This window comes from Xiphophorus couchianus, chromosome 7 (assembly GCF_001444195.1).
Source record: "Xiphophorus couchianus chromosome 7, X_couchianus-1.0, whole genome shotgun sequence".
Classification (NCBI taxonomy): domain Eukaryota; kingdom Metazoa; phylum Chordata; class Actinopteri; order Cyprinodontiformes; family Poeciliidae; genus Xiphophorus; species Xiphophorus couchianus.
In genome coordinates, this window is record NC_040234.1 from 25,306,845 (window position 1) to 25,374,660 (window position 67,816).

Consider the following 67,816-nt stretch of genomic DNA (forward strand, 5'->3'; position numbering starts at 1 on the left):
CGCGAGGCTTTCAACGTGGTGCAAACGGAATGGAAAACGACGTGCAACACGTTGGTTGTTGGCTCTGTGTCCGAGGGAAGATGCATGTTTAAAAATGTAGAATCTGCATCATATGTTTGCATTGTTGGTTGCTGCAGTGTGTTCATTCACTTTCTCTGTGACTTCCAGCTGCGCAAATGACGCTCCTCCAGTCTGAAACACGGAGGGCACTTTATGGAAAAGATGCGTCTCTGACATTAATTTCGCGCAGAGCAGTATTTATGGAGCATATTCTATTTTTTTTTATCTATAAAACTTCTATTAAAAATGTTTTGCCGTACGGTAGCGCAGCTGCAACCCTCGTAAATCCGGGCCTGGTTCAGCGACCCAAAGTTCGGTAGTTGTACCTCAAACGGCTTCACTTTAAAAAAGTTTTTTTATATGTAAACAGCTGAACTGTTTGGGCTTTTGCTTCAAGCGTTCGCCTGCGTAAATGTTTCTTTTTCAAACCATCAGAGTTTCTACTGCTGGTTTTCTAACTTGCCTCTGATTCTCTTTGAACATGTACTGTTGCATTCCTCCCCACTGCAAGCCCCTGTGATGCAAATGTAATCATCAGCACCAGTCTGCTGCAGATCTAATTGGTTCCCTCACACAAGTCTAGGTTGTATGTTCAATATTAAGTGCTGAAACTCCCAGGCTCAGGGTGGCGCCAAACTTGTGACAGTCACACAAAAGTGAGGAGGTTGCAACAGTTTTATAATTTTTTATCAGCATTTTTCATGCTGGTATTTAAATAAATGACATCACCAGAAACCTTCCTTTACCTTCAGGGAAAATAATTAAGTTTGTTTAAATCGTTAGAATAGCATTTTCTTGATCAGCAATGCCTTGGTTTTAGTTATGCATTTCAACTGTGTGAACCAAGGCAATTTCCACAACATCTTTAGCAGGTCAACAGTAGATCACTGTTCTACATCACAGAATTGCATGTTTTCTGTTGTCTACAAAGAGTCCTCTTCAGACGTCAAACTGGCGGCCGTAGCAAAGAAGAGCAAGAAGGCTGAGGATGAGGAGCAGCCAGCGGCCCCGGCCCCTGCAGCTGCGGCGGCGACAGCCACTGCGGCAACAGAGGAAGCACCTCCGGTAGAAGCAGCAGCGGCGGCGGCGGCTCCAGCCACAGCGGCAGCTCCTGCAGAGGAGGAGGAAGAGGAGGAGTATGTGGTGGAAAAGGTTCTGGACCGCCGTGTGGTGCGGGGCAAAGTCGAGTTTCTGCTGAAATGGAAAGGCTTTTCAGAGTGAGTATAACCTGCTCAAATACTGGATGCTGCTTTTTGTCCCGGGTGGACCTAGCACCACCTTTGAGATGAAGCTCCACCTCTGAGCTGCCACCTCACAGAGCAGCCCTCCCCCAGAACTCCTCCACTCAGCTCCTTCAGACTAGCCAGCAGCAGTTAGCAAACACCTTTTGGAACTGCTGAGTTCATTATAGCAGCTACTTCTTTGTGAAATGCTGGTAAAAACGGTAATAAAGGGTAAATAGAGGAGCCATGTTGTGTCACTTCCTGAAGGTGGAGCTTCAGAAAGAGCAGGAGTTTCTTAAAGAGACAGAGGTCCAATTTGTTGTGACATCATATGAAAATCACCTCAAAAACAGCCAAGGATCTGAAGCGAGCAGCGCTGATGATGGTTCGTGTTTTATAATGCCTTCTGTCCATGAAGCTGTTTAATAGAAGCTTCCAGTCGGCTCACAGTTTCTGTGTTACATGTGTGACGTCACACTGACCTGGTAGAGCTTTCTCAAAGTTCACATTATTCTCCTGAACTTCTACCATCCTATGCATTTACCTGTTGAGTTAAAGTGATCAGGAATCTTTATTATTATTATTGAAAGTGTTGAAGGATTGACTTCAACATTTTCTTCAGCATATTTTGATGTAAACATGAGCAAAAAGTATTAATTGGTATTTTCAGTTAAGTGTCTTAGATGAAATGTTCTATTTTTAAAATGTTGCTGTTTATAGATTAACACAATTATATAAAACTACTGTTGGCTGGGTTATTGGTCTCTGCCACAAACTTTCTATAGTGATCAAAAAGTTATTATGTATACTATTTGATTTCCTGATATAACTGCAGATTTACAAGTCTTCTGAGAGGCTAACTTGGGAATTTTGGCAATGTTGTTTCAGAGACATCCGTGTCTGAAGTTATTATTTCTGTATTCATCTATTTAGCGAGGACAACACATGGGAGCCGGAAGAAAACTTGGACTGTCCCGACCTGATTGCAGAGTACATGCAGAAACACAAAGAGAGGGAGGAGAAGAAGAAGGAGAGTAAGAGGAAAGCTTCCAGCGAGGCGTCTGGAGACGCAGAGGAGCGGGCCAGCAAGAAGAGAAAGGAGGAGGTAATTTATTTAACGGCTCCACAGCCAGACAGCACCTGCTGTTTAGGTTCTGTAAGTTGCCATTTCATCATTTAATTTTACATTTTATGCTTTTGCTCTCCTTGTCTCTGTTGTACATTTTAATCTGGTATGTCGGTCCTTTGACAGTTTCCCACGATTTTTACCTCAGAGACCGTCTAACTCGCATGTATCAAACTCAAGGCTCGGGGGGCCAAATCTGGCCCACCGTAGCTTTTTATGTGGCCCTTTAGACTCCAAATTACATTAATAAGTCTCTCCAGTTTTTCGCCTAATCAGACTATTGTTTTCCATGCCTCTCATAGCCGGTAAAAGTGGTCCGTTAAAGTGAAACCTGGAGACAAAGGTATGATTCATGTAGTACTATGCAATGGGAAAAATAACTCAAAACTACTCGTTCTTTTGCTGTCTGTCAGCTTTATGCTACACATAGACTTGTCGCCATAGCAACTGACAACGCAACTTGTATCAGGATTCAGCACCAAAAACACTCAAACATTACCCCCACATAGAACAGAACACTCAGTTACAGTTTTGGGTTTTATGCTTGGTGTGTATTTTGTGAGTATTGATAAGTGATCGATTAGTGATAGATTAGCCACCGCTGCTATTAGCCAAGCTAACACAGTGGTGGCTGATTAGCTAATTTAAACACCTGCTCTACTGATGTCAGGTGGTGTGTAGGTCGTCCCTTTTTATTTCTAAGCTGAACCAAAACACACCTTGTTCCACAGCACATCTATATGTTAAGTTTGTCAAAGTCAAGCATAACTGACCTACTTCCCTCTGCCTTGCTATTTTTCTTTCTTAGTTAAAACTTATTTCTCACCTTATTATCTAGTCTTAGTGTAGACAGTTCATAGCAAAACACTGCGTCCCTTTTTATATGGTCTTACATTTATGTCTAGCAGGGAAATGGGGGCGGGAACATGCTGCAAGAGGCCTATAGTTGAAAATAACATTGGAGCTCATTTAAGAATATTGTGATGTATATTGTCTATCGTGATATAGCAAAAATATATCAGGATATTAGATTTTCCTCATATCCCCCAACCCTACTGTTACTCTATATTATTGAAATCAGTCCATCACAGAACATTTGCTTGTCTCTGACAAACTAACATTTTTGTTATACAATTGTTGTGTGTCTATTTCTCCTTCTGAGTTGCTGTCTATGAGTCATGCCATGTGTGTGATGTGTGTGTTCTGCTGTCAGGGGGACAAGGCCAGAGGTTTTGGCCGAGGCCTGCAGCCTGAGAGGATTATTGGAGCCACCGACTCCAGCGGAGAGCTGATGTTTCTAATGAAGTGGTGGGTTCTCACGTCTGCTTTCCTCCTGCACTACTCAGAAACACTCTTGAGATTCTAGGCTTTCTGATAAAGTCACATTTTACCTAAGATGTTCTATGCTTTACCAGGCAGTTTAATTAACCTGTCAATGTTTTAGTACTTGTTGCGTTTTATCCAAACCCCTAAGTGTTGGGGTTCACTGACAGTTGGCTGTGTAACAGTCCTCTTCCTCATGCTATTCTCTTCTGGTCTTTGAGTTCAAAGCTCAGAGTCAGCAGCAGGTTGCAGAGGAAACAGTCTTTATTGTCCCACTGGGGGCAAAACTCAGCAGTAATGGCAGCATTAAGATATGGAGGTTGAAAGTTCCAAAAGTATCGAAAATATGTAACATAACAATATATATTTACCAATGAAGTGGTAATAATAAAAGCTAGACTGTAATCCAGATTTAAAAGTTCAGATGTGAAATGTTTTAAAGAATGCTTTAATGTGCTTTTTTTTTGTATTCTGCTTTGGAAGTGAAGCTCTGGTCATGATGTCTCTTCTATTCAACAGCTGCATCCATTCAGGTTCACCTGAAAGAAAGTATCAATGTTTCACAGTTTCTTTCCCCCAGAACCTGACAATCTTTCTTCTTCTGAAACTGAACAGGAAGAACTCTGACGAGGCGGACCTTGTACCGGCCAAAGAAGCCAACGTCAAATGTCCGCAGGTAGTGATCTCTTTTTACGAGGAACGCCTCACATGGCACTCTTACCCCACAGAAGAAGAGGAAAAGAAGGAGGAGGAAAAAAAGGACTAGTGGATGAGAGGAGGTACAAACGGGTGAAGAGGAAGTGTGGCAATGCAGGGCAGGAAATCAGCTTCCCACCAGTTGACTGTTAACTTTCAGTTTCTCTGACATCCTACAGTGTGAGGATCAGCAGCTGTCAGTGGAAGTGATAGAAAATCTGTTTTCCTGCCCTGTAAGGACTCGAGTCCTGAAAAGATGTTCCCACCCGTTAGCGGTTGCAGCGGTTTGTTTCCAGCAGGTGTGTTTGACATCTGCATTCTGTTCTGTCCCCTCACCATGAATGTGTTGTGCCTTCAACAAGTATTCTTCCAGACCGCCACGTATCCGATGGGAAAGAAAAACTAACATGGTTAAACATTAAGGTCAATGTTTGGTTTTGGATAAAGTTCGTCTCTCCCCAAAGTGTTGAGCTGATGGCGCTGCAGCCGCAGCAGAAAGAATCTGAGATGGGTGGGAACTTCTTTTAAACAATAGAAAAGCAGTGAATTTTCCAACACAAACAGAAAGCAGTTTTTTTTCCTTTCTGTGACTCTCATTCAGAAACATTGCTGATCTGATCCCACCAATATTTTACTCTAAAGTGAACAGTTTCAGTGAAATCATTTTTTTTGCCTTACGTTTTCTTGTCTGAGGTAAAGTGCTCTGTAACAAAGTGGACTTCAGTAGTATTAGGGTATGGCTCGCAATATGCTGAAAACTCTTCCTTTAGAAAATGGTTCATGTTCACTGTGTCCCACATCTGTTTTCTAGGTTATAAAATCTTAGCATGCACTGCTGGGCAACTCAACTATTCATCTGTTCTCAGTTGCCAGGCGTTTTTTTAAGACGCTCGGCATACAGAGAGGAAAAAACCGTCTCACTTCTTTATTGTTTTCTGTCAAAGCTTTCCAATTATGTGTTAACTGTAGCCCAGCTGTGCATTTCTATGTAAACTGTAATAGTGTTGTAGTTTTCTTTGTTAGCACATTTGGATTGGATTGATTTCTTTTCTTTCTTTTTTTTAATCTGGTTTCTTCCTGCTTGTCATTCGTTAGGAGCCATGCCGTTTTAATACATGAAGTAGTGATGCATGTATTGCACCTTTGTCATTTTAAAGATTTGCTATATAACAACTATCCATTCTGGCTCAACTGAAAACTGTTTTAAAGCAATTTCACAAATTTCAGTTGTTGGTGATTTAGTTATATTTCTGTACCACATCTATCAGCAATTTAAATATAATTTCCTACACGCTCTCTGCTGATGTATCAAAGTTCTATTCATCTGTGCTATGTATTCTTTTTTTTTCTTTTTTCAGATATCCTTTTTGTTCCTAGTGGATTTGCTTGTTGATCTGTTGCATGTCTGTTGATCTACTTTTAAATGCTGATTTCAACAATAAATGATTTGGGACCCATGTGTTTTTTTAATTCTTTTGTTCTATAATGAAACATGGACCACAGAAATCTGAACATCTGTAAGACCAACCATTGGTGACATTGATGGCTGTTGCACTAAATGAAGGTAACATTTCTGTGGCCTCTGGTTATTTGATGACTAAACACAAATGTTAAATACCGTAGTTTAAAGTCAATCTGTTGAAAAAACGAGTAGAGTTGAAAAATAAATCCTCAAATGATTGGACTGGCCTTCAGTCATTTCCATTTGAGGCCAGTTCAAGTATTGCTGTGTCTTTCACCGCTTCTGTATTTGATTCCCTTTGCTTAATTTCTGGAATATTTATTCTGGTGCAACTCTAAACAAGTTGAGGTTTTAGTCTAGATTTAAAGGAATTCAATGTTTCATCTGTTTTGCAGTTTTCTGGACATTTTCTCCAGATTTATGGTGCATAGAGACTGAATGCTGCTTCTTCATGTCTCCAGTTTCTGGATGCAGAGCTGACCTTCCAGAGATCTGGAAGGTTGATATAAGAGCAGATCTTGAATGTATTGTGGTGCTGAACTGTTCAGTGATTTATAAACAGTATCTTAAAGTCTATTCTCAGTGGAAGGACTGTAGATCTGGGTTTACTGCAGGCTGCTGCTTGAGTCCTTATCTGTTTTCTGCATCTGCCACGTGGGTCATGGATGATAAGTGGTATCATTCACCACACAAATGAACACTGACTGCTATGAAAGAGGGAGATGTGCTTGAGATCACTGTAAGAAGTGGCACTCGCCCCAATAACAACCAGACATTACTGGTTGGCATCACAAATATCCCACATTAAGAGAAACTGCTGAAGTTTGAAGTTTTCATGTCACTAATAACTTCAAGACGTTCTCATGTTGTGGGGGAAACTTCAAGACACCTGAGAGCAGCTAATCCAACAAGGAGCTCTGAGGGAAATTTAACAGGAGAGTGAAGCCACCAGCTCAAAGCTTGCTTAATTTTACTGCCAGCAGATAGTATATCAGTGCAAAGTTATATTGTCTGACTAATTTTTCTAAGTTTGGTCATCTGATTAATCATTTGTTCTGGTAACATATTATAGTATAGTATTCTAATCAGAATTTAGAGTCTGCATCTAAACCAAGGTTAAAGGAACAGACAGTCAAACTGGAGCATTATACTTAATAAAGTATATTTGGATTTTCTGTTTACCACAAATTACTTCCGACTTTGTATGAACACATTTCTACACATTTCTTTTCTTGTCAGGATTTTCTTGCAGATCACTGCAGAAAAGACCCAACCACCACTTCTGAATACATTAATGCATTATTGTTCTTTACATAGAACTAATACAGGTAAAATCAACATCCTGGAAAAAAAGTATAATACAACAAAAGTTACAAAATTTCAAGTCCTTTTCCATCTTCAATAGTTTCAGTCTTTGTGCTGAAGGTGAGGCAGCAGGGCGGCGCCAGGCTGCGCTGGGAACTTTACACCTTTAGTGTCTTTACAAAATGGTGCCGGTGAAAAGCTTCTCTTTGTTTCGCTGTGATGTCCACCTGTGGTCCGCTGCCTGCTGACCAGCGCCCCCTTCTGTTCAACAGAAGATGACCGGTGCTCCGGCCAAGGCTGGGATTCTCTGTTCTCCATAAGGCAGCATGTCTTCTTCTTGTGTATGAAATCGTTACACTAAGAAGCGAAGATGCACATGCAGAACATCAGAATCATCATTCTTCAGTCTGAATAATTTTGTTTTAACCCCAAGTCATTGAGATATCATTTGCTAAAAACTGATGTAGCAGATTTGTATCTATTCAAGCGTAATCCAGTTCACAGATTTTCTAAGTACCAAAGATTCGAATTGATCTTAGTTTGTCCAAATACCAAAAACAGTAAAAATACTCCTTAATGAGCAGAAGCCAGATTTAGCTTTGTTCCTTCAAGAGGAGAAAACCGACATGTTTTATACTAAAGTTTCTACAATGTTGTTTAAAAACAACAAAAGTTACAACAAACTGAGTCTGGAAAACCATAACATTTTGAAATGGAAAATTTTAGAAGCCCTGGTTTACATCTGTTGTGTACAGAACCTTCCAGTTGAGGTCATCCAGAGGTCAGGAGGGTCAGTGTTTCATGCTTTGCCGGGTCCTTGTTGGAAGCTCATTCTGCCGGTTCCAACCTGATCAGTTCTTATTCAGCTCCTCCTCTTCTTCACACCTCTGTGTTTTTTGCTGCTTTGACTGGCTCTGACTGACGCCACAGTAACTGTATCATCAGGTCCAAAACGAAGCGTGTACTCTGTGGCGTCCAGCGGCCTGCCGTTGTCATCCGCCAGCTGGGAGAAGATTTCCTGGTGCAACCTCCCAAATCTGCTCTTCATGTCCTGCAGGCGCCTGAGGCTGTTCCGCTTCTCCTGCAGCAGCTCTGAGCGCTGGAGTCTCAGGGCCTTCAAGTCTTCCTCCAATGCTAGCAGAACGTCTAGTTTCCTCTTCCTGCAGTTCTGAGCAGCTATCTTGTTCTTCCCACGCCGCCGGATGTCCCTGATGAGGGTCAGCTGCTGCTGGCTGAGCTGGCCGCTACTCAGCAGGTGGTTAAACTCCTCTACAGGCAGGTTAACAATCAGCTGGTAGGAGAAAGGGATCCTGAGGGCCCGGGCTCGCTCCTTGTCTCGGCTCCAGGTTTTAGTTTCTGGAGCCAGGCTGGAGGAGGAGCGGCGGCACGGCCTGGCTCTGCCGGCCCTCACTGATGATTCAGTCTGTATGGGGGATCTCGTCCCAGGAGCTGGAGAGGACAGCGAGGACAGGGGCGGGTTGTTGTAGGTGTGATCATGGCCGATGTGTTCCAGCCAGGAAAAACCTGGAAATAGTTTGGAATCTTCATGGTTAGCAGGGAACCATGGTGCGCCATGTCCTCCAACCGCTCCCATGTCCTCCTCCACCTCCTCCTGCTTAATAGTCACCTCCACTTCTAAATGAGGACCAGCTGAGCCGTCCTCATCACTGCTGTCCACCTTGTCAGAAAACACATTCCCCACAGCCGACGCACAGGATGAAGAAGAATCGTCCGCTGAGCCTTCAGAAACAATAGAAGAAGAGGAGGAAGAAGGGCTGTGGATGAAGTCCAGAGACAGGCCAGAGTCTGAGTCCGTCTCCACCTCCGCCTCCGCCCGGACATCTAGGAGGACGCAACAGGAAAGATCAAAACAGCTTCACAGCTTGTTTCTTCAAAGTCTGAATATTTGTGACATTGCCTCTGATTTCATGAAAGTTGTTAAAAAATAATCTAGAGCAGATCTTTAGAGTCTACCCACCCAGATCTAAAGTCAGCTTTAAAAGAAAATTTGCACATTAGAAGCCATTAAAACCCTTTTTCCTCTAAATACTACATGTGTTGTCCTGCCAAATCAATCTGCTCAGAGCATTAATAAATGAATAAATCGGCAATAACCCAGCTGCATTAGTTTGTTTTGACACACCTTTTTGATTCATCTAGGGGAGACTTAGTCTTTTTGAGTTTTGAGACACCTGGGCTCAAACTCCCAGGTGTCTGGTAGAGGAGTCACGTTCACGACAAACAGCCTCAGCGTGGGGCTGAGGGGTTAGTCAAAGTAGAAGTTTACTGTATAAATACTTTACATGTACCTGGGTGTGTCTGAAAAAATTATGTAAATATGTGGAAATGTAAAGTATGGCCAACAGAAAATGATCAGGGAGACAGCCAACAGCTCCACAGCTCCACCAGAGGAAGCTGAAGTTTTAGTTCAGGTGAAATCTGAAAGGTTCCCGACTCCAGTCAGTTTGACCAATGACCTTTAGGTATCTGCTGATGCTGAAGTGAGGTTTTAGCTTGATTGAGCCAAGTCTCCATCCAAATCAGGAAACACATTGGCATCACAAGGAAATACAAGTGTTTGGAATGGCCTAGTAAAAGTAAAGCTGACATGTGATCTGTGGGGTTGCGTGAAGAAGAGAGTTTCTCACAATCTGATACATGTTAGGAACTTCTGCGAAGTAAAAAAGGCAAATATTGCTAAATTAAAGAATCAGTTGCTAGAAAACCAAGATGCTTCAAAAAGTATTGGTGTCCTTTATGTCTTTGGGTTATTGCACTTTTCCCTCTGACAGAATTATTTATTTTTAGCTGGATGGCAAAAAAAAAACAAATGTAATGTTATTTTTAAATGATTTATTAATAATTCTGCTCCTTAAGCCAGTGGACTCTCTATAGTGAAATACCTCCCAGTCTGCTGCGCTGCTCCTGATCTTCCATCCAGTTGCCTCTTCTGTCAGCTCCCTGATGGACTCCATCACAGTGTAGCTGCTCTTCCTCTTCAGATCTGGCTTCCAGCTCAGGACTGAATCCCTCCTCCAGTTCTCCAGCCAACAACTGAATGTCTTCCAAGATGTTCAAATCCTTCAACAGGTCACTGATGTGGCTGGGAAAACCGTCTGCATCTTCCTCAGCCAACACAAAGGAACTGGATGATGTTTGTCCAAAGTCCTGGTCCAGATCATTCCCTCCGGTCGCTTGGCTGACACTAGGAGTTTTCAGGTCGTATGAAGGAGAGTCTGAGCTGAATGGAGAAATGTCCCGAGTCAGCAGGTTCATGCTGAAGGCTGCCAAGTTATCTCCACCATTCATTCCTTCGTCAGTGTCTTCTGTAGGATTTTCGTCCAGTAGGTCAGTGTAGTTTGAAGGAATTGTCCAGGAGTTCAGCCTGGAGTTCCCCAAAGTGAAGCCTGTGTTGATCACTGAACCATCCTCATCCAGTTCATCACTGGGAGTCAATGGTAGCAGAACTGGCTCCTGCTCCAGCTGATTAGCAGTCCCAAACAGATCTAAAAACAAACAGGAAGTATTAGGGGGGGAGGGGGGGGGGGCATCTTTGAATAATAATAAAAAGCTCTCTTTGAATTCATGATATATTTTAAATCTCTGCTTCTTTTGTATTTCTTAGTTTTCAGCTAATGAATAATTCGGTCCACTTTCATCTAAAACAATCAGAGCTCAATCCAAGGTTGAGTTTTTCTTTGCCCCGTGTGGCTCACCCTGCTGCCAGAAGGTTCCTGTGAGAGGCTCTGTCCCAGGACGGGTGCTGGAACATGGGGGCGGAGCTTCAGACCCATCACCTGGTGCAGTCGCAGGTGTTCTTGAGTCAGGGCTGCGGTTTGAACAGGTCATCATTTCAACATCTGTGTTCTGCAGATAAAAGATTACAGTTTCATCTTATTTCATCTGTATCTATGATCTTTTCAGAGGTTTCATGTCCTGTATATTTGAATCTCTCTTTTTTTGTTCATCACATGCATTTGCATCCCTTCTAACTCTGTTTGTTACCTCAGGCTCCAGGATGTCCATTAGATCCTGCCACTGGAGTTCCAGGTCAAGGCCCAGTGGCTGATTTTCAGGGAGCATGTCGGAGGATTCATCACTTCTGTCAACATCAGTTCTCTAAAGAACAGCAGAGGAGTGATGAGTGTCCAGACATCTGGGGTGGGGCTAGAGAGGGACGGGGGCAGTGGAAACCTCTGACATGACACTGTCATAAACATGATGAAATGAAGGTGTCTTTATAAATGTTTATAACTTTTATCATGAAGTGAAATTCTGTAAATAATGCAGAGTTGCAATAAAAGTTGCATTAAAGTCCATCAAAATTGTCAATTTGGCATTATTCAGTAAATAATAACTCTTTTAATTTCCATTAAAACTTGCATGAAACATCCATTAAAAGTGTCAACTTTGTGTTAAAAGTGTCGTTATTTACCAAATAATTCTTCATGACAATAGTTATAAACATTTATGAAGGTTCCTTCATGTTCATGACAAGTTTTATGTCATGTTTATAACGATGTCATGTCAGTCATGCACACCCCTTCAAATAAAGTGTTAGCAAAGTAATATGGTAACACACACACACACACACACACACATATATATATATATATGCATTAAAAGCCTTAATGTTCTACTTTTGAAAGTAAATCTGTTGGGCCTGTTGGGTCGTCTGTTGACTCAGACGACACACTGCCAGACAAACACATTTAAAGTAGAAAAAGAAAGAAATAAGTGACCAACAGTTCAAGATTAAACAAATTTTCAAGATAAAATATTAAAGATTAAATAATAAAGATTTGTTTTATTTCACATATCCAGTCTGAAAAAAATGATTGAAGTTTAAAAACTATTTTTCTGATGAACAGTTCTGGTAGATTAATGGAATTAGTGGAATGTGACGAAGGTCGTCCTGCTTTTGGTTGGCTGCTTGTTTGTGATCATGTGTAGAAGAAATAAACAAGGTGGATTGCAAAACTGGGACATATAAGTACGAGTCAGGATGTGATGATCAGGTTTCAAAACAAGACAGACAGTCACGAGGTTGACTGTACAGCGCCTGATATTTAATACAGGAGGGGGATTTCAAAACACTGCTGTACACACTTTCATTTAAAGGAGCAACACACTCATAGATCCGTGTGCTGCAGCTGACTTTCACAAAGAAATCTGACACTGAGAGTCAGCTGCAGCTTTTAATCCCATGCAGCCTCCATAGCAGAAGAGGTTGTTGCCTTCTAGGATGTTCTTGGCTCTCCATCACTGGTGTTGGTTTCTGTGTTCTAACATTGACAATCTGAAGTTTGAAGTCCTGTTTGCTTTCCACAGTTTGGACAATCAGGAGTTGTCCTGCACAGCAGAGCAGCTTTTAGTGATGTGAACTGTAACTACCTTCCTACTGTCCTTCTTGTCCCAGTATTTTTACCAAATCTTTCTAAGATAAAAAGTCTATTTTTTGGCAGATTGTTCATTTGTTTGCACAATGATAATTTGCATTTAGATATTTATCTATGTCTAGTTAACTGTTCTCAGAGAGAATCTACACCTGAAGCAGAAAGAAAGCCAGGCTGGGGTTGGAACCCAGGACCAGAATGCTGCAGTGCTTCGTGGATGGACATGTCTGAAGGATTTCTAGGTTAGGAAGGCCATGCGAAGCAGAAATATGAAGACAGAGGTCAGAGGTCAAGGCCACATTAATTGATTTTCAGGCTGAAACATGCAGCTACAGAAGCAGTCAGTCTCTCCAGTGAGACATTCGGAGCTGCAGATTGAACCCAAAGCTCTAAAAGGAAGGACTACTTTTTAAGGATTCCTTCCTTTCAAAGGAATGTGTGTTGCTTGCGCTGTATTGACAACGTTGATCGGGGCCTTCATTTATAAGCCTGGCTGTTTAGTCAGGCTTATAAATGAAGCATGATGAGCATGAGATGATGAGCATGATGAGCATCAGTCCTGCACTTTATATTTTATACTGTATTTTATTTTATTCTGGAGTAACCTCACAACATTGGAATCTCAAAACATTGTCCTGAGCCGTATGCAACAAAATTCCGTTCTGTTTACACCCTGTGCATGCAAAATGACAATAAAGTCAGTCTAAGTCTAATGATGTGGCAGGAAAACGTTACAAAACTCAAACTGAAACATTAAGGGCCGGTCCAGCAGAAAGGCTTGGAGATATGCTCAGAAAAAACAGGCCGCTTCATATCCTCACACCTCTAAATGGGAGCAGAACATGTCAGTGTAACTAAACAAACATCTTTGATTTTCATTTTATATTGTGGAATGAAGTCAGAGTGTGTGGCACAGCAACAGAAGCAGAAGTGTTCATTTACAAGGCGTTGCAGCCTAACTGAGTTCATTGCTTCATTTTTCTGGTGACATCAGGTTTGCTGGTGACTCATCAGTTTCTGACTCAGTGTCTCACATGCCACCGAGCTCAGCTTTTATCTTTACCCAAAACAAACCCACTACATTGGTTCACACCCAGGGTTATGGAGAGTTATTGGTAACCCGGCAACAACAGTGGTGATTTCAGAGGGTCACTACTAAAGTTTATCTTGAACTAAAGTTAAGAACTAAATAATTTTGGTTCCAGAAGGGTAATTTTTTAAAATAACACTTTTAATATTATCTATTATTATTACTTATTACAGATAAATGGTTTCACATTTTCAAAAGACGTCACAGTAACCCACATTGTTTCATTTTACACAGCAAAATATCTCTGACCTTACACTGTTCAACAGAACACAGATATCTTGTTTTCTTAAAGTGAATGTATTATTTAAAATGTACATTTTTGATGTTATTGTAACATTATGTTATAATGTTATTATTATCTTTAGCCAAACATGTTGGATTTCTATTGAGATCAATGTTGGATAGTTTTAACTGAACATTAGTCCAACATTTATTGGAAGGTTAGAGGAGACTAGAGTTGTTCAGAGTCAGACCTTAAGCTACATTAAACCTTCCTGGGAAGCGGGAGGCTAATTTTCTATGTAAATAATACAACAGAGACGCATCATGCTGCCCACCATGATGTGTGATCATCTGGCATACCTGCTCTCCGTCCTCCAGACCATCCAGAACTTCTCCTTGTTCCATCGTTGGCTCACTTTGGACTCTCTCTGCCTGACCCGGTGTTCTGTCCATCAGAGAGTTCTGGTCAGGAAATCGTCCAGAGAGAGGACCTGCTTCCTGCTGGACCAGCCATGTCTCCAGCTCTGCCTGAGGAACCTGTGAAGAAAAGCTTCAGATAAAGACTTTTTACAAACATAGGCTATATGAACTTTTAATTAGAAACAGATTGTTGTAGTAATAAAGCAGATAATGCTTCCTCCTTTTATGATGATCCTCTTTTTATTTTCAATCTCATTTAGGCGTTTTTTTCCCCCTACTTCAAAGGGAACTTGTTCTTGTTATTTTACTGTTTCGGTTCTTCATTCTTCATATTTTATTAAATCTTTGCAACATCAATGCCTTATAAATGATTTATTCAGTTTAATTCTTTAAATTAAATTTTAAATGTTTTTTCTAAAGGAGGTGATTAAATATTTCTGTTCAGAAGGAAGTGATGATACAACACACAAATTTGGGTGCACACTTTTACATTTTTGGTCAATTTCTGTATATACAAGCTCATGGTGTGAGTGGCTGAAGAAAAGCTGGTCCTTATGAGGGTGTGTTTCTTTACCTGTATCCGGTCCAGAGAGCGGACCCAGCCCAACAGCCTGCGCGCTGTGAAGAACTGATCCAGATCCACCGTCTTGGGGTGCAGGCTGTACCGGTTGCGGAGATTCAGGATCTGTGTGTGTGTCAGCGCAGAGGTCGGACCCAGAATCAGCTCACACCAGGATGGAGGCATAAACGCCTCCAGTCCCACATCCACCCTGACTCCACAGAGACTCAACAGGATGGCCATCTGAATCAGTCCCTCTGTGAAGTATTCCTTTATGTGTAACATGGTCCTTTGGTTTGTGTTGTTTCTCTTCCTGGAAGATCCGTCCAGAACAAGTACTGCTATAACATGGGTCTCTGTGGGAGGATGTGTGTAACTGTAGTTTGAATTTTATGTTAAATTGTGAAATTATATTTTGGCTTCATTGTTTTCATAGTTTACTGAAGATAGCTAACATGCCATGCTGCTTCACTCTAACAAGAGAAAGATCTCTGATGAGTTTCTGGCCGGTGATCAGGGTGGGTCTTCTTCAGAGTAGAGGTGTGCCTTCAGACCACACAGGAAAAAAACAGGAAAGGGAAACACTCGTTATTTTCTCTGACAAACACAGGAACTAATGAAATAAATAAACCTTCTTTTGGGATTTATGCTCGTCTTTCTAGCTAAACTTTGTATGTTTTAATGATTTGTTGCTCATTTTTAGGCAAGTCATGTACAGTGCATCCAGAATGTATTCTTTTGAACGTCTCCCTCTTCTGTTATTAACTTTTTATTTTTCATAGCCAGAGAAAGTCATCAGTTCATCTGTTTGTTTTTGCCTGTTTGTCTTGCCACTCAAACTGAGGCAGGTTCTGGTTCTGGTTCTGGTTCTGCTGGAGGTTTCTTCTTCTAAAGGGGAGTTTTTCCTCTCCACTGTTGCCACATGATGTAACCAGCCATATTTGTCTTGCTTAATAAACACACTTCCTTCTGGTTTCATTTTCCATGCCGCAGCAACACAGTCTGTTGATACCTTATGAACCTCATCCTCTGGGTTGCTATGACAAAAACAGCATGGAAGACATGCATGTCAAAATTAAAAATGTTACATGTCCTGGTTATTACGGCTGAAGTTGATTGAAGCATGTAAGCCGGGAAAGTGAAAAAAATAATAATTTATCTAAAAAACAAAGGATTTTTCTGATTGGATGGGTTTTATTATGGAGGGAAAAAATATGCCCTGTCTGAAACAGTCTGTTGTTTAATGTATATCATACATATTTAGTTTTACATTCTTCATAAGACGTGCTGACTTGTTGTTAAAAAGATCTCTTGCTTTAAACCTAATAAGCCAATATTTGGTTCAGACAAAGTCACATGTCTTTGTGGTTAAATCCATTTTAATCTACTTATTGCTTCAGGCTCTGCTGCCTTTTGACTCCAGACATAAAGCTCAGATAAAGGTATTTAGTACTTTATTCACTGTTAATTATTGACACATTATGTCGTCATTCCTTATATGGTTACTAATTTGTCTTGTTAAAAAAAAATCAGAAAAATAAGCCACATCCTTTAGGCAAAATAAAAATTAAAAAATCTATATTCTGAACTTGTACAGGGGAACATTTCACAGCTTAATTCAATGAAGAAATCTTCATTTGACCTAACCACTGAGGAGTTAAAAATGGTTGGAAAAAATTGATTTTTGAAGTGAATCCTAAATTTGTAAGATTAGGGAAGATGTGGAGAAGTCAAAGTTCATTGTTACATGGTGCTATGAATGCTCCCTAACAGTCTGTCAATACAACATGTTACACAATGTTTCCAGCCATCATAAACAGATCTCTACAAAATAACCTAGGAATCAGCAAAGTCACTCTGAGGTCCAAAACAGCTAAGAAAACAAGCAGCTTGTGATTATATGACACGACTTTCTGATGAAGTTTGAGATCAGTATCAGATCACAGCAGAGATAAACTGACAGTCAGTAGAAATCTGGATCTAGTTGAAGTGTTTCTTACCGGCCAGACAGTTCACCGGTCAGCAGCTCAGGTCCAGTCACCCTGACTCACTTCCACCATTCTCTTTCTGTTCTGACAAAGTTAGAAGCTGAGCCTTTTTAAAGCAGCTGGCCTGCGCTAGGCTCCTCCTCCTGGTGACTCACACCGTTACCAGAGGAGTGTGTCACTCTGTTGGTGTATGTTGCTCTGCTGGTGTGTGGCAGCTCTGCTGTTAACAGCGTAAACTTGCATCATCCTCCTGCCTGCTGTCTGGTTCCAGGATTTTCTTTGTGTTGGGAACTCAACAGTGTTAAGAAATAACATGGATACACATTTCAGTGTTTCGTCCTCCAAACACAGGCAGATCCACTGAGTCAGAGTCCCTGCTGAGTGTTGAGAACAGCGGAGGAAACATGTGAGAAGAGTTGTCTAAATGTGGGTGACAATTTGGCCAATTCACGTCTTCCCAGAAGGTTTTTTTATTCCTAAAAATCCATCTTCATAATCAGTAGTGAACAGTGATTCTACAGCTTCTCCTCACAATGTTCACATTCTGCAACTCAGCAGACAGGAGGGACCTGCAGAGGACAGTGAGAGGAGCTGATCTCCACAGGGCCCTAAAAGCTGAAGAACCTTTAATAAAAAAAATATTTTTTACAAATTTGTTAAAACTGTCACCATGTCATGACAGTTTGGTATGAGACATAACCTGTGAAAAGATCGATTACCTCGTCTGCAGTTGTCTGAATAAATGTACTGACCAAAAACAACCAATCGGAGTCAAGAGGACGAGCTTAGTGCTGTCAGTAATACTCATGGACTAGCTGCTAAATGTACTAATGGCGGAGAAACAACTCATAGTTCCAGGAAAACCGTTTATCCATCAGTGGCCATGATAACTAGCGTTAGCATTCATGACAGACTTTGCTAGCTGCACCGCAGCAGAGAACAAGGGGATGTAGGGAGAGATGGGATGAGCAGCACCACATAGAGGATGATTGACAGCGCTAAGACCCACCTCCAGGTTCTGATTGGTTGTTTCTAGTGTTTCAGGTAGAAAGCAGACGAGCTCAATCTTTTCACAGATTATCTGTCTCGTACCGTTGTGTCATGACAGGGTGACAATTTTAACAAATACAGTATGTTAAAAACAATTAGAAAAGGTACATATTGCAGTTTTAAACCAGGTCTGGGGTTGGGAAAAGGGCAACTGAAATCTCTGCAGAACCCACACATCCTGGACACAAACTGTTTACACTTCTACAGGTTTGCAGCCCAAAGACAGCCCACCCCCAAATTAGATGACACATTCCAGGAAAAAAAACATTGTTTTTATTAAGACAAATGTACAAAATCCATACTGGGACAGTTAAGCAAAAACATTTAATAAAACAGAGAAACAGTTTAACTATACAAGAAAAAAAAAACCCAGAAACATACACATGTAAAATATCAAATGGCACTTTGAGCTGGAAATGTTAGCCACTGTTTACATACAAATACAAATCTTTAACAACTTCATTTACTTGTAGATAAACCAGCTTGTTTCTTTTTCATAATAAAGTATTGTTCTGGCAGCTCAAGGTAATACAGTCATATTAAAGAATGAATACACAACACCACACTGGAATACCAAGCTGAGAAAATCAAATGCACACACATTGTAATATTCAGACCAGGAGTCAGCAACCTTTACATCTCAAAGAGCCGTTTCTGCCTCCGTCCAACTACATCAACTCATTTAGAGCCACTGATGCTACAGAAGAAAAACAGACAACCTAGAAAATGTGTAATCTGAGCAAAAGGAAATTTGATTTGTCGGCTTAAAATTTTATTTTGACTTCTAGGTTTAAAAATGAAGATCAAACATTTGCAAAAAGAAAATAGATACATTTCCTTCTTGGGAAAAGTCATTAAAGTTCCAACTTAATGACAAGGAAAAATGTTTATAGTAAAAAATGTTACTTGTACTTAATGAAATTCTGTTGTGGAAATTCTACCCGTTTGCTTCATAAAAAAGTATATTTTTCTAAAGGTATCATTTGTTATGTCTATATTTTAAAACTTTAGTTGGTTCTGTATTTATGTTTTTCGCTAAAGTTATTAAAATCCATAATTGACGGTCCAAAAGCCATTTGCAGCTTCAGAGCCACAGGTGACACACTCTGATCCTATAAACTACCATAACTTAATATTTATCCTCATTTTCACTATAAGAACATTAAACACTTTCAGCTTCTTCATAAAAGGTTTTAACTTGAACTTCCCAATCAGGACGTTTCCCAAAAGGAAACGAGTTAATATCACGAGTGGTTTTCTGAGTGGGAACTTGTGAAATCTGGCCTGTGAGCAAAAAGCAAACCAAATGCTACATCTGAATTAACAAGAGCAAAACTGAAACCTTGTCTATTACTGAAACTTCAGTAGAACCTGTTTTCCTGAGTCCGTAAGTTGTTTTGTTTCTACTCATCAAAATTTCAGCTAAATAAGGGAGAGAGTGCTACCAGTAAAAACCCAAACACTGCTGAGCGCTCAGCTCCCGGGTTAAATGTTTCCACGCAGCAGACGCCGCTCTGCACCTTTCAGCACAGCTGGAGGAAAATCAGATCACTTAGAGATCCACCAGTTAAATGAAGCATAACCAATGAGTTGGATCAGATTCATCAGTTTGTGTATTCTGTAGATTTTCTTCTCCAGAAGCTTTACGATAAATTTAGACATTTAGAAAAAATCTTTAATGTGTTTCTCAGGTATCATATCAAGAAACAGATTCTTCATCTGCAGCCATATAGAACTGATTTTCTACATTATCTTTATCGCACATAATGCAACTGATAATCAGCATATTCCTATGTAATCAATTTAAAAACGATCATAATCTGGAAAACAGTAACTTTGTAAATAAATATCAGTTTCAGAACCACCTGGTTTACCCCACAACAAGGACTACCAGACAATCCTTCTCATCCAAACACAACCATGGATATTTAAAAGCATTATGGTGCGAGTATAATTTCACTGATCCTGGTTCAGTCAGAATCAGTAAAGGCATCTGTCTCAAGTTATCATATGTACTATGATCAGTTTAAGACGGCAGCACAAACCCAACGTCCAGCTGAGACTTGTGCCCTACTTACATCGAGCCGCCCTTCAGGTAAACTAACATTTTCGTTGCGATCCAGTCGCTCATTTACACGGCACCGGTGAGCAGAGTCCCTCACATCACCACTGTTCTTTACCAGTTTTATCTAAACGTGGAACTTCTTCCTAATCAACATCAGAAGATGGCGGCAGTTTTCAGGCAATGGTCTGGTGTAAACAAAGCCTTTTTGGGGACCAAGCAATGGTAGTCACATAATAATGTTAATTATCATTTAAAAGAAGAAGAAAAAACATCTATCAGACCCCCGAACCTGAAGAAAAGTGCATGAAAAATGAAACTTTCACCAAAAAAAAAAAAAAAACTATTTGACATGTCCTATTTTGTAAACTTCAGTAACTACTTGGTCACTTTTACCTGTTCTCTTAGTTCCCTGTCCTTAACAACAGACTCGATAATGATCACCTTTTCACTGGTTAAGTGGGGCAGTATCACATAAAATCAACTTTTAGAGCTTTACATCATATTATAATGTTATTACCTCACCAAAACATACCTGGAGGGTTGTCTCGATTTTTACATGGATATTTGAGAAATCCTTTAATCCCCATGGCAACCATTCACCCATGGGTGGAGCTAGCCCCACCTTTGAGATTAAGCTCATCCTCAGATCATCAGTTTCCAAGCTTCCGCCTCACAGAGCTGCTTTGCCCCACAACTCTCCCACTCAGCTCCTTCAGACTAGCCAGCAGAAATTAGCAAACACCTGGTGGAACTGTGCAACTGCTGAGCTCATTACAAACTATTTTTCAGTGAAACGCTGGTAGAAATGTTCTTAAACGGTTAATAGAGATGCAATATTATGACTTTTTCAGAAAAAAAAGAAGAATTTAAAGAGACAAAACCCCAACTTCAAAGCGTTAAATTACAAGGTTAAATTTGTTTTAAGTCATATTTGATTTTTATTGCATTTTATAGATAGTAAAGGTGACATAGTTATTTAATTGCACTATAAAAAGGCTCTATGTGCCTGGATAATATATAATTACTGGCCCTTTAAAGGTTGAATACCACAATGTACAAACACGTAATGCAACAAAATCATCAACTGATGTGTTTTAGTGTTATAAAAAGGCCTAGTCAGGGGCCCCTCTCCCCCGCTTGGCCCCGCCCCTTTATTGCATCACAGAGCCAGCTAATCCATGGAGGCTAATGGGGGGAGGGGGGGCAGTGTCCTGTTAGTCGGTCTTCACAAATATATTTGCAATGACCTTCAACACATGCTGCTTAACTGAAGGTTTATCAGAGGATCACCATTTCCTGCTTCCATTACAGAGTGTCACAGATGGGAAGAGGAAATGTCTTTGTCAAAAAAGAAACTATCAGCAATTAAGAAGGTCATTGATCAGTGATCAGTGATCACACTGGCTGATCTGCTGGAATCTTCTTCATTATCTAAAACTACATTAATAAGCAGCCAGCCACTACTCCACATAGAGTTCTTAGTTGTTGTGTGTGTGTGTGTGTGTGTGTGTGCGTGCGTGTGTGTGTGCGTGTGTGTGTGTGTGTGTGTGTGTGTGGGCGTGTGTGTGTGTATGTGTGGTGCAACAGCTGAGAAACGGCTCTGGACACTCAGGGTGTTTGGAGGTCTAGTTCAAGTTCCAGGTTGGAAATCACTTGTCTAGCCTGTTTGCTCCTTCATTGTTACAACATGATGTATTCATGCAAAATGATTTTTTGTTCCATTGGTAAATTCTGTAAACATTAACATAAGGCGGTTTAGACCAGTTGGGTAGAACAACAGATGAAACTACAAATGGTTTCACAATAAAAAGGGAAACACCTTCAGTCCTTCACTCCATAACCATAACCACATGTGCAAAAATTGTCAAACTATAAAACTTGTCCAATTTGGTCAATTTTCTTCTGGTTTCTGATCAGAAAATAAAGAAGAGGTGAACCTTTACCCCTGCTGGGCGTTTAGGAGCCAGCCTCCTGCTCCTGCCCCAGGGCCTCCAGCAGGAGCCCCATGGGGGTCCGCTTCAGGCCGATGCTCTCCAGTTTGTTCTCCAGCTTGTTCTTTAGGTTCCGCAGCCTCATCGACGCATGGACCAGAACCACTGGAAGCACACAGGGACAAACTAATCAACCTTTTATGTACAACAAAATAAAGAATAAAAGTTTCTCTTTTGGTTCTTTTTTTATTTTTCAACCATTATGGGGAAAATATCCTGAGCTGACGTCTGCTATTTGACAATATATAAATCCAAAAAAACAAATGATCAGATTCTTTATCAAAACAGAAATGATTTTCACTAATCTCAAAGGCAAGAAAACACATGCACAGGTGCATTTCAATAAAAAAAAACAACAACAAAAACCATTTCTTTTTAGTAATTAAATTCAGATAATGAAGCACCTTTGAAATAGATTCATTATGTATATTTGTATTTCTAAAGTGTTTATTTCTGTCAACTTAAATTTAATCAACATCCCCATTCAGTTTCTCAGACAATGACAAAATGACATGAGACCAGATGAAAGCGTTAGCAGTCCCTGACATGGTGAGGTCATTTCCCAGCAGGACTTGCGTTCTGAACACACCACAGAAGGGTCATCACCTTCTTTAATGACCTTGAGATTATGGTGCTGGATTAACCAGCAAACACTGGAGAATCTCTGGAGGATTGTCAAAAAGAAGAAGAGATGAGCCTGAACTTAGAGGTCGGCTAGACTTTTTTGACCGACAGCATTTTAAAAATCTGTCATGTACTATTTTTACCCTTCAAATTACAATCATATTAACATATGCTATTTAGCCACATTTTTGTGTGGTTTAGTTAATATTCTCCTAGTTGAACCCAGATCTCATCACACATAAAGCATATGAACGCATCTACGGTAACTTTTTCTCCGTGACAAAAACCACTGACTGTGGCCCCAATAATTTATAATAAATTAAATTAAATGACTCCACTTAAATTACCAGCACTTCATCCGCTGGGGGTCTGAACACACAGCCTCACAAATTCCTCCTGGTCGCCTCTGCAAAGAAATCTGTGCTAGTTCATCGGTCAGTTGGCTCTGGCTGATCCAAACCGATCAATTGAACTTTTTTATTTTTTTTTAACCCTGTGCGCTCTGGGCGTGCGCTTTAAAGAGGATTTTTTTGCGTGGTTTTGCCTCCCCAAACGGACAGATGTTACGTCTGCCGCGCTTCTGAGCGTCGCTCTCCTTCTGGGTGTAGGAGGGTAATGTCTTCCAGCTCCATTTGTTAAAACCAGAGGATGAGTTAAGTTTAATTCTTCGCAGTGGCGGAGCTGCGTCTGCACTGGTTGTGAAGCGTACTGTACATGTTATGGTCTAATTAATTTCTGCACCTTTATTTATTTCCTCAAGATAAACTCCCGGCTCCTCTGTTTAGACTATAAATGGTTAACACAACATTGCATTCTCTTTAGTTTTCTCTGTATTGTATGTAATGGAGACAGGAATTAAATGCACCATTTCTACCAAAGGTTTGGTATGAGCTTCCTAACCAGACGCTCCAAAGTGTCCGGTCTGTAACTCTTCAACACGCTGCCAGCTCCCGGTCAGGAAGACGCATTTAGTTCAGTGTCCATGAGATGATATTCAGAAAGGATTTTTTATTGATTGATTTTAGTTGCTTCTGCGATTAAATCTTTGCTTAAAGTCTATAATGTCTGCCCATGTGCACCAATCAGGGGTGTTAATTATAACCTATAAATGACCGACGGGATTCAAATTTTCCGGTCGTTTAAAAAAAAATAACCGGTCAAATACAGAAAATATTTGGTTAATGCGACCTCTGCCTGAACTACAGGCTGATCGCTCAATGCTACCCTGGACTGAAAATCATTTCATTAATCTGATGATTCACATGTTCTGAGAAAAAATAGTTTGGCTTTTTATTCACTTTTTATAATCATCATAAATAGCAAACATGCCCCTTTATTTATTATTATTTTATAATATATAGGATTAACTTTTCAAAATGAATTAGTCAAATAGATGATATTCTTATTTGTTGGGATGCATCTACGTAAAGAACTCAAAACATGTTCAGTTGTTGAAAGAAAAAACGTCACAACTACCAGGCAGAAAACAAACTGAAGACCTGAAATGATGAATACAGAGCAGTGTGTGTGTTCACAGTCTTACTCAGTACTGGGCTTGCTATTCCAAACAGGAACACAGTCACTCCTCCCAACACCGATATGAAGAGGTAACTGGCCAAGAGAATGGCGAGCACAGCCAATAATGGGTGGTTTCTACGGAAACGGCGGATGGGAGCTTTGTTCTCCGCAGCCCAGACGAAACCCAGGAACAACGCGGTGACCACCGTCATCCCAACAAACATCTGGATGGGCTGGAAATACCTGAGGGAAGAGAAACATCCTCACTTCACATGAGAAAAACTATTTTGGCTGAGCCTGAAAATAACGTCACAAATCTTCAGAGACGGCTGCACCGATCACCCAGCTTTGAAAAACTTGACCTGCTCATTCCAATTCTTGCCTACACTTTCTTTTTCTCTAAGTTGCTAAATGTAGCAAGAAAGTCACTGAGTGGGTAACAGTGGGGTCACTATTGTTAACTGCAAACGTGCAGACATGACCTGGTGAGTGGCGCCAACAGAGATACAGAGGACAGTAGCTGATTTTTAGACCTTTGCTGAGGAAGATAAGATCAGTGGACAAGATCAGCTTCACATGTAAGCATGGGCCATCAAGTCACGCTGAGGCAGCAGTAACTTAAACCCAATGTTTTTGGCCAATTTCAAGAAAAAAATTGCAGTAAAATTCAGAAGGAATGTGGCAATCTGTAGATTCTGTATGAACTTTGCAGATTGGTGTAAAACTGGAGGAACTAAGTGATCCATATAAAAAGATCCACATAAAAAGCTATGGCGGGCCAGATTTGGCCCCTGGGGCTCGAGTTTGACACGTGTCCTAAATGAAGGACTTTTCATTCTGAAATATGTCCAGCTCTTGATCCTTTCACAGTTTACAGCTTTAGCTTTTTCTACTCCAGCTGATGACAACCTCCACCTCTACAGCTAACTAGAGACGGGAACCTTTCAGTGTCTAGGAATTGGATTCGATTCCGATAATTAGTATCACAATTCTATTCAGAATTTTCATTTCAAAAACCAATTTTACTATTTAAACATTTTAGAGATTCAGTTTAAATTATGTGAATTATGCAAGAGGAAAAGGACGCAGCCCTGTATGTAAACATGGACAACATTTTACACCTGTCATTTTTGACTTCATCAAAGAAAGGTTCCCGTCCACGAACAGCGCCCCTTCCTGGACAAAGTGGACCAGAGCCGAGCAGGGTGAGACCTGGTCCGAACCCCGTGCATCTCCTACAGCTGTTAGCCAAGGTGGGGGAACTAATCAACCAAACCAGCTGCATGACACACCGGCTGCTGAGCGCGAGCGGAGAATCCCAGATGAAATGTCCATTTGCACCGAGAATATTACAGAGTTGAGTAAAGTAAAAACTGTGAGAAGGAGAGAAAGGAATGATCTGAGGGAGGACGTCAGGATACTGAAACTTACCCCACAAGGAGCAGGACGCTCAGCGCGGACAGGACGTAATTGCTTTGATAATACAAAAGGTTGTTGATCATGCGGCTGTTCCAGCGGTCCAGGTCCCGCACATCTGGCACCGCAAAACGAGCCGAGCTCAGCAGAAAATCATCCAGGCTGCGTAGGGGGGGCGGCTGCACGCCTGCCATCGTTCCCAAACCAGAAATAAACTGGGTTTCCCAGAATGCAGCGCGGTGAAAACGAGAGGCGGAGAGGCGCGTCTCCGTGTAACGGAAGTGAGCTTTTTTCCTGACGTTTCATCATGTCTGCTTGATTAAACTCACAGCATCCAAAGTGACGAGGCTAAAGGAAAGCAAAAACATATCAATAAATAAAAAGAAGCCCTTGTTGGAAGAACCAAGGGACTTTTAACACGCTTATCAGCCTCGTTGCTGGGTTAGGAAATTGTTTGTTTGTTTTTATCACGCTAATTTACAGCAAGCGTCAACAATAACTGCAGTTTATCGTCAGTCCATATTCAATGAGCTCAACCTAATTCACTCTAACACAACCTTATGTTACACTCATTAGCTCTGTTCCATCAAATAATATAGAATCAATAATAGCACTGAACTAATAGCAGACTGCAAACCCGACCTCGAGCAAGCACAGGGAGAAAGTGGGGAGAAACAGCTCAGTATTGTGTTGTTCTTTTGATGTATTCAATGTTTTTTATCATTAGTCTATTTATTTGTGTTTACGCATAAAGTTATTTGAATTACCTTAGCTTGCTTTGTCTTTTAAAATGATAAACATTCTGGTAGGATTATGTTAGGGTTTAGATAAAGTGAGGCTCACTCATTCCAATCTGTAAGTGGAAATGTGAGCGTGTAAAATTCTACTCTAGATCGAACAGGGAGTTAATTAAGAGACGCCAGATTGGAGAAATATGATTTCTCTTCATTTAGCAGAGTTTCTTATGCACATTATCAAATCTGATGAAAGTTTTTAGAAAAATATTCCTGATATATGAAATTCACTGTCATCACTTTATCAAAGACAGAAAATAGTTCTTGAAAAATGCATGAAAATATAAGCCGCATAAACTATTGTTGTTTGTTTGTTTTTTGTTTTGGTTCAGGATTGAACCCACACAGGTCATGGTCCAGCACACATTCACTCCTAAGGGCAAATAAATAATTTTAAAAAAGGTTTTATTGGCTCTAGTGGCCGTTATGTTTTGACAGTGAATTGACAGGAAAGGGGGGAATGAGAGAAGAGGGAAGACAAAGGTCACCAGGCTGGGTTCGATTCCGCTCTATGTGTGGGTTGTGCTTAACCCCCGCACCACCACAGCACCCCAACCTAAGGGAAAATTTACCATTATGTTTTTGGACTGTGGGGAGGAAGTCAGAGTAGCTGGAAAGAATCCAGAGCATACAAACCCCATGCAGGAAGACCCCAGGCTGGGATTCAAACCCAGACTAGAGTTACATTAAAAAAAAGGCTACGTGTTTTTTTTTTTAAGACAAACTGTGAGGCATTCTGTGAGGCAACAGTGTCAACAACTGCAGAATAGAATTGGCATTATACAGAAATTCTAATTAATCTGAAATTAATTTAAATGAATTCTTTAAACACAATCATTGAAAAGACATAAAAATATTTTTTAAAAGCGGATATACACTAATGAATAAAAATATATTCATTTAGGCCTTCTAACTGAAAAGCAAAAAAAAAAAATCAGGAGACGCACAGACTTTTATTATGAAAGGCCGAAAGAGAGGCGGAAGAGGCGTGGTCCTGGAGCGTTCTCTGTTCTATTGGTGGTTGTGTGCTCGTGGCTCCAGGTCGGGAGCGCGCGCCGTGTGACAGCTCAGGGCTGTCCACGTCAACACAGAGTGAGAGCAGCGGCGGCGGCGGCGGCAGAGATGGACTCCACGTCCCTGGTGAGCTTCTCCGCTGTTAAATCATCTGCGTTAGTGGACACGGACAGCAGCACTGCAGGCTGCAGTCAGTGTCCGCGGCATGTGTGGTATTAATCTGCTGGCTGTCGGTGGTGGACATTACAGAAGACAGTCTTGAATAAGCCAAGCGGGGGAGTGGACGAAGCTTGGTTGCATATTGTCCATAAGATTTTATTTCTTCCTCAGTTGTGACAGGATCTCACACTAGTCTTTCCAGCTCACCAAGGCCGATTTGATCAGGGCTTTCTCCATAAAACCGCAGTGTCGTTCGATTTATTTTTAATCCTATATTGGTCTAAAAATAGTATCCCTTGCTGGTTGAGAACTTCTCCGGGTGTTAACACCATTAGAATGGACTAGTTGATCCACAGCTGTTTGGTTCTATCTGAGCGCAACAGGACAGGCAGTGGAAGTCATGGCTCGATGTCTCCACGGAGCACTTTTAGAAAACAGTGGCTCCAGACACGCACACACACCATCACACACACACACACACACACACACACACACACACACACAGCGCTGTGCATTTAATCTGGTAACTGTATTTCCAGCGGCTCTGCGTGTTTCAGTGCGTGTGTGGAGCGTGAATGTAGTGACGTGTATTCCAGGGTAGGTGCCACGTCCACCGTTCTGCCTCGCGCACCATTTCTTCAGCTTCACCCAGGTTTCTGGAGCTCATGTCTGTCCTATGAAGCTCCATTTACTGTTCAAACGCTCCGTCCTTCAGAGTGCAGAGCTGCGTTATGTGGAACAGTTGGTAAGAAAAGTTCAACCCCAGGAGAAATTCTGGGAAATCGAGTTTTCATTCTTCACGTAACGTTTCCCATTTAATGGTAATCAAAGATAAAGACCTTAAATCTCAAACCGCTTAATATGATAGAAAACTTACAGTAAGTCAGATTTTTGCCCAATGTGGCTCTTCAGGCTTTTCAGTGGCTTCTCACTACTTCGGGTAAAACCTATACTAATAGTATATAAAATAAATAAATTAAAAAAATAAAAAAACCTGTAGATGTAATTTCAATGTTTGTTTTTTCCCCCGTATTTACCTACATTTCTTCAACGAAATGGCAGCGCTGTATAAATAATTTTTTTGTGTATGTTTACATTTTTGCCTTTAAGCTGCAAACTGCACGCATAAGTACTGTTCATTTGACAAAATTATGTTTGGTCAATCGTTTATTTGAGGTGCTTGCTAGGTATGTGGTACCGTTTGTAGAGTTACAGTCAAAAATTAACTGCAACAATTTGGTTATCACCGGAAATCTATAAGAGAATATAAGTAATTCATTTTCCACCAAATAAAATGAATGTAACAGTTTCGAACTGAATATTTAATCATATAGCTAGATATTTAGTTTGAAATATTTAGCTTGAAGCTAAATATTCGGCTCAAAACTAAATATTTAGCTCAGGGCGAAATATACATTTGCAAATTCACCTGCCGATAAACGGAAGTAGACTGTCAAAATAAAAGCCGGGTCTCGGTAATCTCTATATAAACTCCTGGTGGTGAGCTGGCGTTGTTGCTTTAGATCTATTGTAGCGTCTTTATTTCCGTTAAAAGGCCTCGTCATGTTTAAGCTGAAATGTTGTACAGAAGGAACACTGATGAAGTGATGACATGAGAAACTTGTCTGTTTGCAAATCCCAGCTTTTATTTTGGTAGTCCACTTAGGCTTATCTACAAATAAATTTGCATATCAGTATTTTCGGAGATTGTTTGGTCTGTGCAAGTAGAGAGAGGTTGCAGAATCGCAACTCTACATTGAAACTTCCTCCAGCCGTGTTTTTCTAGTGAGGACGGGTGGTGTGCCACATCACGCTGCCTCCACCGGAAATGATCGACAGAGAGAATTTAGCAAGGTTTTTATCCCACATGCTCAACTCTGCAACCTAAAACATAAATGTATTTCCTTACAATAATAATAACCAAAAATAACCAGACTTTCCAACAGTATAAGATGCTTTGGAAATTCAATTCAAATTCAAAAATAGTTTATGGTGTTAAATGTGCCTTCAGCACATCATCACCTCAAGGAGACAGGGACCCAGTTTTAAGGTGTTAATTTGTGAAGTCAAGTCACAATATGTAAAAAAACGTTTATAACAGAGGTTACATAGTTACTTCATTGTGCTACACAATGCAGCTATGTGGCTAAAAAACACATAATAATGTCCCTTTAATTAATGCATACGTGTGTTTGTACGTGATTCCCTGAAGTCACCATATTCATTTTCTGGAATGATTGAATCTGATTCTTGCATTCACTCACACACACTAGAATAAAGCCGTGGCGACTGTATTGAGTCACTGACTTTGCGGCAGGCCCTCATCCAGAACAAGCACGTGGAGACAGAGGACAGGAATGATCCCATTTTTGCTGGCTGTGTCCCTTACTTCAGCTCCCTGGATTGGATCTGCTCCAGTGTGTGGACGCTTGTTCAGTTGGGTCAGTTGTGATGGAGCTTGGGCTCATCAGTTAGTTTTGTGAATCACATCTGTGACAGAAAATACTCAACCGCTTTCAGATTCTGTTGTGCGCACTCCATTATTCTCCCAACATTTCACTGTTTCCACACAAAGTGTCAGATTGTGTTTTCTTACAATACTGTCTCTGAATACTGGTGTCCCAACTGCGACATCCCAGTCTGCTCTTCTTACTGTGCCACTGTTGGTCTGTGATTTGTTTGTGGTCACCACTGATTTGAGTAAAGCTCGAACAGGTGCTGCTGGAAGTCATCTAACTTCTGCTTTCTCCCAGGTCTGGTTCCATCTCTTTAGCCTGAACTCTTTGTTTTAGCGTAAAACTCACTACCATAGCCTAGCATCAGACTAATAATGACACAGAATTTTAAAATTAAATTATGTTTTGATTACCAAAAAGAAACTGTAAGGGGAATTTCTTGGAATACATGACTATATTCCATATAATCACGTTATAATCACGTTATGAATATAACGTGGTTGGACTAAGTGGTTGGAAACCTCAGCAGAATGGATTTCATTGCCAGGCCTGAATGTTAAAGGAAAAAGTCCAGGTCATGTTGGTCATACTATATTAATGTTGGCAGTATGTTGATAATTAGTGTTCATATGTCACTCTGTTTTGTCAAACATCTCTTTGGAGTTAAATAAATAAATCTCTTCTGGAGGCCGATGTAAGCAACAGAAAAAATTTACATTTGACTCCTTGCTGCTACGATTCAGAAGCATTTTGGAGGTAAAGAAAAGCTTCCGTGTTTTATGGAAGATAACAGCCTTCCCCACGTAAAGGAGAAACTGCTCCTTCAGCTGCTGAGGATCAAGCCAGCTGACTGAGTCAGGACACACAGAGTGCTGCATGTTGCTTGCTGGATCTTGGATTAAAGAGTGGGTTGTTGTTGCTTGTTAACATGGTCACAATTTTCTTCTTTTTTTGCCTTTCTGTCACAATTTTACATCTTCAAACTAATTTTATTTTGGATAAAAATAACCAGAGTAAATTCAAAAAGCAGTTTTCAGTCATGATTTCATTCATTAAGTGAAAATAGCTGTGCAAGCCAACCTGACCCTTTGTGACAAAGAAAACCCTCACTTACTGTGATTAAACTCCATTTTTGAGAAAGCCAGGCTCATTTCCAAATCCCCAGGTTCTATTACTACCTCACTGATAGATCATTTGAAGTAGAACCTCTCTAATGGCTGAAGTAGGGATACAAGTCAGTGACATCTGTTAGTATGGAGAGTATTACAAAGTCATTTCTAAGACTTTTGGAGAACCATTTTAGAGCCATTATTCGCAATGGGAGAAAACATGCAGCAGTGGTGAACCTTCTAGACAGTCTGGCCAAACGGAGTTACTCCAAGAACCCATCAACGATTCAACCAGCAAGTTGGACAGCAAGCCAGAACAACATCTATGCTCTGCACACCTCACTTGCTTCAGTTAATGCTAGAGTTCATGATTCAAGACAGAAAAAGGAAATGGTAAATGAGTATTCCAGTTGAACACCGTGAACATGGCCTTCAGATGAAGTGCTGTCCTTCTGAACTCGGCTCATTTAAACTCTCTTTGGGTGGAGAGTCACCCAGCATGGCTGTTCTCTGCTGTGCAGTTTGGATGTAAGAAGCACAGCAGCATTTGAACACTTCAATGTTTGAGCTGAGTGCAGTGATGTGGCCTTTAGCTGATGATGCTGTTCAGTGTTCAGTACGACTAGAAGAGGGCCACTTTCACAAAGTCTACACCTTGTAAAATCCTGGCTGCTTGATTCTTTCTGCCCTGTCTGCAGGTCAGACTTTGTTCTTGTACACATCTTGTTTTATTATCAGTGTCAGAACATCCCACCTGCTCCAAGTTGTAAATATAACTTCATTTTAGGTCACTCAACACCACCTTTTACTAATGTACGTCAGATTTAGTGCTTTTCTAATGCGAGGCCCTGAATATGATGGAGGTGAGGCTCAACGGATCCGTCATCTCTCTCTGCTGCTTTGACACTGTGGCTGAGTTTCTGGTCTAAGTTCTGTGATACACTCTGACTGTGAATCTCTGCTAGTCAGTGCATAACAGAACTTTGTCCCGTTCCTGAAGACTCTTCAGTAGGACAGCCCTATAAATGATTTATTATGGAATGTCACTTTTCCTCGACCAGAAACAGATTAAAAAAAAACTAGTTTGAAGCTCAAGCTGGAATGGATCCGACTGCATTAAGAACCTAAATGTGATGGCTTCACCAGGGGAGAGAAGAGATGACAGATGTCTGTCAGTAGCGTTAGCCTGTAGATGAATAACAGACAGTTCAGAGCCGAGTATTAACTTCATCCAGATGGATAACAGAGGCAGAACCTGAGACCTGAGAGGAGGCTGATGGCTGTAGATGCTCTGAGAACCAGCTAACTGGTTCTCAGAGCATCTACCAAATAAAAATTTGTTTGATCTCTAATGAAAAAGACAAGCATTGCCTGGTTAGGAAAGGTCTAATTCACAACAAGGCCAGGTGTGAAATAAACGTAGCTGGAGAGCTAACATAATGTAGCATCAGGAAAACTGAGCACCTCTAAGTTAAACCTCCTCTTGTGTGTTGTTGCAGGAACCCTCTCTTTATACAGTGAAAGCTGTTTTTATTCTTGATAATGATGGCAACAGACTTCTGTCCAAGGTAAGGCTTAAAGTATTTCATTAGATTTTATTTTACTTAGTAAAAAATATTTCCTTAACATGTAAATATTGTTAGTTTATCCCTTCACAACCATTCCACCTCCAAAAGATATAAAACCATCACTTTGAGCAGGTTGATAGAGATGCCTGGGTCTGATATGAACACTGAACTGATTTTCTGACCTATCAGAGTTTCAACGCTGGAAAAACCCAAACCCTGCAGATGGAAGCAGGTCCGGGTGAATGTGTGTCAGTGTTCCAAAAACTGCTGTTGAGTAGTTATTGTTCCTCTAATGAAAAGTTGTGACCCAGTGCTTAATTCATTTTGCAGCACTATTAGATTTTCGACAATTTTAGATTAATATATTTCCAATATTATTTAATGCACTTTAAATAGTCCTCATGTTCAACCCAAATGTCACTTTCATTATTATAGAATATACATTTATTATAATATAAAACTGCCATTTCAGAAAACGGCACAAACATGCTTTTGATTATCATAATTATAGATGAATTGTAAAAATGAAGTAGGAAAAATGTTAAACTTTTAATAGAAATCAGAACCTAGAAGTTAAGTGGTTGATTTAAAAAGAAAGAAAAAAGAGAGAGAAAAGAAGACCCAAACAAGTGTCTGCTGTTGAAGAGCCGTACAGCCAATAATCCATCTACAACATGGCTGCCATGTTCCTCACCTGCAGTGAAATAATAAAGACGCCACTGAGCTCTGATTCATACTTTGATGGGGATCTCACATTGCAAATCACTAATACATTTTATTGTCAAAATAGAGTTATTGAAAACCTAAAAATTGATTGATACAATCAATTACTGACTAATTGATTGATTTGGTACCAACACCGTTTTATCCTGTGATGTGTGTCGCTGTGTTGTAGTACTACGACCCCGAGCTTTACCCCACCATGAAGGAGCAGAAGAACTTTGAGAATAATGTCTTCAGCAAAACACACAAAGCAGACAGTAAGTTTCTTTATTTTTGCATCTTGTGTTGTAACTTTACACCTCACACCTTCGTAGCCTTAAGTCCTGCTGTACAGAGGATTCACACACATCTCCAGTGTCAGCTGTGGAGTGTTCTGCTGCTGGTAGCCTGAAGCAGTTTGCTGGTACCTGCCGTGGAGCTGGTACCTGCCAGCTGGACCGTGTTTGTGACTCTGAGCTGTTGAATGACCCTTACAGCCAAAGCTTCTTGGCTTTGGGAGTGTTTAAGCAGGTTGAGTAGATGTTCAGAGAAACCTGATCTCCCTCTGCAGTGGGTTTTAGAGAATTCACAGCGTTGTTACCTGATCTCCACTTGCTCCCCTGTCCCCAACCCAGCATGCCACCCTTTGTTCCAAACTCCTCCCATCCTCCTTTCTGCAGGCCTGTTTTCACCTTTATCTCCTGCTCTCTCCTCCTTTCTGTAGCTCCATCCATCCATTCATTCCTTTTCTCCTAGTTTCTCTGCTGCTTTCGTTTCATTCTCCTATCACGTCTCCTTCCTTGTATCAAAGTTTTGATTTAAAGAATAAGTCCTAGACTCATCCCTTTCTGTGTATTTGTAGATGAGATAGCGTTCCTGGAGGGGATGACCATCATCTATAAGAGCAGTATAGATCTTTTTTTCTACGTGGTGGGAAGTGCTCAGGAAAATGAGGTACAGTGATTTTAGCTTTTATAGGAACATGCTATATAAGTGTCTTTTTTAAATTCTTCTTTTTCCTGGGTGGAATGATTATACAAAATACAACATCAATGAGTTCTAATAAGTGTCAATATTCTACCTACATGCTCAGATATATTCAGAAATTCACCAAAATATTAGGTCATCCTTCGCTAAGTAGTAAAATCTACAGCATCTTTAATCTTTAAAACATCTGTTAACACCTGGTTAGAGATCTTAAGAAAAAGGCAGGTGATATTTTTTCTTTACCAGAATATAAAAGATATGTTTGAGATCACTGATTAGACGGACCGATACTCAGAACTACGGAAAAATCCAAAGAACTCTGAAGATCTGAGAACTGTAGATGTACACAATCTTTAAGTCTTGTGAAACTATTTCTTCATTTCTGCAGATTCCAAAATCTTTGTTTCAAACAATCAAACATAGGTTATTCATTTAGCTATTTGGACGCGTCATCACTTTGCCCAGGTCTGGCAGAAGGACACCGAACTGTATGAACATTTCTGAGCTTGTAGAGCGGGTATAATTTTAGTCATTGCCCATTAATATTTACAGTTTACTTCTTCTTTGAAAAAATTATATTTATTGTTTTATTATTTCTCTCTAGAAACATAACAATTCAAATAAATCACCAGAAGGTGTAAAAGAGTGCCATGATGAGCAGAACTGTCAGAATATCATCTCATCACAAGATGAGACGATGATTGTTACATTTTAGCCTTTGGGCTTTTGAAAGAAAACAGTTTTGTGTGAAAATCAGTGACTAGTATTTTATTTAATATTTTCCTTTTCTGTTGGCAGCTGATGCTGATGTCTGTGTTGAACTGTCTGTTTGACTCCGTCAGTCACATCCTGAGGTAATTTTTTTTTATCTTTCTCAAATTCCTTTTGAAAATGAGGACAATTTTAGTATATAAATGATGTAGCAGGAACAGACCTTTCCTAGATGTCAATCTGAAAAGGAAACTACAAAAACCAAAGCTGCTCTCAAAGGAAAAAGATTTGTGGATATGTGTAAAGGAGCTGGATTTTTGATGCATTAAATATAGATCATTTCTAATTAGTATACAAGAATGTTTGTAAATAAATAAACCAAGAAAAGCTAGCAGTGAGTGTAGAAAGTGTGCTGAAATGAGCCAGCAGAAGAACAGTTGTTATTTGTGATGGAGTTTATCGATTTCTGCTCTTTTATTGTTCCTCTTTCACTTTTTTGTTCTTTCTTGTTCAGTGACCTTGAGTGATTTGTAAGGTGCTTTCAAATAAAATGTATTATTATTTATTATATGTATTTACTGCTGGGTCTTGTGTACTATGTGTACTATGCAGGTCGCCAGTCTGTCGCAGGGCAACACAGAGACATACAGGACAAACAACCATGCACACACACACTCACACCTAGGGAGAATTTAGAGAAACCAATTGACCTGACAGTCATGTTTTTGGACTGTGGGAGGAAGCCGGAGTACCCGGAGAGAACCCACGCATGCACAGGGAGAACATGCAGAAAGACCCCGGCCGGGAATCGAACCCAGGACCTTCTTGCTGCAAGGCAACAGTGCTACCAACTGCGCCACTGTGTAGCCCTCAATTCATATACTGTAACTTTATCTGCTCCTGAGGGGCCATTTTAAGGCACCAGAGTTGTACAATTAGACTAAAAAGTGATAGCTCAGACAATAGAATTTATAAAATATAATATAACAGCAATATCCTGGAACAGTATTCATATCTTGGTCGTCTCTTCTGTGGTCTTAGTGTTGACTCCGTCTCTGTTTTGGTGGTCTTCATTACAAACTGGCAAGCATGAAGTACTAACAGTGGCTTCTGTGCTGCAGAAAGAACGTGGAGCGGAGGTGTTTACTGGACAACATGGAGGGAGTCTTCCTCGTCGTGGACGAGATCATTGATGGGGGGTAAGGAAATGTTCACTCAATCGTCACTTTAGCTTTTGAGAAAGTCTTGTTATTGTTATTGTTATTTCTCAAAATTTTGTATTCCTATTAGCTTTATTCTGTTGAACAGTCATTCTGTTTGGCTCCAACCCTCTCCTGATTGGTTGTTTATCTTCTGTTGCCAGGGTGATTTTGGAAAGTGATTCCCAACAGGTCTTACAGAAGGTCAACTACAGGGTAGGAAGGCTATAAGTCATTGTAATTTGCAATCATATTCATTTCAATGTTTTTCACTATTAGGTGATCAAATGGAACAGGAAGCACATTAACCGTCTAAAATCCCAGCAGCTGTTTAGCTTGTTTCAAATAACTTTTCTATGATTGGCTAAAGTTTGCTACAGTGTTTTCGGTGGCATCTTGTTTACCTTTGTGTCTCTCCTTCTCCCTGTCTCTCCTGTTGTGATTGGTGTCAGCTTATGTCTGAACCAGCCTATGGCTTCGTCCTGTTTGATTACATCACCGGTAACCTAGAGGCACAGACAGACAGGAGCCAGCTGCTGTAGACAGTCAGACAGACCCGGGGTGAGAGAGACTGACGGACTGAGAGTGAGAGGAAGACAGTTTGGGGATGGAAGGGCTTTAGAAATAACACGATTCTGTGAGTGCATGTTGAGAGCATGCAGACTGACCCTCTGATTGACCTTGGTCAAAGTTTTTAAGTTTTGTTAATTAATAACTGGCACAGTCAACCATCCATCTAATAATGATGCTTCTGGACTGACTGACTGAATGGGAGAGAGAGTTTTCTTACCCCACAGGCAAACCATTAACATGTTAAAACTAGACTAAAGTGTTACTGGTTTCCAGTATGGGAAATTGCTGTTACTAGTTGTGTTTCCATTAACCATAAAATTGTGCAAATAGAAATTACAAAAAAACATTTATTTTGAAAAGACTCGCATTTTTCTATTGAAATGTTGTTGCTCTACCATAAGTTGTATCAAAATAGACATATTTTTCCAAATTGCAATGGAAACACTATTCACATCACACAAGTCATATGATCAACAGCCAGATGTTACTACTGGAGAAACGACAAAGAAGACAACAGGAAATGGTGTTTGTATTTTGGACATTGTGCAGCTGGCTCCACCAGAGCTCCACAGCATCACAGTTCATAAAAAATTGTGTGTCATCCCAACAGGTTGAATCCATAACCATTATGTAAAATCATAGACTACCGTTCCCATAAACGCTGCATACGTAGCCACTACCAAGCAGACTTATTGCTCCGACACCTGAATAAAGCCCAGACGTCTTCTCTATTTGGCTGATAGGTGATGAGTGCTATAGCACAATGGCTCCGTTCTAAATATGTCTCATGTAACTGTTGACATCAGCTGCTACCAAAAAATTTTTATGACTTATCCTGTGAACAAGCTTATTCAGGTTATTTTAATTTAATTTCTTATTTAATGGAAACGCTGCATTTGTGAAATTGTGTTTTTTCAACATTAGCAGAATAGACAAACATTTGCACACATTTGTAATGGAAACGCAGCTACACATGGAATGGTGCCTGTGCTGCTTTGCGTCGGCGCTGTGTGCCTGAAGAGTTGCTTCTGCACTTTCTTTCATTGACATGTGAATGTTTTCTTTTCCAGGCTGATGACAACCCATTAACTGAACAAAGTGTGGCTCAGGTAACTCACACCGACCACCAGGCAGCATTACTGCAGCTCCACCTCAGATTAGACAATATGAAAGAGAATATAATATCTGATATTGTTTAACATTGTTATTGCATCACACATGCAGTAGGTGTCAATGTAACTGTGCCCATCCCCAGCAGCCAATTAGGTGAGAGTTTGGGTAACATCATGAACAGGTCCATGAACGTCTCAGAGACACACAGAATAAATAACCTTCACACACACTCATAATGAAAGATCGGTTTAAGCTACAATTTAATTCGACACCTGCTAAGGCTAAGCAGTGGCACTGACAGACAGACAGACATTCTGACCAGCTTTTGTCAGCTTGACTCCCAGTATTATTGTATACAGAGTAAAGCAGCAAAAATGGCAAATATTCTACAAAATAATACATTTTATTTGAAAATTTCTACTTTATATAGGAATGTTTTAAGTCCATACCAGAATAATAAATACATGGTATGGAGAACAGTACTATAACTTTAATGATCTATAAATAAGTTATGATGTTTTAGCACTATGGATCATTGCTGCTGCTCTGTTTCATGTTGAAGCACCTCGATCATGTTAAGCATTTCTCTTTTAAAATTCTTATGTAAATATTGGAAAGTCTTATTGTTTTTCATTTCATCTCACTGGAGTCTCTTTCCTTCCCATGAGTACCACTCACTGACTTTGGTTAAACTCTGAAACAGACCAGAGGTTTGACAGATTTCTCATTCTGTTTATTTTTGAGGAAATTTCAATCACTGATTTGAGGACAGAAAGTCCACTTTGTTTACTGATAGAATAAAGATACTGAGACGATTCTGCCTCAGAGTTTCTTTCCTTGATCCGAGTTAAATGTCTTTAGTCAAATAAATTATTACAGGAAAAATACAAGCTCCAGCCAATTTGCTGTCCATGTCAGCTTCAAAGGAAATGATGTTGAGGAGGAGTATGTCATCATACACTGATGACGATTCAGTAATGGACTCCAGAAATGTACCAATAATTTTTGAATACCTGAGTCTCACCAAACTATCATAACATCTGCCTCATTTTACAGTCATGACATAATGACAGTTTTAACAAATATGCAAAAAACACATTTTTATAAAAGTTACCTATTGCAACCCTAAGAAGATTAATTACTCCCTAATATAATATTCACTGTATTTATTATTTATAGTTCTATATTTAGGTTACCATTAAACTCTTCTTTGACGTTTCAACATGTACACAGACTAACAACCTCACATCTAGTCAGAGAAATGCTGCCCTTATAAAATCTTTTTCTTTGATGCCATCAACAGCATGAAACACAACCGTATTCATCAGTCATGGATTACACTCACAATGAAATCTTGTGACTTTGCGTTTCTTGCTCCAACAGACGGCACATTCCCTTAGCATCATGCTAACTCTTTAACAGCTCAAGCAGGCTCCACTGTGAATGTTTGTTATAGAAAAATAGTTTCTGTTCTTGCTTAATAACTGCAGCTCTCGAAAAACTAATATTCTCTCCTGATTTCTTATGTTTCAATCCACTTTAGCATGACATTTGTTTTTACCTGTGATGATCTGTGTATTTCTACAATGTGTGTACATGCTTTCTAAGTTTCTGTTTCCTGCTTTAACCTTAACAGCACCTAACAGAAAAGCTGGCACTGACCACTAACGTAAGTGTGATGACTTTACACCAGCCCAGTTCTGTTTCAGTCAGAGCTCCAGGCTTCAGCGCTCTTTACCAACCCTTTAAATATTTCACTAAGCTTAATATTTGGCATCTTTCTCTTTGGTTTTTCAAGTGGTTTCAATCTCCAAGCTTCATATAATACAGTGGCTCTAAAAAGCCTACACCTTGTTAAAATGCCACTCTGTGATCTAATAACACACACACACACACACACACACACACACACACACAATAAACCATTTCAGAACTTAATGTTGTGTTATTTCTGTGCAGTTTAGTAGAAAAGTAAATCAATCTGTTAGAGGAACAAAAAATGGGAATACTCTTCATATTAGCACCTTGTGATTTAATTTCAGCATCCAGTCTTCTATGGCTTGACAATATTTCCTACTCTACCATGTAAAGGTTCTCCTGTTCTACTTGATGCTGAGGAAATCGGCTCTACACAGCTTTCTGCAGGTCACTCTGTAGACCTTCTGTTGAATTTAATTCTGCAAGGTCCAAAACGTGCTTCTCACCTGGGAAGTGACTCTTTTGTTGATTGAGATTTATCATTGATTATGCTGCTGGAAAAAAGATCCTTTTATCATAAGCTGTTGAACAGACAGCTGAAGGTCTTGGGCCAAAACTAACTGATATTTGGAACTTTGACAAATATTTCAACTCTGTCTAAGTGACCAAAAAGCAGAAGAATATAGAATTCTGTTGAATTCTGTTGAAGTGTGCAGCATGGCAGATTAGATGTGGAAAGTTTAGAAGTAATTTGTAAAGGGGATTATTTTACAGCACATGCCCTGATACTTTAATGAGATTAAACACTTCTGACAGCCATTGTAGTGGACAAAATTGAAATCAATCATAAAATATTTGTAGTTTTCATGTAAAGGCAAATAAGTCTTTGGTATCTCATTGATTATTCTTTGTCATGGTAACAAGTAATCTTTAATATCATTGTAGTTCTGCATCTATTGCTAACAGCAGCAACAGTGAAGTTGTTAAATTACTGTAGTGGCCCAGAGTTAGAGGGCCATAGGGACCCTGGGGGCCATGGCAAATATTCTACAGAAATATGGGGACTATGACCCTCTGGTTCCCATGGGGATCCAAAGGGCCATGGATACTCTGAGGAACCTTAGGGTCATGGGGGTCATAAGGACCCTGGTGGCCATGAGGGCCATGGGACCTGAACCATAAGCCAACAGGCAGGCCGCTGGTCTGTTACTCACACACTCCTTATATCTTAATCTATGCATAAACACACAGGTCTGACTGTGTTTCACTGCTTGTTGCCTTATAGTGGTAACACTTTGCGCCCCCTGCTGGCAAAGCATAGAACAACATTTAAACTAATGATTGTCTATGCAAAGATTGTTTAAATATTTACTGCAGTTAAATGGAAGAATGAGCATTGCAGTTATTTAGTCAGCAGCCTGTGCCAGAGTGTGATTGGATGTTTGGTGTTTTGGATCTTGCTGACTTCCTCCTGTAATCACGTCTCTGCCTCAGAATGCCTCCGCTCAGATGAAGATGGGAAAAAGTGTTAAGCAGAAATACCAGAAATGATTGTACTCTAAATCCAATACCTCTTCGTGTTTGTTCTGAAATGAAGGCATGACACTATAGAAGTCCCAAACAGTTTGCCTGACCTCTTATGGTGGGATTGTGGTACTGCATCACTCAGTCTCATTTTAATCATCTCCCTTTCTGTTCTTCTTTTTAGGTTTTGCAGTCAGCAAAGGAGCAGATAAAATGGTCCATACTAAAATGACCTTGGAAGAAAAAAAAGACAAAATGACTGATCGGTAAAAAAAAAAGTAAATATTTTCTGTCTCTAAGCTATTTTTGTAGGTCCATTTGGACAGGCCATCAGCTGGCCTATCAGGAGCCAGGAAAGCATTTCTTCTGGTCTGTCTGTATGATGGCAGTTTGTTACTTTTTGTGTGAAGTGTATTTAATGCTTTACTTTATTGTATTCTGTTTACATGTGATGGTAGTAATGTAGACATGCGCATGGTTTGTAGCAAGCCAAATGGTGCTGTTGGTTATAAAGGGACAACCAGGAACAGAACCACCGCCTGGCAGTTCAGCATAAAGGTTCCAAACAGTAAAGACAAAATATTAAATAGAATTTTCAGTTACAAACTAAAGAATATTACATATGCAGTGAGGTTTTCTGTTTTGTTTGTTTTATCCACTGTCACATAAGCATGTCCACTGTAAATAGTTTTAGTGTCAGTAGACTGAGCGATGCACTCTTTCTATGGATAATCGGAAATACTGGGGATTAATAAACACAATGGCAACACACACATTCTGAATTGTCCTTCAACGTTGTTTTGTTTGAACATATTTAAAACTAAAATACTGAACTGTCCCAGATGAGTTGGACTGTAGTGAACATTGCTCCAGTATCCTCTTTCAACAAGAGCGACTTTTCATAAAAACACAAAACACAGTTTATGAGCGATTCTCTACTATAACATTTAATAACTAAGTCTGCTGATAGGCTGTTTAGGAGTCGACACGCACAGATGCACTGAATAAAAGATGCAAAACTGAAATGTCTCTTCTTTTTTTTATTGGTGTTTAAATAGATTTTTGATGTCAAGAAGTAAATAAAGAAGGTAAACCTAAAATGTGTACAAAGTGATACAAAGAATGTGTGTTTTACCTTTACAGTGAGAAGTCAAGATGTTCATAGATACTAAATATTTTCATAGCTGGAAGTGGAAAAATGCCACACTTGTATTGGGAGGATGTTACTGAAGCAAAATGATTTCATCTGGTGATACTAATAAACATGATTATACTGGTGTTGTTCTCCTCACTTTCTCTTTTGATTATTACCCATTATTATGGGCTTTTTTGGACAGTATGGGGAAACTTCAGGAAATCTGGAAAAAACAAACTCAAGAGCAGAACATGTGACAACTCTCAGCCAATCAAATTCCAAATCTTAAGAAACTATATGAATAGTTATGAGCAGTAAGGACCAATTAAAATCAGGGGGTTCGGTCATGAATGCCATTGGCTAAAGTCATGTAATGCCAGTCAGCACGTGACAGGGGTCCTCCAGCCAATAATCATGCTTCCATTACACAGTGATCTGATTGGCTGGATGTGTCTCCCTCCCAAAAATGAACCCACAAGCAGAAATAATCAGACTATTAATTCCTTGTTATTTTTGTTAGGTATAGTTTAAAACTGGAAGAAAAGCCTTGTACAGATCAAAACATAACAGGGTAAATAACACTGTTTCAAAGTAGTTTCTTCTGTTCAGAAACAGAACTGCCCTCTCTTTTATCTAAGATCAAATCTATTGCAACCTTAATCTATCAGGCTTAACTGGTCACAATCACTGCCTGAAATGGAAGAAATGAGGGTCGTACTCCCATTAATGCCATACACATACATACGGGATGAAACATGGGCGAAGGTTTTTATATGTATCTATTGATCTATAGATCCAAAATTTTATTGTACAAAAATGGCAAAGAAAAAAACATCAAAAACCAGTCAAATCCAAGTTAAAATAATCATGAAGACACTTTTAACTTTAAGCTTCATGGTGTTAGCATACCATCGATAGGAAAGAATAACACTGATAAAATAACAAACAGTCCTTAAAAACATAAGAAAAGTTATAAATTCCTTTAAACTTAAGATTTTAATAAGCTTACACTGTTGTTCTTTTCTTCTGTGAAATATATTTATTCTCAGTGCCAGGCTGAATAAGCCTCAACAAACCCATCCCACTGTATCACACACCCTTTTTCCATTTTTTTTTTCTCCGAAGAGTTTTTGCTAGTGGCTCGTATTTTTTTGTACAGCAGGCAGACAGGAAGGAGGGTGAGGAGAGGGGGAAGACATGCGGCAAAGGCCCCTGCGCCACCACAGCACGCCCCATCACACTTTAAAGAATGGCTATTTTAGAGCTGACTGGAAACTCAGTTTGAGTATTTTCAATTAATAAAAGATAACCTGGATGAAATATAAAACAATTAAAGCATCAGAAAATGGTCAAGGTTACTATTTAAACATTTTTAATAAGACTGCACTGATGGTTTAGAACAGAGGAGAGCAACTCCAGCCCTAGAGCTGCTCTGCTGCAACCTGTGGACCGGTACCTGCTCTAACACACCTGGATCAAATCAGTGCAATTAGCAGGACTTTGGAGAACCTGACTGCATGGTGACATAATTCAGACAGTTTATTTTGGACACAGTTAAAAGTTCCAAGACACTGTCCATCAAGGACTGGAGTTGTTTAAGTCACTTTGTTTTGCTTTGTTTTTTTTTTTTTTTTTTGACACTAAGACAATCCAGGGTATGAGATGGCAATACCCTGGTTCTGTGTTCTCTCTGAGCTGCTATGGAGCTCTCAGCTTTCATAGATGATCTGTCTCATATTATGCTGTCACAACATGGTCAGTTTGAACAAATATGTAAAAAAAAAAAAAAAATACATTTTTGTAAAAGTTGCATACTGCAGCTTCAAAAATCTGATATCTGTTACCTGTATGGGTCTCCTCTCTAAGGGAAGTGCCTGGAAAACCTTGAATCGTTCTAATGCAGAGGAGCAGCAGCTTTCTGCTATTCTATTCTATTCTATTCTATTCTATTCTATTCTAAACTCCTCCCAGATGGCAGATCTAACCTGTAAGGCTGAGCCCAGCTACACTATAGAGTAAACTCTTCTCAGCCACACAATATGGGATTCTGTTCTTCCAGTCATGATCTGTGTATGATGACCATAAAAAAGCCAGTTTAAGAATTGTCAATGCTTCTGCTATACCACTAAGAGCTGCTAATGAAGATGAAAAACTTCAGAGAATGAGGCTGAAGGTTGAAGAAGTGTAGATACTTTGTTGACTACATGGTAAGATGTTTGTCATTCCCATCATCTTCATTATCCTTTCTGGTCCAGTTGTCACCAGATCTGGGTCCAGCTGCACTTCTTCCTGTCCAGCTGTCATTTCATGTTGTTCTCTCATCAAAAACAATCCTGGAGTGTTGCCTTGATTCATGCATGTTTGAGAAATCCTTCAATCGCCATGGCAACCATTCAGCTGTTCAAAATGCCTAGGTGGACTTAGCACCGCCTTCGAGACTCAGCTCCTCTTTCCTTTCAATAGCCATCTCTATCTACAATAACTCTTTGAACAATTTTGAATTAATCTGAGTTACCACAATATTTAATTTCCTCCAGGGATCAATAAAGTACTTTTGAATTTGAATTTTCTGAATGCAGAGTTTCAGAAAGAGCAGGAGTTTTTAAAGAAACAGAGGTACAATTTCAAGGCATTATATTACAAAGTAAAATTTGTTTGAAGTCATATTTGATATATATAACGTTTTTATAACAGCTGAAGTCATAGTTACTTGATTATGTTGTAAAATGGCACTATGGGCCTGAATATACAGAATGCTGCAATAAATATACAGAAACAAACAAATATTTTCAGAAGCTTCAAAGGGAGGAACACAGCAGCTCCCAGTCAACCACCATCCACTTCATTCTGTTGGACAGGAAGTCCTCTGGTTTCATCAAACAGTCACAATCACGCCCCCTGCTGTTATATGTGCTGCAGTCAGGCTCAGTTCCATTGGCCGTTGGCTCGATTTTAATGCAGCAGCTGATTGGCTAGTGTGGTGACAGTGATGGATGGGTGTACTAGTGATTGGTTCATTTCACTGTGATGTCACCAGCTGTGGGCTGGCAGTAGGAGAAAGAGACGGTCAGTGTGTGTTCATGCAGAATACTGCGTCAGAACAAGTAGGAGGGATAAAAAAAGATAAAGAGACCTTACACACACACAGGAAAGAGAGGAAACAGAAGTGACTGGGTGGAGCCAACTCTCTCTCTCACTCTCTCTCTTTTGCTCTCTCTTACTCTCTCTCTCTTTCATGTATCTATCATGGGTCCTTCAAGTATACACTTACACTGTTTTTTGGTTGTTTGCTTTTTATAAACTAAAACTGTGCAGAGGATCAGGTTCAGACATGTTTGTATCTTTTTCATCTGATTCTGTTATATAGAGATCATTACTGCTGGATTCTCCCCTTCATTGAAGTAACCTCCTAACTCTCAATTTGCTGCCCTCATTCTGGCAGAACTTTCTGCCAAACCAACCCAGGATAACATCAGACATTATTTAACAATGCAAACACAGTGTCAAGGCTGATTAAATGCTTTGTAAACTCTGTTTTGAATGATTGTCCTGCCTTCACTGCTGTAATATAAACTTCTTTCCAAAAGCAATATTGTAACCTCACAGAGACGTTTCAGCTTTTCATTAAGCTCCTCTTTGCTCAGCCAAACGATCTGCCTGCAAAGTCTCACCTTTAATTTCATGTGGAAATGTAATTATATTATTCTTGTACAGCGGGCTCCAGCTGGAACCCTGCCTGTAAAAATTAATTAGCATCTTCAATGTGCCAAGTCCCTGACAACATGAGGAGTCCAGTGACGGAGACAGCTGCAGCCTCCAGAACCCCCCAAAAACCCCAGAACTCTCCAGAACCTAACCTTCCAAAACCCCACAGATCCCCACCAAACACCCCAGAACCTGCAGAATCCTACAGAACCTCCAAGAATGATATTAACTTTGCTGAATTTTCATTAGGATTATTTCTTGACTGGAATCAGAAGCTTTCTTCAGAAAGAAAACCTTATAAAAAAAAATGTAAGCATATTGTCTTGTCTTTTGATAGAAGGAGAACTGCTATGTTTTCTTTTAATTAATACCTGATGTTCTGCTTTGTGGTGAGATTATTAAAAGTTCAGCTCAGCCTAAAATACTTTACATTAAAAACGTTCAGGTACAGGGTGCTGCGGTGTAGAAGGGTTTGAGCGCCTAGTCGTCAGCGTGGGTTTGAGTCCGATGACATTTGCTGCATGTCTTCTCTCTGTCACAACCCTTTGTTGTCTAATGACAGAAAAGAGAAGAAACAACATTAAGACACTCAGTGAAACCTTTTAATGTCAGCAGGAAAATCAAGAATATATAGAAACAGTAAAAATGTTTCAGGATGGGACAACAGAATGTGTGTCTGAAAGGCTGGGTTGTCACCAGTCAGAGTTAAGCACCACACACAGCTAGAACCCTGACTGTAGAAACTAAACCCACTGAGCCCCATCAGGGAGCTCCACCCAGACCCCAGCTACAAACAGTCTTCATTCACAGCGTGGCCTCTGTAGGGCTGGACTGGGTGGCTCCTTTCTAAACAAACATCAACTGAAGGAACATAATGCAGGCCTTGGTCGAAGCAAACCGAGGAGCTGCTCATACCAACATCTGGCTGAAGTTCATCTCTGTTCCAAAGCAAACAACAGAGGCTCAGGCACATATTGTCATATAATAAATGTATAACATAATTCTTGGGATCCTCAGCTTCATACTCAGTCCATTGCACTAGACACAGCACCAGTGTTTGTGTTTTCTAAAGAAAGACACAATCTACTTTCTGTTTCACTTTGTTTAATTTAAATGTAATTATACCTTATCCTTACATAATGCTTCTAATAGACAGTCATGGAGGAAACTTGTACTTTATAAATCTGAGGACTTTACATTGACTTCCTTTCATTTATTTTAATGTTTTATTAGCTCTAGTGCCCTTTATCTGATAGTTAATTGACAGGAAAGTGGGTAATGAGAGAAGGGGGAGACATGCGGCAAAGGTCGCCAGGCCCGGAATCGAACCTGCGACAGCCGCGTCGAGGACTAAGGCCTCCATATGTGGGTTGTGCTTTACCCCGGCGCCACCACAGCACATCCCTCCCCTTCATTTTTCATTCATTTCCACAACCTAACCTAACCATTACCAGTACATGCCTGGGCGGCAGAGGGTCTTCACAACGTCAAGCACATGCAGAGGGTGGGGGAGGGGGGGCGATGGGGGCTTGATCCTTGATGCCCCTAGTGTCCTTTTTGATTTATTTTTTTTCAAAAAGGTTTTTTTTTTATTTTTTTTATTTTTTTATTTGTATGCTGTATGTCAGAAGGCCTGCTTGTGCCCCTCAACAATATATATATACAAGTTAATTTTTTTGCAAAAAATTAACTAGTCTGGCTGTACGGAAGAGGATTAGGGCCACTGGAAAAAAAAAAAGAATTCTGACTTTAATCTAATCCTCTTCAGAATGGCTGCCCTCAGTCTAATAATGTTTCTCTGCCTCCATGCTGTTCAGACTCCGGGTCCATGGTGAGGAGGAGGGGGGCGGATCTGTCTTCTAACTATCAAATTATGGGCAATAATATTTTTCATACACTGGTTTGTGAATAAAAACGTAGGCCTGATGTTAACGTTAGAAAAACTTTCTATTTATATTTTCGTAATTGTCCTCGCAATAGCTGGGAAAAAACCAGCCTCGCCCCCTAAACACAGAAATGCTTCAGAGAAAACTTCTGACTTTAACTTAAGTCAGAATGTCCGGTTCGCTGCAGGCAGTCTGAGTCGGTCCACCGACAGATAGAAAGATATCAGACATCCTGATATAAGACACGGTACTGCAACTGTCACTGCGAGTCGCGACGCACCTCGAAGCCCCGGTACCACCTGGTACCACCTGGTACCACCTGGTACCACCCGGTACCACCTGCTCTCTGTTCGCTCTGCTTCTCCTTAACGTTTCTACCAGGCGCATTAAAGCCGCTGCTGACGGGATCTGGGCTGGAGGTCAGCAGCTGTAAATAAAAGTTATTGCAGAACCTCAAGTGTTAAAGGAAGATTCGGCCCAATTAGAGTCACAAAATAAACATCAGAGAAAATATTGTAGCAATAATTAGAACCGCAGCAAAAAGCCAAACATGCCACAATGAAATGAATCAAAATGTCTCCAGAGCATCAGGGAACTGGCACCGGGGGATTCCAGGTAGATTCCAGGTAGATTCCAGGTAGATTCCAGAGATGTGCATCGCAGCAGCTGTTCCTCCAGGGCCGGCCCGAGATAATATAGGGCCTTAGACAGAACCCCCTCCCCCGGAACCCGTCCTACTAAGAACCTCAGCATCACTAATATGTTTAAATATAGATAAGGTGAAGTCTGTGAGAGGGAGACCAGGTTTATTGGCCGAGTTTAAAATCAATCACTGATTATTGGTTATTTGCTGTGATGTATTTGTGAACAAACCCAACTCAAACACAAAGATTGCACCATATTGTAGCCATGGTAACACAACAATCAAACTATCAAGATGATTCTTTAAACTTTTACAAAGTAAACGTCCTAATTAAATCCTAAATGTACAAATTTTTCTCTCAGCTGAATGCATTAAATAAAATTTAGCAGCATTGTCATTCTCTATAAATGAATGCTACAGGTTTAGATCTATGGTCTGTGTTGCAATTAAACCATTTCTAGGGGCCCCTGAGTGTCTTGAGGCCCCTACCAGCAGCTACAGCTATATATTACATTTGCTTTGCATTTCCCCACATGATGGCAATGGTATAATATGATCCAATTAGATTCTTGATTAATATGGGTTGTTGCTATGTTGTTGTACAGTGTTTTAAGATCTTGTTCAATGTGCCTTTTTTTTAACTTTGAGCCCCTGCCCCTCCAAAGATCTCTGCACAGCCCTGCACAACGTAGTATTTGTTGGAAAAATTGACCTTACAAGATTATGAAGAAATGCTAACACACACACTTTATAAATGATGCTTCTGCACTTGAAAAAACAAACTGGTTCCATGCAGGATCTCAGCGCTCTGATTGGAAAAACACAAAACCAGCCAACAGAAAAGCATACAGAAGCAATTAGCAGCAGAGAAGCCATTTATCCCAGTGTGAGGGTAAACAAGCAGAGACAGGCTGGTGATAAATAGAAAAGAAGCTGGATACAGAGAGGCTGGAGAAGCTGAACACAATAAGAGTGTTCTTGGTTAACTTATTTATCTTTCTATAAATGTTCAATTTTTGTTGTTATCTTCTACATAAGACTTACATTTGGTTGGATTTTAAAGTCCCTTTTCACTTCTTTGACTCAAGTGTTGCAGATTGTTCCTAAAATAATCAGATTGGAACATTTAGTGTGTCACATATGACTTACTCAAATTAATATTATTTCGTCTATGTTGAAAACAAATTGTTCTTTGCAAAATAATGTATTTACATTGCATGTATTGTCAGAGTATATTTTCAAAGGTTAACTAATTTGGCCCACAAGGTGGTGCCAAAAGCCAAGACCAGTTCCTGACACACACCTCACACCAGTAATAATACATTTAACTGGCTACCATTGCCCTTAGGTGTGTGGCATCGGTCCTTGTTCTGCATGTGTGTGTTGCCTTATGATGGTGCAGGTTCTATTCCACCTTTGGATGGATGGATGGATGGATGGATGGATGGATGGATGGATGGATAGATAGATGTGGCTATATGTTTTTCTGGATGGTAATGAAGGAATAACTCTAACCTTTACTGCTGATTTAATAAAAGATGTTGAACTTCTGACACTGCAGGCTTGAGGAAACCTGTACTGAAATAGATCTTCACTTATAATTAAAGACTTTATAAATGAATCTAATCAAAAGTGATATAAACAGGAATGCAAAAAAAATTCGTCAGCGTTTATACTAGACAGCAGAGATAAAACAGTCACAGAAAACACAACCACATCTTGGCCTTCTGCAATGTTTAATTTGAAATTAATTCAACAATTTAAATTTAAGTGGAAAGGAGCTTTTTAGGTAAGATGTAGAGAAAAAATTTTTTTCTGTGATGTTATGCATAATTTAGGGAGTGATGGCGCCTTGTTCTGCTTCAATCAAAATGTGTCAAACAAACACTTCTAGCCAGTTTTTCATAGTGATTTTCCCAATGGCTTTCAAAAGGCATACCCACACACACATGCAAACGCACATAAAGCCCTCTGAGTAGTTGTCCGTTCTGCTTGTCTGAGACGGCTAAGGCAACCCAGGACATAGGGGAGGTGGCGAGCCTCTTCAGTTGGTGAAGGGAATGATTTGACTGACGTTTAGTTGCAGCTGGGTTGGATGTGTGTGAGCTGCAATGCTTCTTGGCAGATTTTGATGTGTCCTGTGGAGAGAAGTGCTGACTTGGATCATCGTAACATGAGTTGGTCCTTATAATGATGATGCTCTCAACCTATTTTAACGTTCAGTGTGCGGGCGTGTGTCTGTGTGTGTGTGTGTGTGTGCGTGTGTGGGTGTGTGTGTGGGTGTGTGCGTGTGTGTGTGTGTGTGTGTGTGTGTGTGTGTGTGTGTTGCCACACAAATGTAGTTGCCTATATCAGGACCATACTAAAACTAATTGGAGACACTTGTTAGAGACTGGGGTCTGAACTCTTTAGTATAATATCAAAGTACACACACACACACACACATGCGGACACACCCCTTCACACATCATGTTTAGGGTAATGATTACCTTGTGTTCATTTATAATCAATCTCAGACTCTTGACATTGGCTGTAAATAAACAGAAGTGTGTGTGTGTTTGTGTGACTGTGATTTCCTTTTGGCTGGTACGGAACACCAAGCAGGAAAGTAGCTTCGGCATCTATCCATCACTGTGTCTCTGCTGCAGTGCACATGCCTTGATTTGCCTGCCCACTCTCTGTGCAGGTTTGTGGTTTAACCCCTGTGATTGGTTGTAATCTCTTACACATGGCTGAGGCAGAGAAATTCATTTTTCTTCCTACACACAAGCTCACTCACAAGTTTTATTGGACGAAATCCTCAGTTTTACATTTAAGTTGTCTGACAACAAATCAGTTTTAATTGCGATGTATGAAAGTTGAAGACCATTGCTCAGACGCATTATAAGTGTCAACTTTTCCTGCTGCTCCCAACATTTGCCAGTTCTTCTGTCTCCTGGTCACATATTAATGAGCTTCAAGGGTTTTTCCGTTGCTGACCAGCAGGACTGGACTTGGTAGACCTTTCAGGGACAAACATTTTGGCCCAGGCAGTTTTGGTCCAGGTGGCCTACCAAGATTCGTCAGCAATGTTTTGCCAGTTGATGGTCAACAAGAACTATAAGTTCAGCTTAACCATGTTAAAATAAACTGATTTATGTTTGCCACTTTAATACTTTGAACTAAATCCACAACCCCACTTTAACAGTTTATTTATCATAATTTGTGGGGGGAAAATTCGCAAATTATGAAATTATATATATAATTCATATATATATATATAATTCATATATATACTGTATATATATATATATATATATATATATATATATATATACAACGACAACATTAACAAATTAGTACATAGATTATGCCATAGCCTAGCTTCTGATTTATTCTCTACTGTCTTTTTTCACTTGAACTTTATTTTATAGTGGCTGAATTTCCAAAGCAGCTCTTCTCTGTCACATATTTTACAAGATTCATCAACAAAAAGCTACTTGTTGACTGAAATATTATTGCAGCCTATCACCATCAAGTCTGTATAGATTTACCAAGATATTTTTTCTAATTCAAATTCTTATTGAAAGGTCAAAATCCCAAAACTCCTGCCAATAAAAATATATGATTACAAACAAAATCACTGTAACTGATTGATTGAAGAGTTGTAGTTTGAGTTTTCAGTTAATGTCCTTTACATATAAGGCAAATTGAAAGACAGAATAGTCAAGTATAAAGTGATTGGCCATAAACGACCAATATACAGTAGATGCTCAGAAAGCTGAAGTGTGTGAACTGATCTGATGGTCACTCCCGGTCCGCAAAGATTCAGCGCAGGTCTTGAGGGGAAATGCTTTTATGCAACAGGCAAAGTTTGTGAGTAAAATATAGCATAAATCTATCCTTCACCCTGAAACAGACCGCCGCTAAATGACATCCAGATGAGATAACATAATACTAGTCATGTTAGCTCACTTTTTGCAAACTTCACAAAGGGAGCTTTATTAGATACTAATATGTAGCTGCAGATTGAGGATTGAAAATTTCAACTCTTTGAAGACCTTTCTTCTCTCGACTAAACATATGCTTCTCTAAGATGAATAATCAAAGCAGTTCAACTCAAAATTTCAAGATTCTGTTTACTGGAGGCCTTCACCTGTTTCTGCACACTCTGTTGGCTCTGTCTGTGCCCAAATAATATGTAAAAAAAAGTTTACTATCGTGAAAAACAAGCAAACTTGACAAATCCTTTTTTTACTGATCTGTAGCAGGAGGAGCTTTTTTTCTGTTCCTCAGTTTCTCCCTCTCTATTGTCTCCTCCTTCTATTCATTCCCAGATGGACAGATTGTCTCTTGACTCACCCTCCAGTCACATTTGACCTGGAAGTGCTGTGATTGGTCCAAAGGTCACCCAGCTTGTCTTTGATTGGCTCTGAGGTCATTCCATTGAATGACATAGGCTCCACACCAATCCATCAATGCCACTGCTATTTCTGTTGACACTCAGTGTAAATGTGTGTGTATGATAATTTCTGCATGGTTTATGCCTTAGTTGTTTACATTTGTGTGTGTGGTCTTGTATTTGATACATCGCAAGAACCATAACACATAATGAGGACCAACTGCTGCTGAAGGGGATAAAAACCTGGGCCCCAAAAGCAGAACGCTGTTTTGGGGTTATGGGTCAGGTTTAGGACTGAGGTGAGAATTGAGTTTAGGTTAGTTAGGGTTAGTCTGCAGAAATGACTCAAAAATAAATGGAAGTCAATGCCAAGTCCTTGTGACACTAGAAAGACACTGTGCAGGGGAGGGGGGGCATGTGGCTGTGTGTGTCTATAGGTGGGTGAGCCATTTGCCATATGGAAAAACATCTCCATCCTGTAGTTGCCCAGTATTTTCAGTTCTAAGCTGATCAACAACACAGCGATGGGCTTCTTGGTTTTGAAAATAGCATAAAAGAATGTTTTTCAAAATCTATCTGCTCCATTCTGAGGGTGTTGTGAATACTTCAAATGTATAATGTGTAATTGTCCTGCAAATACAGACATCTGGTTAAAAACTCTAAGAAAGAAGGAAAAGAAGTGTCAAGTATTTACAATTTGTGTTGTATTATATGCAGATTTTTGGAAATTCAAAGAAAAAGAAAGAAAAAGGAGCAAGAGACAACTGATGACTACATTCCCACTCAAACAATTTTAAGAACACTACAGTATCTATAAAAAGCACTAAAAATACAAAAACAATGCTAATGTCAAAGTGAAAACTGATATTTACAAATTAATATAATTAACATAAAATAAGTGTTTGCATAATGTTCAACCCTTTAAGTCAGTATTGGACAGTTGTTTGACTGCGACCAGGGCCTGGTCTGTGTGGACAGGTCTCAACAGGCTGGCACATCTCTACACTGACTGCAATCTTACTACTAAACTGTTTAACCTCTCTCAGGTTCCATGGGTTTCCAGTGTAGACAGCTGTTAGGGGAGTTGGCCATCCCAAAACATCCTCCAAACCATTTTTGTGTAGCTGGATGGAAATAAATATTCTCTGTTGCAGATGGCAACAATTCATCCTCCAGAATTTCTTTATGTTTCTTTATGTTTTGTTGCATTCATTTTATCTTTCTCTTACAAGTCTTGGAGGTCCTGCTACTAAGAAGAGTTCCCACAGCATGTTGCTGTCACCACCATGCTTCAAGATGGGAATGATGTGGTTCTGGTGATGTGCAGTGCCTGGTTTCTGCCAAACACAGCATCTGATAGCATGAGATAACCTAAATGCTCGATTGGAGGTTTCTTCATTCAGTGTGTGAGGACAGGCTGATCTAGGCAGGTTTACACATTGGCCGTATTCCTTCCAGGAAACGTTGACTTTAACTTTGACCTGATTAGCTTGGAGCGTTCTTCTGTCTTCATGCTGTAATGCTAGCCAGGGTTGCAGATTAACGTCTTTATGCTACTTGAAACAGTCGCTGCACTCAGGTGATTTTCATTCCACTCATTGTGAGACGACCAGCACCAATTGGAGGGACTTTTGCTAAAATAGACAAGTCACTTTAAAGGGGGTCAATATTCATGCATTGACTTGTTTTTTGATAAATATTTTAGATTTTGATGTAGTTATTCTGTAGAAATTAGTTTTCACTTTGACATGTGAAAACTGACAAGAGGCCCCAAGCCAATAAGCAACTGATATGATACAAATGCCCCAGCTGCTTCAGCTATAATACATCTTGGACAATTAGTGAAAAATCATCCTTGCTTTCACTGAATCAGCCGATGCAGACCAAACACTCTGCAGAGGAAACAGAGAGGAAAATCTGTTTCCTGGGAGGATGCTTCCAAAACCGGCTGCAGTTTGACAATTAACTTCTAATTAAACTGCCGACATGTCGTCTCTGTGTGTGGTGCAAATGTACAGTCAGGATGTAGGTGGCAGTGTACATGAATAAATTACTTTACTCCCTCTGTATCTGTGAGTGTTTGAGGCCATAACCTTGTCAAAGCAATACAATAATACTGTATAAGTATGACACACAGTAAGGACATGAGATTAAATCTGACACACTAAAAGGGCAATGAATCATTACTGCTAATAATACAGAGACAATACAACATAAATAAACAATACAAGCACAACAGATATTGTTGACAGGTGTAGGAATCAACAAGTCTTTTTTTTTCAAATGTTTAATGAAAGCCTTATGTGTTAATAGTCTGTTTTTATCTGGTTGTGAGTTCCATTCCTGGGCAGCTCTTACAGATGGGCTGACTGACTAGATGCTCTTCCACTGAGGGTTAACTCAGTCTCTTCTCCCAGAGGCTTCATTCACATGTTCACTGCTTCTCTCACTGATCAACTCTGAAAGAGGAGCTGTGGATAAGTATGGTTTACCTTATAACTCAAGCATAAATCTGCTGGTTTATGCAGATCAGTCCCATGAAAATCCATCAGGCACCTCTCAAAGTCATCTTACTACATGTTAATCACTTTGATCACTGTCAGTGTCCACAATCAGGTCCCCAGTTTGAAATCCTGCTGGGCACTGATGACCTTCTGCTCACAGCTCTGGGAATCTGCATTTGCAGTCTGTTCTCTGAACATGGCCCATTTCCATTCCATATGGAACATCAAGTCAACTGTCAGTAGTATGAGTTGAAGCCTTCCTGTCTTCGGTCAGAGGTTTCCATTGGACCTTCTCTGCTCCAGGTTTACCAGCTTCGTCTGTCAGCTTCCCTGCCCCACATCAAACTCAGTGCCAAGTGGTCATCAGCTGACAGTTCTGCCCCACTCTAACCCAGTTTGAATCAATTCAGTGTTATTCAGTAAAGTTATCATCTAAATCATTTCAGTGTATTTTGAAAATGAACATATTTGAAAAGATCCGTTTGTAAATCTTATATCTTGTGTCTCATCCCAGTATTGAGTGTCTGCCTCATTTAAAGGCATTAGAAAGATATGCTTTATGTGAATAACATTTTCAGGTATGATGATCATACGCACCAGCGAATAGAAACTATGTTGCATTTGTCACAAAGAAATTTAGCACAAAAAAAAACGTTTACAAAAATTATGCAAATAGATGTTTATTTCTTACCTAAGCCATGGCAAAGATGTGAAGCAAAAACTAAGCTTAGGTTTTCCTTCACCTTGTTGCTTGAAATGCCTTGTTGCTGAAAATGTGTTATATAAATAAAATGATCTTACCTTAGGTTCGGATTATCCTTCTGTTGTCTATACCTGTTTCTTCATGCAGGTCACAGTCGTGCTGGTGCCAAGAGGCAGGATACAACTTGGACAGAGCGCCCTCTGTACACACAGGACTCACAACAATGCACACACACACTCTCTGCTAAGGGCAATTTAGAGAACACAGTTAACCTAACATGCATGCTTCTGGGCTGTCAGAGGAAACTGGAGTACCATAGAAAACTCACCCAGGCATGGAGAGAAAATGCAAACAGAATCCAGAAAGACTCCAGCCTGGAGTTTCAGCCAGGATCTTCTGGCTGTTCTGCCAGTTCTACCAGCTGTCCCACCTGGCCTCGATGAGCTCTACTTCTGTTATTTATGGTTATGATAATGACATGTTCTTTAAATATGTCACACATTACAAACAGCTGTAGTACATCCATGTCTAAAGGTCAGCCCCTTACTGTGTTATAACAGAACATCCTAGATGTTCCCTCCCTCTGCTTCCCCGTCTATCGGAACATAAACTATCCTTCCTTTCACAAAATAATGTGCATTTAATTTTATTTATTCCAAACCATAACATCATTGCCGCATTCTCCAACATTAAAAAATATCACATGTTTTCCTAATGCTGAGCAGCCCTAACACCCAGTGAAAACACAGAAGAAGTTCTGATTCTTTCTAATACAATTATAGTACTGGTAAAGAAGACACTGAATTCAAACAGTTTTATAACTTTATTAAAGCACCCTTGATTATTTTTACTTTAAAAATTCTATTTTTTAATTTGGAGTCCAACAGGGTTTTCTCTGAAAACCTCGAGGCCCCAGAAAGAAACAGCTAAAATGACACACATAAGAGTTGTCACTAAATCCTTATTGATTAATATGAATCATTTTTGGTTGGTTGATTCAGATTTGAAGATAAATGGATATACTGGTTGGTTTTATTTGAAGTTGGTAATCGACTGTTTTCTTTAAAAAAAAACCCCAGAAATTTTGGTTGTTAAAGGCTCATCTTGGAACAGACATTGAGGCTATAAGTGATACAGTGTTCAGTACTTGTTTGTCCTCATTCAAATAAACAATAAAACAAACAAACAAAGTTAACATATTCTCTTTTGTCTTTTTGAACCCCTTAACACACACACACACACACACCCACACGCACACACACACATGCATATGTACACAGACAGACCCACTCCATACTGAATTATATCAAACCCAACCCCACTGTGGATCAGCTCCATGTGTCCTATTAGTGTCACAATTACTTCTGTGTGTGGGTGTGTGTGTGTGTTGGTGCATGTGTGTGAGTGTGTCAGGTGGTACATAGCCAGACTAGATTCCGGTGGGTCCTTGTCCCTTGACACACACAGACACACACACACAGAGAGACCTCTGCCAGCTGCCCCTCTTCTAAAGGGAATTGACTCTGCTCCAACCCCCAGCTGAGCTCCGAGGCGCAGGACGAGGGAGCAGCTGTCCATGGTGTGTGTGCCACGGCGGTCAGCTCTACATGGAGAAGAAGACCTGATTACTTGTGTACCACGGGTCTGTGTACGTGTGCGTCCGTGTGTTAGGCTGTTCCAAGGAGTAAGTTTGAATAATGCTCACCCTGTGTTTTGTTCAACCTTCCTCTGAACTGGCAAAAAGCAAAACATACAGGAGAGATAGAGATCATGAGCAACCTCTCTCTTTCTTTATCATATTCTCTCTCTCCCTTTCTCTCTCTCTCTATCTATCTCTGTATCTCTCTCTCATGCTGGTGTCTTTTCATAAGGGTTTAACCTTATGTCAGAGCTGATTGATAGCCATAATAATGATTGGATAGAAATATATGTGGAGGCAGGGTGTGTGGTGAGAGGGGAGGGTAGAGCAAGAAAGGTGGAGAGAGAGAGAAACAGAGAGAGAGAGAGACAGAGAGAGAGGCTACTCATGATCCCTCCCTGTGTCTTTTGTTTTTTGCTTGTTCAGAGAAATCCACATAACCAATCCAGCCCCAGAAAAGGTCTGGATCCACCAATCAAAGATAAGACCCAATGATTAGAGGAGTAGGAAGGTGGAGTTTGATTGCCCACTGATGCACAAAGACAAAGAAATGATGTGGAGAGAAATAAAATGAATGAGAATGAAAGAGTTTTGTTTTTGAACATATTCAACAACAGTAAATCTTCTTCAGTGTTTCAGTTTATAGAACTGACTATATTTGCATATAATAGGAGTAAACTAAAAAACCACATACACATTATCTATGATTGTTGCAGTTTCATAGCAGATGACGTCAGCCTGCTCTCATCTTTGTTCTCAATAGATGTCAAAAGTTATCAAGTCAGCTCAAAACATTATGAAGATAAATCAGCAGTTAGTTTTCTGGATGGAGTGAACTGCTGTTTACTAACAAGCTGCAAGGAATCATCTGCTGTTTGAAACTGTGACACTTTTACATTTTAGGCAACCAAATGTGATTTTTCTTCCTACTTTTCCCTTCAGATGGCTGAGTTTCTGAATGCAACTCAGTGGCATGAATTGTTTTAAGGTGTTGTGCAAAAGCTGTGAAGCAGGTGGTAAAAAGAAATGTTGGAAATAATTAGCATATTCATAGATTCATGAATTTAAATGAAGCAAAGGTTGAGTTGTAAATTTTGTTATATAAAGACATGAACCTATTTATTTTTGAGGCTTCTAAACAACTGAATATTATTAACAGAGATAAACTTTAATGTCCCTATTGTTATGCAATGTGACTAACTACTAATTACTAATTATCACTCAGTTCCATGTATAAAGATGCATGCAGGTAGCTACACGTTTTTCACAAGCTGCTCACTTTACTGAGATACAGATCAGGAGACATGTAAGAAAGAGGAGGGGGGGGGGGTTGATGAGCCATAGTGCCTCTTATATACACACTTCTTTCCATTAAAGCACATATGCAGAGGAAACACACAACCTTCAAGCGTCTGAAGCAGACACTTGAAAGATGGTGCTCTCTCTCTCTCTCTCTGACTAGATTATTTGTTTCTGAAGGTATAAACTTATTTAACTTGTATAGCTTGAGCTGTGTGATGTTCTATAGCTTTACATATGTGGGTTGTGGCCAGTGTTGTGCATGAGCACATTCAACGAAATGCATAGAAGTGCAGATCACTTTTTTATTTTGTTGGCCAGAAAAATCCTATTTTCACATTGCAAAATTAAAGAGAGTCTATCTCATCCTGATGTAATTTTCCAATGCTCTGTTCAGCATTTTTATTTATTCACAGATGTTTTCCCTCAGACTGAACTGTCTGAGCATGGTGGTGTAGGCAATGTTGGCAATGTGTAATTATTCCCTTAAACCTGATTCCCTATTATTCTTCATGCTTAAACAAAAGAATACGAGCTGAAGGCTTAAGCCATAATCATTAAACTAATAGTTGAAGTCAGGCTACACTTTTTTGCATCTTTTTTTTAATGTTTGTGGGTAGAAGATAGAACACAGACATAGAAGCTGCAGCTCAGTGTTTGTCTCTTTCAACTTTTCTCTCAGATCATCATACAACTAGAAGCTGAAATTAAACCTCAGGTGTCCTCAATACACCAAGAGTGAATAAATTTCAAGTGAGCAAAGACAACAGGAGAGAATTAAACTGAGGTTAATAAGTTAGCAAATCCTAACTGGTCAATAATGTCATGACCTATTTAAATATTTGTAAGCTTTATTGTAGTAATTGGTTGGATTAGATTTTAAATATTTAGAGTTATCAGAGCAGAATTCAACTCAACAATAAGAAAGGTACAGAATGCCACATGCCACAGTTTAGAGATTTTAGTCACTTTGAATACTATGTATTCTAATTGTGTAAAACTTTGTGTTGGTCACTCACATGTAATAATAATAAACTATATTCCGTTTGTTCGCTTGTACTTCTAAATTTCTTCACATTTGGTGGGGGGTCTGTGATGATCCAGGAGAGGGAACAGCCCTGGACCCAACCTGACACTTCACAGCCTCATGCATGCACACACAGACACTTACACCCACACATCCAATGTAAAGACACTAATACACACTTTATACTCTCAGGTCCAGGTAGCATTAACCCAGAAGGGCAACCAGGACCCCAGACCCAGGAGGTGATCCTGTCATTCTGGGGTGGAGACAACCAGACTGCCCAACCTCCTGCAGTAGCACAGCAGCCCATCAGCCCATCAGCGCCAGGCACCGACCGAACCCAAGCTGGTCCAGAGTCTGGTACCCCAACCCTGGCTCCCAACAAAAATGATTTTGAATCTTGCCTCATCCAAAGCTCTCCATCATTTAGGAGTTAACTGTGACCTCAAGTTAGAACAAAAATGTAATATGCCCTTTTATAAACAGTGACATTAAATCCAGTGTAGTCATAAAGTTGATTCAATTCCAATGGCATTTTCTGGTGCAGTGTGGTTGGATAGTCATATGCTGTTCCAGTTAGGCCCAGTCCAATTCAATCCCAATTCAGAGTGATAAGGCAACAGTAGTGGAGAAGACAATCTCCCTTTGAACAGGAAGAAATCACAGACAGAAGCAGAACTGGTCATTCCCAACTGGATAAAAAATCATCAGTACCACAAATAATGGAAAGGTGGCATAAAACTAGAACTGCATTCTGTTCATTCTTTACTTGGCAACATCTGGGTACAAAGACACGCTAGTCCACACAAACAGATCATTTGAGCTTATGTTGCTGGAGAACCCCTCTGGTTCAGCTAAGTGAATCCTGAGTGAGACTGATGGGGGTCGAGACCCCCCCTCACACACACACACACACACACACGCCCACCCAGACACACACAGGCTCCCACAGACACATGTATAGATGTAGATAAGCACAGTACAACGTTAGCCATTTAAAATCCGCCCAGATACACAGCAGACTCTTTACCCTGAGGCAGTACATTGTCAAACCCCCAACCCATCAGCAGCTGAGCCAATTTTAAATACACATTTTCCTTCAGGTTGTATCTACGCATCATGAAGTGTTTCAATACATATGTATACATATTAATTGGAAAAGCTCCTATATGATGTATGAAGCACGTGTGATGTTATTAAAATGCTGTCTGTAGCTGACCACGATGAAACCAAGAACAAACCTTCTCATGGAGGTTCTGTTGTTTTTTTACAGATTCTGAAAGTATGGATTTTTAATCTTTCTGAAAGTAGGATTGATGTCAAATGATGTCTAATTGATGTCTAATGATATCAAACACATGAAAATAAAAATAGAAATACAAAATGAAGGAGATATGGGAATTGGAGTGCCGGCACTCTGGAAACCAGATCAGATACTCAGTGTTAACGAAGGCTGTTTGTTTACATGACATTGCAGTAACCACCCCAGCACTGACTGTCAGAAACACAACTTATGTATTTTTGAAGGGATCCAAATCTTCAGAATTATTTCCATCCAATTTTGAAAATTTGCGTTTTTGAATACTTACATTTTTGTAAGAACATTCCATTTTATTCCTGATGTAGTGATGTGAGTGAAATTCGCAAAAAAGTATAATCATCTGTATTAAGTCAAATTAATATTTAATCAAAAGGTGCAAATACAATCACAGTGTGTTCATGCATAAAATGGTTATGCATTTTTATAAAACATAACATTTACAAATATAAATATCAAATACCCATGTTGTACTTTACAAGTGTTCTGTGTATTAATACCATTTTAGGGCGTTGTAATGTAGAAACATAATAAAAGGACAATGTGAAAAATAAAGGGAAAATGTGGACTTGACAGAAGTGTTCAAAAGAATTAGATTACTTCTGATTGTAACATCAGTACTCTCAACAGGAATGACTTGAGACTGGCTTATCAAGTTAGAAATATTTATTTTTGCAAGTTGTGAGGAGGAAAGATCTCCTATAATAGTCTGTATTACAGCAAATGTGAAGAACCCTCTGACTGAAGACATTGTGTTGCTGTTTTACAGTTTCATGTAGAGAATGCTCTGAACATTATGTTCATCGTTCTATGAAGATCCAGAGCAGTGCTCAGAACAGAACCAGCCTTCTTCACCAGATTGTTGAGCTTTTGTGGGTCATGACCTCTAATGCTGTTTCTCCAACAGATGATTGTGGATTAGACTTAATATTTTTGCAAAGCTACAAACTAAAAGACTGATATGCTGCTGTTATGATGTTTTATCATATAACAATATGTTTTAGGGGATTCTAAACTTAATTTTAAAAAGACAATTTAAATTTGATATTTCAAATAACAAATGTTAATCTGTGTACCTGTGTTTTTTAAAAAGATTATCTCAAATCCATCATGAGTTAAATATTTTACTAAGGTCTAATTAAACGGTTTGCAGATCACAACTATCTGACCTCTGATAAGAGGGCCTTAGAAACTTTAACTTCTTATTTTTATTCACTAAATGAACAGTAAATTTAGCCAACTAAAATATGGTAAGATTTAGTCTACAGCAAAATTACTAAAACTAAAATACTACCGATAACCAAATTGTGACTTAAAATACTGTATAAAATAATAATAATTAAAAGACTTTAAATAAATCTAATATAATACTGTATGTGATTCAATGCAAGACACTTTGCACAGTTCAGATAAGTTGTCTTGAACACTGTTCACTCACAACATGAGTGAACAGTGTTGTGAGTGATTTTCCAGTATTTGTAACTGTCTGCCACACACAACTTCATTACTGGAAAGAAAAACTCTGATATGTATATGTACCAAAATCATTTTTGCTATGATATATTATAAAACTTCTTATCCAAAAGCAGGTTTATATTTATACAGAAGAAAAATATCAGTTTGAAAACAGAAGTATTGTCAGGACTTGAGTTTTGTTGTGATATAAACGTCCATTCATCCTGTTTTTCATCCTTCTTTCTTGCTGTGTCTCTTCAGGAAGCATTGGGTGTGTTAGGTAGCTAATGGCTGGCGGCCTCGTGTTCCTCCCAGCCTCTAATGTATTATGCCTAAAAACATGCACCACGTTTACACACACTCAAAAGAATGCAAACACACACAGACGGACATCCACACACCCAAACCCTGCTGTGACATCATGATGGAGTGTCAGGTGCTGCTGGCTAATTTCTGGCTCTGTGTGTGAGTGCAGAAGTGGTCGAGTGGATGGCTATGAATACTAAACAGTTAGCTAATGATATCTATTGGATGTGTGCATGTAGCAGCTAACTAATGATATCTATTTTCTTGGTGAAAAAAAAAAACATGATATGTCTCTGCAGTGGCAAATCCTGTTTTCTACCCCTTCTTCTTGTGTGTGTGGGCGTGTGTGTGTGTGCGTGTGTGTGTGTGTGTGTGCGTGTGTGCGTGTGTGTGTGTGTGTGTGTGTGTGTGTGTGTGTGTGTGCACGCACACACACAAACATGCAGACTCTGAAAGCAGATTACCAGCATCACCTTCCTGCCCCCACAGTCATTCTTGGCTTAATGTAAATATTTATTTTTGAAACATGTTGTTTAAAGTTGGTAGTGTCGATTTTTAACAGCAAGAGATGATGTAGCAAAAACTAAGTATGCTGAAGGGTTACTGTGACTGGTATTCTTTTAAAGTTGAGGTAAAACCAATAAGCAGAATTATGGCAACAAGGAGCATCGAGCTGGTGAAGGTTGTTTTGCTGGTGATGGTTGTTTTGTTGGTGAAGGTTGTTTTGTTGGTGATGGTTGTTTTGTTGGTGATGGTTGTTTTGTTGGTAATGGTTGTTTTGTTGGTGAAGGTTGTTTTGTTGGTGATGGTTGTTTTGTTGGTGATGATTGTTTTGTTGGTAATGGTTGTTTTGTTGGTGAAGGTTGTTTTGTTGGTGATGGTTGTTTTGTTGGTGATGGTTGTTTTGTTGGTGATGGTTGTTTTGTTGGTGATGGTTGTTTTGTTGGTGAAGGTTGTTTTGTTGGTGAAGGTTGTTTTGTTGGTGATGATTGTTTTGTTGGTGATGGTTGTTTTGTTGGTGAAGGTTGTTTTGTTGGTGATGGTTGTTTTGTTGGTGAAGGTTGTTTTGTTGGTGATGGTTGTTTTGTTGGTGATGGTTGTTTTGTTGGTGAAGGTTGTTTTGTTGGTGATGGTTGTTTTGTTGGTGAAGGTTGTTTTGTTGGTGATGGTTGTTTTGTTGGTGATGGTTGTTTTGTTGGTGATGGTTGTTTTGTTGGTGAAGGTTGTTTTGTTGGTAATGGTTGTTTTGTTGGTGAAGGTTGTTTTGTTGGTGATGGTTGTTTTGTTGGTGATGGTTGTTTTGTTGGTGATGGTTGTTTTGTTGGTGATGGTTGTTTTGTTGGTGATGGTTGTTTTGTTGGTGATGGTTGTTTTGTTGGTGATGGTTGTTTTGTTGGTGATGGTGTTTTGTTGGTGAAGTTTTGTTTTTTTGGGTTAATGGTTGTTTTGTTGGTGAAGGTGTTTTGTTGGTAATGGTTGTTTTTGTTGGTGAATTGGTTGTTTTGTTGGTGCATGGTTGTTGTTTGTTGGTTGATGGTTGTTTTGTTGGTGAAGGTTGTTTTGTTGGTGAAGGTTGTTTTGTTGGTGAATGTTTGTTTTGTTGGTGATGTTGTTTTGTTGGTGATGGTTGTTTTGTTGGTTGAATGGTTGTTTGTTGGTTGTGTGATGGTTGTTTTGTTGGTGCGGGTTGTTTGTGGTGATGGTTGTTTTGTTGGTGAATGGTTGTTTGTTGGTAATGGTTGTTTTGTTGTGAATGGTTGTTTGTGTTGGTAATGGTTGTTTTGTTGGTGATGGTTGTTTTGTTGGTGATGGTTGTTTTGTTGGTGAAGGTTGTTTTGTTGGTGATGGTTGTTTTGTTGGTGATGGTTGTTTTGTTGGTGATGGTTGTTTTGTTGGTGATGGTTGTTGTGAATTGGCACGAAAACAGTTAATCCAATAAGACAGAGTTTTAAAAATAATAATATCACATTGTGGATCAAAATGAGCAAACCATTATCTTTCAACAGTGTTCAGGAGCACTGCTTTGGTTTAAAGTATAATCTATAACCTGAAATCAGGCAACAATATCAGGACATGTATTTGCACGAATATCAAGATAAATAACATTGAGTTATTAAACTTTTTCCATGCTCCAGTGTTTTTTCTAATACAGAAAGTCAAGCTGTACATCTCCATGTAACTTAGCAGAACTTGTGTGATGTTGAAATCAGATCTGGAGCCATGGCTCCTGCTGTGGAAGCCCATCCAGCTCTTCTCACTGTGGTTGCAGGACAGATACCAATAGTTTTTACTGCTCCAAATGGGACACTGCAACTTTAGAGCTTATCATGCAAGTTTGAATTAGTGTAAAGTTGAGTTGTTGTTTTTCTCCTAAAGGTTATCACTTTTCTTAGGTTTCTGCTTCTGTTTTAAGTAACCCTCATGACCTCTGACCTCATTAGTGATTTCATACCTTCTGCTTGAAACAAATCTCTGCAAAGAGAGGCAGATATAGACACTCCTAGCAAGTGTGTTTTGAGCTGTTTTCGTGCATGCGGGGGTGCGCATGTGTGTGTGTGTGTGTGTGTGTGTGTGTGTGTGTGTTTGTTCTCTCAATGTCCTGGCTCTGTGTGTGGCCCATTTACACACAGGACCTGCTGCTGTGCTGTAATCTAATTTCCATTTTTCTAATCAAATTATTAAAAGTCTATCTCAGATTATAGACAATGGTAAATCACACACACATACACACACACACAAAAGGGTTTCTATTTGTGTTGGTAGCTCTTGATGCTACGCAGTGTCAACCACTGTGAGACACATGCACAGAGACTCAGATAAATGCTCATTCTGTTTCACATATGCACTCACAGACACTTTTCAGGATGCCATTCATCAACAGCAATAGGCTGGAGGCTGACCTTTGACCCTTTGAGAGGTCAGTTCCCAGGAGTCAGGAGAGCTGTTGTTGGAGCAGAAAGACATGCAGGCATCTGGCTTGAAACAAGGGGGTTGTCTGTGTTGCTTTAGGACCGCTTGTGTGAATGTGTGTTTGAACTGGGAAAAAATGTTTTTTACAAAATCTCTTTCGCCTGCCATTAGGACTGTCCATAGTTTTTAACCCAGTCTAATTATTTTAAACAAACAAATCATGTTTTATCTTTACACAGTTGAGTTTGTATTTTGTTGTTCACACTTTGTAAAACACTATATATTTGTAATATTTGTGGTTTGGTGGTGAAAAATGAAGAAGATCAAGGTTTCTCAATGGGAGGTTTTTCGCCCTCTGGTGGCTGTTTAGAAAATGACAGGGCATGTTGCAAGTCTTTTGGGGGACTGGGAGGGGTTGCTTAAAGGGATCCATGATTAATTGTAACAATAGACTTTACTTGAGAAATATTTATTTTATATATAAAAACAAAACCGTAATAATACTGTAGGCTGTTTAGATTTTATAAATTTCAATAAAATATTATGACTGCGACAGACTGGAGATCTGTGCAGGTGACCCCGCCTCTCACCCGAAATGTTTGCTGGAGTTAGGCACCAGCACCCCTCCCAACCCCACTAGGGACAAGGGTGTACAAAAAATGGATGGACAGATGGAAAATAATGTGACACAAACGTTGCTATGTTGTTTACTCTGCAATGCGTTCTGCCGTCTTTAGATCCGACTGCACTAGCCGCTTTAATTTGAACCGGCCTCTTTGACTTCGATATGAATGTAGAAATGCTGCTGTTACCTTCAGCTTCATAAAATGACATGTACATATATACAAATATACAAATATATATATATATATATATATATATATATATATATATATATATATATATATACATACACATATATGCAATGAGAGACAAGTGTGTGTTTGTACATCCAATACAGTCTCCAGAATTTCCCTCACTTTCCCTCAATTTCAGGATTTTTAAGTAGTCAATATTTTTTTTATTAATTATCCTCAACATGCAAACACAAATATATTTTGAAAAAGAAACATTCTACCTGAATGTTTGATTACCAATTAAAGGAATTTGTTCTGGACTTGTTCTCGTCCAGTCGCTGGTTGGGTAATCTCTAAAACACTGTAGAACAAATTTTGTTCTAACATGAAGCTCCTGTTAAACCAGTGTAGATACTTTGAAATTATAAAAATGTCATGCTGTCATGTCAGGGACTTTTCATTGACTTCCATTCATTTTTCATTCATTTCTATAGCCTGTCCCTAACCGTAAATCTAACTGTTACCAGTACATGCTTAACCTCTATAGAGGAACTTTTCTATGAAAATCCTACTTTCAGACTGAAAATGTGTGCTCTTGGATTATGGCAGAAACATTCCTCCATAAACCTTAACCTAAACTCAGTTCACACCCTATTCCTAAACCTAAACCACAACCCAAAAGCAGCACTTGTCATAGGGCCCGGGCTTTGGACCCTACTAGGACAAACCAGTCCTCATGACATAGCATTTGTTGAAAAAATGGTCCTTACACTGTATCAAAAACAAGGCCAAACACACACGTAACACACGGGTGTTTATAAGTTTTAAAGCTCCAAATGATAGAAACAGTGGCTGTAGCTGAAGTGAAGCTGCACAATGCTCTGTGTGACACGACGATCCATTACACTGCAACACCAGTGAGAGTGCTAGAATGAGACGCTGCAGACTGTTTCAGTTTGCTCCCCGT

The 67,816-nt window shown here is 39.7% G+C and overlaps 4 protein-coding genes across 8 annotated transcripts; 2 read left to right on the forward strand and 2 right to left on the reverse strand.

Moving 5' to 3' along the window:
• The first annotated feature begins 954 nt into the window (after positions 1-954).
• On the forward strand, positions 955-5,887 carry cbx1a (chromobox homolog 1a (HP1 beta homolog Drosophila)). Its single transcript, XM_028022947.1, has 4 exons — positions 955-1,277; positions 2,217-2,388; positions 3,623-3,717; positions 4,348-5,887. The coding sequence occupies exons 1-4, from the start codon at positions 970-972 to the stop codon at positions 4,496-4,498; spliced, it is 726 nt and encodes a 241-aa protein (XP_027878748.1). The 5' UTR covers positions 955-969; the 3' UTR covers positions 4,499-5,887.
• A 1,146-nt stretch (positions 5,888-7,033) lies between these two features.
• Positions 7,034-17,004, reverse strand: nfe2l1a (nfe2 like bZIP transcription factor 1a). 2 transcript variants are annotated; one of them, XM_028022946.1, is made up of 7 exons: positions 16,883-17,004; positions 14,898-15,428; positions 14,264-14,440; positions 11,201-11,314; positions 10,912-11,062; positions 10,099-10,701; positions 7,034-9,037 (listed from the first exon to the last, which is right to left on the reverse strand). In XM_028022946.1, exons 2-7 carry the CDS (start codon positions 15,165-15,167, stop codon positions 8,058-8,060), a joined length of 2,295 nt encoding a protein of 764 aa, XP_027878747.1. In that variant the 5' UTR covers positions 15,168-15,428; positions 16,883-17,004; the 3' UTR covers positions 7,034-8,057. The 2 variants fall into 2 exon arrangements, with proteins under 2 accessions (XP_027878747.1, XP_027878746.1); XM_028022945.1 differs by lacking the exon at positions 16,883-17,004 and having other exon boundaries at positions 14,898-15,945.
• A 1,166-nt stretch (positions 17,005-18,170) lies between these two features.
• praf2 (PRA1 domain family, member 2) lies at positions 18,171-25,770 on the reverse strand. The gene is made up of 3 exons (XM_028023795.1): positions 25,550-25,770; positions 24,144-24,361; positions 18,171-22,081 (listed from the first exon to the last, which is right to left on the reverse strand). Exons 1-3 carry the CDS (start codon positions 25,726-25,728, stop codon positions 21,942-21,944), a joined length of 537 nt encoding a protein of 178 aa, XP_027879596.1. The 5' UTR covers positions 25,729-25,770; the 3' UTR covers positions 18,171-21,941.
• A 1,572-nt stretch (positions 25,771-27,342) lies between these two features.
• On the forward strand, positions 27,343-42,241 carry copz2 (COPI coat complex subunit zeta 2). 4 transcript variants are annotated; one of them, XR_003596273.1, is made up of 11 exons: positions 27,352-27,468; positions 32,566-32,634; positions 33,530-33,614; positions 34,199-34,290; positions 35,122-35,177; positions 36,156-36,233; positions 36,398-36,449; positions 36,686-36,794; positions 37,877-37,915; positions 39,556-39,588; positions 41,326-42,241. XR_003596273.1 is itself a non-coding variant. In XM_028023669.1 (10 exons), exons 1-10 carry the CDS (start codon positions 27,451-27,453, stop codon positions 41,371-41,373), a joined length of 570 nt encoding a protein of 189 aa, XP_027879470.1. In that variant the 5' UTR covers positions 27,343-27,450; the 3' UTR covers positions 41,374-42,166. The 4 variants fall into 4 exon arrangements, 2 of the variants coding, with proteins under 2 accessions (XP_027879470.1, XP_027879469.1); XM_028023669.1 differs by lacking the exon at positions 36,686-36,794 and having other exon boundaries at positions 27,343-27,468; positions 41,326-42,166; XR_003596272.1 differs by lacking the exon at positions 39,556-39,588.
• Positions 42,242-67,816: the final 25,575 nt, after the last annotated feature.

Coding starts and splice junctions, on each gene's coding strand:
- nfe2l1a (XM_028022946.1), bottom strand. CDS start 15,167: ATGTTACACATAAAGGAATACTTCACAGAGGGACTGATTCAGATGGCC. Junction 14,441..14,897: donor GCTCTCTGGACCGGATACAG/GTAAAGAAACAC, acceptor TTTTCTTCACAG/GTTCCTCAGGCAGAGCTGGA. Junction 11,315..14,263: donor GTCTGGAGGACGGAGAGCAG/GTATGCCAGATG, acceptor GCTGTTCTTTAG/AGAACTGATGTTGACAGAAG.
- copz2 (XM_028023669.1), top strand. Junction 34,291..35,121: donor GAAGTGCTCAGGAAAATGAG/GTACAGTGATTT, acceptor TTCTGTTGGCAG/CTGATGCTGATGTCTGTGTT. Junction 39,589..41,325: donor AGCTGGCACTGACCACTAAC/GTAAGTGTGATG, acceptor TCTTCTTTTTAG/GTTTTGCAGTCAGCAAAGGA.
- praf2 (XM_028023795.1), bottom strand. CDS start 25,728: ATGGCAGGCGTGCAGCCGCCCCCCCTACGCAGCCTGGATGATTTTCTG. Junction 24,362..25,549: donor AGCGTCCTGCTCCTTGTGGG/GTAAGTTTCAGT, acceptor CTCTTCCCTCAG/GTATTTCCAGCCCATCCAGA. Junction 22,082..24,143: donor AATAGCAAGCCCAGTACTGA/GTAAGACTGTGA, acceptor GTGTGCTTCCAG/TGGTTCTGGTCCATGCGTCG.
- cbx1a (XM_028022947.1), top strand. CDS start 970: ATGTTTTCTGTTGTCTACAAAGAGTCCTCTTCAGACGTCAAACTGGCG. Junction 2,389..3,622: donor GCAAGAAGAGAAAGGAGGAG/GTAATTTATTTA, acceptor TTCTGCTGTCAG/GGGGACAAGGCCAGAGGTTT. Junction 3,718..4,347: donor CTGATGTTTCTAATGAAGTG/GTGGGTTCTCAC, acceptor GAAACTGAACAG/GAAGAACTCTGACGAGGCGG.